This window comes from Chionomys nivalis, chromosome 4 (genome assembly GCF_950005125.1).
Source record: "Chionomys nivalis chromosome 4, mChiNiv1.1, whole genome shotgun sequence".
NCBI lineage: Eukaryota > Metazoa > Chordata > Mammalia > Rodentia > Cricetidae > Chionomys > Chionomys nivalis.
The window spans coordinates 96,157,098-96,213,870 of NC_080089.1; the positions used below are offsets into that span (position 1 = coordinate 96,157,098).

The following is a 56,773-nucleotide window of genomic DNA, read 5'->3' on the forward strand; positions in this document are numbered from 1 at the left end:
TTCATTCTTGCCGTCCCAAGATGCAGAGCTTGGCCTATGGAAGCTGTGGTGAGAGGAAGGCCTTAAGATACAACCCCACCTCCAACTTAAAGCTAATGAGCCATAACGAGAAGGAAGCAGGGCCCGTAATCAGGAGAGAGAAAATAATTCCTCCCAACTTCTGCCTCAGCTTTCTGGGATCCGGATAAGGGATCCGGAAAGCGATTGCCACCTGACCAAACCCCGAGCACTCTGAAGTATCTCCTAACGTGGGCCTTGGCCAAATCCCTTTAGTTTGGCGGGCTGCAGAGATGCTTGCAGAGGGTGAGGGACAGCAGCAGCTGCCCTAGTTTGCCTTTGCCGTGGGTGAGATATGGAAGTGAAGAGATGGCGACAAAGCAGTCTGTCCTGCCGCCCACCAAGGCCTGCGAACTTGGATGCTGGATTTTGTTAACGGAGTCAAAGAGGCAGTCCCTCCTTCCCCCTTTCCCTACAGCTCTAAAAATAGCTGTTCCCGGGCGCTGGGGAGAGGCTCCGCCTCTGCTGTGGGTGGGGGTGAGAGGGACTGGAGACCCTGGGCTCTGAGCTACTACTGCCGTAGAGAGGCGTGCTGGATCCCTGCGCTCGGCTAGAGTGTCCGCGTGACTGGCAGCATCCTCGGACGGCACTGCTGGAGATGAGGTGAGTCTGGACCTGTGGGTGTGGGTGGGGTGAGTGAAGACGTGGCATCTCTCCCAGACCTCAAATCACCAGTCCCTGCTCTGGGCGACCCCCAGGGTGACCCAGGCCTCCCCGGAAAACTATGCCTGGAATCCAGCCGGGAGCCGCGGGAGGCAGCGTGGTTCCAAGCGGTGCTGCTACTCGGCCGGCCGCTGCGCGCGCAGGTTAAACATTAGCATTAGCGGCCGCGGTCACCCAGCCAGGAACCTAGCTCACGACGTCCAGCTCCCTGTGCCTCCATCCCAGCGGCCTCGGATTGTTTTGGACTGAGGTACCTTGCCGGCGAAGAACTCTCATGCTCGGAAGCGTGGAATGGGATGACTGATACCCAACTCCCCTGCCCCACCCCCACCCCAACCCCGTCTTCTTCGGGAGGGTGGTTTTGGGAATGGAGTGTTTGAAAACAGTAAAAGGATCTAAGGGGCTGACGATCTGAGTTCCTTAGATAAAGGATCGGGAGTCGAGGTTGGTTTCTAACAAGATGAATTTTGAACAAACATTGGCATCTCTCGTTCCTCAGCTTCCGGTCCCTGGCTGAAGTTTAGCAGGAGCACAGCGTTAGTAATAGGAGGTGAATGTGATTTTAAGTCCACGGGAGACTGGGTAGGCACAGGGCAAGAGTGTACAAGGCAGGAACAGAGGACCTTTACAAAGGATCCCCAAGGGCCCAGGGCTTGTGCTGTCCCAGCCATGTCCCCAGGAATTGATTTCTAGCAGAATTAGGTGAGGCCTAGTGAGTGTGAGATGTTCCAACCCTGCCTGCTCCATCTGCCTGTGACTGTGCCTGTGTTGTGCCTCCTGAGCAAGATGGTTACTACTGCCTTCTTCCTTCCCCCAGGCGTGGTCTGGCAGGTGAAAACAACCTTGCTCTGAGATTGTCTGCTAGCACCAAGCACCGGGAGACCTCTGCCTCCTGTGGTTTTAGATGCCATCTCAGTTTGGGAGCAGAACCTCTTGTGCAGTTGGGCTGCGGGTTCTACCTTGGGAGCTGAACTTTTGTCAGAAGGTTAATTGGCCACCCAGAACACCAAATGGAGAAGGGGGACGCTTGGTAGGCAGTTCTGAATGGCCTGTGGCCTCTTTGCAGAAAGGCAGTGTGGCCAACAAGGCAGACCGACCACTTGCCTCTTACCAGAGCTGGCGATTCTAGCGAGGGGTCTGGCCCAGACTAAAGATGGAAAATTCTGCTAGGAAACAACAATGCTTTGTTAGACAAGAAACACTGGTACAGCCTGTCAGTTTTCTTTCCAATGTGAAGCAGGTTTTGTTTGTTTTTGACACTTCTGTGCCTGGCATAATAGGTCATGCTGCCCTAGTCCACTGCTCTGAGATACTCTCAAGAGGCGTCCGTTAGGGCTCCACCTCCACTTTTATTTTAAAGAAAATTTTTTTGTGACAAACAGTCACAATACGCTTTTATAAATATTTTTCTGTATTCTTTGAGAATCTCCCACAGGTATTCTGATCATACTCCCCTGCCCTCTCCACCTTCACTTCCCTACCCACCCAACTTTGAGATCCCCCTGTCCCCCTGTCCCTCTGTCCCCCCCCCCCATTGTGTTGTCCCTCTGTTCCTGTGAGTAGGGCCTGCCCTGGAGTATGGTTGACCTTCAGGGGTCATGTAAGTGCTCTCCTGGTACTGTATTTAAAAACTTCTCCTTGGAGTTGGAGATGTAGCTTGGTGGTAGAGCTCATACTTGGCGTGGGCAAGGCCCTGCACTGGGTGCCCACCGGCACACCGACACCAACAAGCAGTAAAGAGGAAACCGTTTTAAAGTTGCTGGGTAGAGGGGGCCGGCTACAAGGAGTTGCCTCTGGGAGTGGATCTCTCTTTTGCTGCTCAGCAGTTCTGAGAGTGGATACAGCCCCTAGACGCCTTTTTAACTTTTAAGAAAACATTTTTTCAGTAAAACCAGAAGCTCTAAGATCTAGACTAGGGTCTGTGAAAGTGTTCTGCAGTCCTCCCTCGCTCCCTAGCTCATTCCCATCAGGGCCTCCAGCACTCCCTGGCCTCTGGTGTGCAGAGAGCCTGTTTGCAAACTGCGGGAAGGTTTCCTTGGCAGCCATGACAATTAGCACTAATGACAAGCCGGGAGTTCCCCAGGGCAGGCGCTGTGAAGTTAGCTTGGAAGCCAGGGCAAGTTTGTAAATGATTGCCCGCAGCCCGGAGAAGCCTGGCCTTTCCAGAACCTTCCTCTTGCTTTCATTTTGAGGAAGAAAGAGACAGTGAGATATGTAGATGCCACTTAAATGAAAAAAGAATTCGATGTTTGGGCAGTTTTGTGAATACTACTTTGGCGGAAGAGCCATACAGCTTCCGGGATTTCTTTCCTCACGGAACCGCTGGCTTGGAAGGTAGTAAACACTGCCACTGATTTTTTTCTTTTCTTTTTTTTTTAACATTGGGTGTGGAATTGCGCCAGGGGAAATGAACATTCTCTCGTGGTGGAGAGAAATACTGGCATAAAGCTCCATTTGGATCACTAACTCCATGAGAGTAAAGTCGGATTGCAGACTTTCCCTGAACCCCATCAGAACGTGTAGATACACGTAACACAGCCTGAGGTTTCCTAACGTCAGTGAATCATCTCTCCTTTGTGTTTCTGTTCCCAGATGTGGGAAAACAGTCTGCTGATAGCTCAGTCTGGGGAAGGCCGAGTCCCTGCCCCTGGGGTGTGCGGTTTCTTGGTTACCAGCCGCACACTCATGTGGCTTTGTCTTCTGCCTATCCTTACCAGGAAGCAGGCTTTGGAGCTGAAGTACATTGAGGATTTAAGGACTCCAGCACTGACCCTGTCATGATTGGCTGCGAACCCCAGCAGCCCTTCCGTTCTGCTCAAGAAAGCCCAGGTACTGTATTTCCACAATGGAAAATAATCTTTATCATTTGTATGCCATCACTGCCATCATCATCGGGAGGTCGGTTGTAATTCAGCATTGTGGAGTCACACAGAAATAGCACCTTCAGTCTGGTACAGTGCCTGGCAGGTAGGTGCTTGATAAATAACAGCTGCAGCCATCAGATCACCATGTATATGATTTCCCTCATTTCTAGCCTATCTTTTGAAGCCAGGACCCCCAGACCTCTAGAGTCATAGGAGGAGATAGGAGTGATACTTTTGGGGGTGCAGAAAACCTCATGAATTGAGAACTTACCCTCAGAATTCTATGTAAGCAGAGTAGGCCGTCCCCTCACAGTGTTTATGAAGTTTGCTTTCGCTGTGAACAGAAAGGTTTGAGAGACATTAGGAGAGCAAGCTGTGGAGCCATAGCTCGACAGCCGTGCTGGGCAGCGGGAAGGCTCGCTGATGTGCCTGAGCCCGCCCACAAGAGCCGTTAGTGGCCAGTGGGATTAATCGGTGACTGCTGGTGGTCAAGACATCTAACACTTCACTGTGACCGCATTTCCCTGTAGTGAGTCCAAGTGAAAGACCTAACTCATTTGTCCTGTTGATCCTCACTCTTGGTGGGCCTCGCCTCATTTCCCCAGAGTCCCAAGAACACAGAGTTGTGAGGCAAATAGTATAAGATTTTGGAAGCTTTGTCCAGTTTAATAGCCACCAGGAAATGGGTCAGAGATGGAGATGCAATAGACAGGAATAAGAAAGGAACAGACAGGAATAAGACAACGTGTAGCCCCTGTAGAGCTCAGGCATAGGGACTCACATGGGGAGGAAGGCCACAGCAGTGTCATGGTGGGGACCCCTTCTTGGATCCTACCCTGACATCACTCTCTAGGGTAAGTTCTGTATATTTTCTATCTTTTCAGAGCCTAAACTCTGGAGCCAGGCTCTGTAATTAGGTGACGTGGGAAAATCACCTCTCCGTATCCGCTCTCCCAGTTTCTTCAGTGTAATGGGTTGCTGTGAGAACTAAGCAGGACAACCTGTGTAAAACCTTAGAACTGGAGTTCAGAGATGTTTCATTTCTCCCTCCTCCATCCCCACTTCCCCTTCCTTCACGGTGGCAGGGCCATTGTCTGGGATCCCCTCGGTTCTGACTTGTGCCTGGAGCTCTTTGCAAGGGCTTAGGAGTCGTTTTTTGACATGGACCAGAGTGAGTACTCAGTGCTCTGGAGTCCCAGAGAAGAGCCAGGAAATTTGAACTCTGGGCCTGGAAGGGATTTCTGGTGACAGTCAGGATGAGCCGAGCCTTGAAGCATGTGTCCATCTTGTGCAGGAACAGAAGGATGAGTGTCAGACTGGAGTTGGGCTGCTTGCTTTTGAATCTGAACCTTGGGCAAGCATCTTTATTCCCCGTTACTCAGGATGTGATGTCAGCTCATTAGGAAGCTTTTAAAAATACATTTTTATGTGTACAAGCGTTTGCCTGCATGTATGTTTATGTATCACACGCTTGCCTGATGCCTGCAGAGGCCAGAAGAAGGCTTCAGATTCCCTGGACCTGGAGTTGTGAGCTGTCATGTGGGTGCTGTGAATTGAACCTGGGGTCCTCTGTAAGCGGCCAGTTCTCTTAACGGCTGAGCCATTGCTCTGACCCCTAGGAATTGTTTTGAGAAACTCTCCCCATTGCCGTGATCCTCAGATCTCCATTGCAGAGGGTGTCTTCCTCTGCTGCCCTCTACCTTGTGTGTGTGATGTAGAGGAGGGGGTGTGGCATGCACATGGAGGTCAGAGGAAAACTTGGGGGAGTCATTTCTCTCCTCCCACATTTATGGGGGTCCCAGGGACCTAACTCAGGTCATCAGAATTATGAGGTATGTCCTTTACCTGATGAACCAACCATCTTATGGGTCCTCCACCTTGGTTATTTGAGGCAGGGTCTCTTGCTGAACCCAGAGCTCACGGATTGGCTAGATTGGCTGGCCACTGGATTCCAGGGATCTGCCCATGTTTGTCCCCTCCCTCGTGCTGGGGTTACATGTGTGTGCCATCATGCTTGGCTTTTATGTGGGTTCTGGGGAATGCAGATGTCAGTTGTTATGCGTTTGGGGGTAGACCCCTTACCAAGTAGGCTAGCTCCTAGCCCTGGTTCTGGGTTCTAACATGTTCTCAGATGATGAACTGGGAGCTGGTCCAGGGAGTGGAGGACTCTGAGAACCACAGCTTTATTGCGTTCCAGACACCGGGGCAGAGAGTCAGTTTGTCGTCAAGCAGGTACTGAGTTTTCTCTTACCTGCATCTCATGTATTTAATGCTGCTTTGCTGACATTGTTGGAACTTGGGTTTGAAATCTAAGCAGTTTGGAAGAGTTGGATCCAATAGTCAAAAGAGGCAGGAAGGACCTAAGCAAAGAAACTTGAGGGTAGCCTGACGCTCAGTAAGAGCAAAGTAGCTGTAGTGGTGGATATATGAACTCATTCATCTTCAGGAGAATACAGTGAGACATGGGCCGAAGGTGAACAGCGGATGAATGTCAGGAACACCCGTACCCCTGCCTTAAAGGAAAGGCAAAAGAATAGTCATTGCTGAACAGGAAGGCTGGCAGGAGCGTTCAGAGAGAGAGAGAGGGAGAGTGGAGAGAGCTGGTGCTGGAGAGCTGTGTGGGGCTTTATCATTAGAGAGAGGACTGTTGTCAAACACAGGAGGCCAAAGCTTAAATAGTTAAAGAGCAGGGTTCTCAGACCTGGGAGGACAGGAAGTGGGTGTCCTGTTACCCTTGTGCACGCCTGGTAACCTGCTGTTGCTCAGAGGCAGGGCTTGTTGTGAGCAGTCGTCTCCGGGGCTCTGGTGGTATGGCTGCAGCTTGGAGCTAAGCATGGTGAGTACCATGTCAGATAGCTCCTGTTTGGCTTGCAACCTGACACATGGAATGGGGCAGAAATGTGCTGGTCTTTGGTGGCCATGGTGGGATGCTTATGCTGGATGGTGTTTTTGGAAGAGTATCTGAGAAAGGAAACGGAAAAGCTAGGCTCAAGGTATCCTGTGGCCAGTCTGAGGACCAACCAAAGAGGTCTGCAGCTAGCACAGTGGCAGCAAGGAGCCACACTGAACCCCAAGGTGGGGAGCAGGGGTGTGGGTAATACAACCCACACAACTACAGTGTTAGCAGCTGGGCTAAGCCTAAACAGTATACAATAACCAAGGGGAGACTTTGTGAATGAATGAATTAAAGGAAAAGGGGTCGAAGTAAAACTTCAAGAGGAGAACCTTATTACAGTTGAACAGTTCAGGCCCACAAACTTTGGATGGACTTGAACATGTAGCTGCAGTTCAGCTCGGGTTTTCCTTGTTGGGAAAGACCAAACATCCTATGCAGACTCCAGTTTGGTTTGTACAATGGTACTGTATGTGAAGGGAGCAGGCAAAAGCACCTTAACTTGAGTACTGCCATTTTGACTTCAAACGTCATTTTACCTGCAGGGTGAAATAAAGTTCAGGTTCCCAAGCCCTAGGGGAGCTGAGACCACCCCCTCCCTAAAACATAGAAATAGTGATTATGCATCTCTAGAAACACGGCTGGTCTGAACAGCAGAAAGAACAAATGAATCTGATCAGTTGGTCTAAAAGACTTGCACGTATGTCAGTTGACAACGATGGAACACACAAGGAAACCCCCAATCTTTGATGACTGATTGGTGAAAACTGTAATCGTAACTTGGCAACAAATGTTTGTGAATTTTATGCTTATAAACCCCACTTCTGCCCTCACTCAGGGTGGCCAGGAGAAAGAAGGCTCCCGAGTCCTTGTCCTGTAGCCCTGATCCATCAGTGACCCTCTCCTGTGGCAAATTATTAAACTCCTTGAAACCCATAATGTTGTCTCTCTCCTCCCCCGTGGTGTGTAATGGACTAGGTATAACATATCTATTTGTAGATTCATACTTGAAGATTGCATGAAGCATGCTGGTGTTACCTCTGTGGCCAACCCCCCCTCCCCCCACCTGCTTCTCATAGTCCCTGGGAAGCAGGTGGAGTTGGGCTGTCCATTGCCATTATCTGCTCCAGAGGAAGATAGTTCAGAAGGGACAGGGGCTTTCCTAGAACCCCTTCTCTGCCCACCTAGCCCCACTGTTTCTTCTAGGCTTCTTTTCTTTCATGAGTTTTATGACCTTTTGTGTAGTTACTTTTCTCATTGTTTTAACACATACCTGACAAAAACTATTTAAAGACACATGGGGCTCTTTTGGCTTACTGCTTAAAGGAATACCTCATTATAGTGGGGCACGGGCTTGGAAGTAGGGCTGTGAGGTGGCTAACCACTGCTTCCACAGACAGGAAGCAGAGAAGGCTGCCTTACTCAGTCTGGGACTCCAGGCCAGCCGACAGACCCATATCTGGGGTGGGGCTTCCCTCGTGGTTAATCCTCTCTGGAAACACCCGCCTGATAGACAAGCTGAGAGGTGTGTCTCCTAGGTGACTCCAAGCCCAGTCACGTTGGCAAGGAAGATAAACGAAAACACTTTTTTCTCCACCTTTGGATTGCATTTCAAAGTCTGGATCACGCAGGCTGGAAATAACTTGGGAAATGGAGAAGCGTGTACCTTTTCTCATTTTAGACTCTCAGTCTGCAAGGGCAAAACTGCATTATTATTATTATTATTTTAGTTCAAAAAATAATAAAAGTAATAGGTAATGGTGGGAAGAAGTTTGAATAACAGAGAGGTGGAAACTAAAAAAAATAAATAAATAAAACTCTAACAGCCACTTTCATTTCCTACAAGTAGTCAGTTCCAGTTGCTCTTGGCTGTTTGAGAAAGCCTGTGCTTATGAAATCAGGCACGTAAATGAATCGCAAGACTAGCAAGTGTGCACATTTTACATAATCAGGACGGCTGTAAATCACTCTGGTGAGCGCTGGGTAAGGCTCTTTATTCTATTTAATTACCTGCTATCTGTTTGCGCACTATTGATCCTTTTATTTATCCCCTGGGCTTGGACATTCATCCCAGTGAGATAGATATCTATGTAATCTTTTTGAATTATTATTAAATGTGATTGTATTAATATTAAACCAGAAACGGCATACATGTATGTGTGTATATGTGTGCATATGAAGTCATTATTCCCTATTGGTATAAAAGCTGTCTTGCCTTTATGAGTTGCAACAGAGTATTTTGTTGTATAGAAATATTATTTGTATCCCATATTGTACTTCGCTTTCTTTTTTTTTGAGACAGGGTTTCTCTGTGTAGCTGTGGCTATCCTGGAATTTGCTTGGTAGACCAGTCTGGCCTTGAACTCAGAGGCCTGCTTTTGCCTCCTGAGTGCTGGGATTAAAGGCATGCACCACTACTGCCTGCTGTACTTCACTTTGTTATATATTTTCTTGTACATTACTTGTATAAATAATATTGCAATGGCATTTGTTTCATAGGCACCTTTGTGCAGGTGAGTTTGTCTATGGGGTAAATTTTAATTCACCTTTTTATTAAGTGTGTGTTTGCACGTTGGTGATCAAACTCAAGGCAAGTGCTCTACCACTGAGCTACAACCCTGGGCTTCTGCTCCTCTTGATTATTTTTTTGACACTTACTCAGGCTGGCCTTGAACTTACTCTGTACTATAGGCAGGTCTTGAACTCTTGATCCTCTTGACTCAACCTGAGTATCTGGGATTTTAGGTCCTCATGCACCTGGCCTCTCTTTAAGAAGTGATTTTTTTTTTCTAAAAATTCAATTTTTCTCTTTAGTGTTGGAGATAAAATCTAGGGTCTTATGAATGCCAGACAGTCATTCTACTACTGAACTGCATTCCAGCCATAGTTATAATAACAATTACTCTCCTCCTCCTCCTTTTCCTCCTCCTTCTTGTTTTTTTTGAGGCAGGTTTCTCTATGTAGCCCTGGCTGTCCTGGAACTCCCTCTATAGACCAAGCTGGCCTTAGACTCAGAGATCCACCAGTCTCTGTCTACAAGTGCTGGAATTAAAGGCATGTGCTACCACCACCCAGCTTATAATTCTTAGTAGTAGTATATTAATTTTGAATTTCAAATGATATTGTCAAATTTAAGACAGAAAAAATCATGCTTACTGCTTTAGTTTGGGTTTCTATTGTGTGATAAAACACCACAATCAAAAACAATTTGTGGAGGACAGGGTTTATTTCAGTTTACAGCTCTCAGGTCACACGACATCATAAAGGAAGTCACTAAATGAAGTCAGTTCCTCAAGGCAGGAACTGGAGCAGAAGCCACAGAGGAATGGTGTTTACTGACTTACTCCTGTGGCTTGCTCAGTTTGTGTAGGACTACACGCCACAGTGGGTTGTGTTATGGTTTAGATAAAATGCTGCGGTTCCCCAGGGGGGTAGTGGCAGGCCATGAGGGCCAGCGGGTCCCAGGCAGGGAGCAGCACAGAGGGTCAGAGACAGAAAGATAGGCCCACCATGCAAAGAAAGTGGGTATTTATTTAGTGGGCTATGGAAGGGAAGGGGAGGGAAGAGAGAGAGAGAAAGAGAGAGAGAGAGAGGAGGGGTGGAGGGAAGAAGGGGAGAGAAGGGAGAGAGATGGAAAAGGAAGCTAGCTTGCAGGCTAGAAGAGGAAGAGCTGCTTGCCTTAGAGGAAGGGGGAGGGAGTGGGTGGGGCTTGTCTCTTAAAGGGACAGGACAGACCATTACAGGTTGGACTCTTCTACATCAATCATCAGTTAAGAAAACACCCCACAAGAATTGCCTACATCCTGATCTCATGGAGATATTTTCTCAATTGTGGTTCCTAACTCCAGATGATTCTAGTTTGATAAAAAGCTGGCAAGCGTACCTACCAAGAGTACAGGAAATAGAATCCCAGTCTTTTGTGGGAAAGATAAGGAAAGCAAAGCTCTTTTCTGTATCCTGTTAATGGGCTTGGAGTGAAGCTCCACGTTAGAGCATTTGCCTAGCATGCCTACGGCCCTGTGTGTAATCCTCAATGCAGGAAAAAAAAAAAGCAACAAACAAACAGGCCCATCATAGACTGAGTACAATTTGTGCAGAGACATAGCGGCTTTCCCAAGCCTCTCCGGCTGGGCTGGACAAAGGACTTAGTCACATGATCACACTTTACTGCAGGAGAAGCTGGGAAATGTAGTCCAGACATGCTCTACCAGAATGTGATGTAACAGACAGCACAGTTGTGGTCATTAAGTGGCTCTGCTGTTCCCGGGGGAGTTGTTGGACTTTATCCCAAGTAACTGGACCATTTGTACACTTGACAAAATTCCTTGCCAGGCACTACTGCAGTGGTTCTGTAGGGGGTTCCTGAGGACCCCGCCATGTGCCAGGCCCTAGGCTGAGTGTGTCATCTGCCTCCCTCCTCACCACGCTCCTTCCATGTGGGTTTCCTGTCCTCCTACAGACAAAGGAGGTTTAAGAGGGAGAGATTTGCCCTAGGCAGAGGATTCAGATACATATCTGTGCAGTGGAAGGTCCACGTTTCCTTCCCACACTGTATCCACGTCATACAATCAGTGCGTCATACTGAGTAGCTTTTATATTTTTGGTTGTGAGCCTAGCCTGAGCCGTCTTTCTAGCCCCCCGAGTAGCTCTCATATAGACAACTCACTGTGCCCTGCTTTAGGTTTTGGTGAACAGGTATATGGAAGATACAGCCATTTGAACCTATCTGATGGGGTCTCTTCCATTTTCCAGGTCCTCTTTCAGCTCCTTGGCCAGTGGCCTTGGTGGCCCTCTACCCCCGTGGTCAGCCCAGAGCCTCTCCTGCCCATGCAGTACCCAGCAGCCACTGTTGAGGGCCTTAGTGGCCCGCTATCTGGGGTCTACACACTCCCCCCCTTCAAGTTCCAGCCTCGACGTGAGAGCATAGACTGGAGGCGCATTAGCGCTGTGGACGTGGATCGCGTGGCCCGGGAGCTGGACGTGGCCACTCTGCAGGAGAACATTGCTGGTGTCACCTTCTGTAACTTGGACCAAGAGGTGTGCAACCATTGTAGGCAGCCTGTGGACCCAGTGCTGCTCAAGGTGCTGCGCCTGGCGCAGCTTATCATCGAGTACCTGCTGCACTGCCAGGACTGCCTGAGTGCCAGTGTGGCGCAGCTCGAAGCGCGGCTGCAGGCCAGCCTGGGCCAGCAGCAGCGCGGCCAGCAGGAGCTGGGGCGCCAGGCTGATGAGCTCAAGGGTGTCCGGGAGGAGAGCCGGCGCCGGCGAAAGATGATCAGCACCCTGCAGCAGCTGCTTCTGCAGACGGGCGCCCACAGCTACCACACGGTGAGGATTCTTCGTGGCGGGGCACCTAGACTGTGCACCTTAGGCACCAGACCAGACAGAACGGCACTGCCTAGGGCCACAAGATGATTGGAGGCCGTTCTCACCAGTTAGGAGCAGATTGTAAGAGATGACTTTCTGAAAGTCTGAGGATTCTTTTTTCTTTCTTTCTTTTTTTTTTTTTTTTTGTCTTTCAAGGTCTGTGAAGAAGTCTGAGGATTCTTGTTGTGTTCTGTGCTACGGAAGTGTAGAGTGGGTGTGTGAGAGACGAGTGTGCAGGGTTATGCATACAGAGTACTCCTGTGCGTGGAGAGGGTGCATGCGTAGTGTGTGAAGGTGTGGCTGTATGAGGTTTGTATCTGTGGGTTGGGTGTGTTAGCTGTGTATAGACGAATGATTGCAGTACCTCTGTGATATCTGTAGCTGTAGAATACGTGTTATGTAATGTGTGCTTGTACTGACTTACCACGATGGATACAGCTAAGAAGACTAATATAAGCATGCATTTATAATGTGTGTCTTGTATGTCCTGAGCCAGTGAAGGATGTGAATGTTTGTCTGTACATATAAAGGCTTACGTAACAGTGTATATGTGAATGTATGAAGGCTATGTAGTATATGTGCCTAAGGATGTGAGTAAGTGTGGAAGGCATATGTGTTTGTATGTGTACAAGGATAGAGTCTGAATTTGTGCTGAGTGTGCCATGTAAAGGCATGTGTACATGGACACATGTGACTTTTGACACATGTGTGGCAAGGCATAGTGGAAAAAGGCTCATTTTAGAAAAATTATTTCATAATTCAGACAAGTAATAATTCATAGCCAGTATGGCACTTGAGTGTTTGAATCCACGGCAGCAGAGACGTAGGTTGAGACATTAATTCTTGTCACAGGCAGACTCTTGAATGTAGTTATAGTTCATGCTAGTTTAGGTTTTGAGGAGATTCACATTTTGGAGGCAAGGCTGTTAGTATGGGGTGGGGCATCGTATTGTCCCACCCCACTTATATTCCTCCTATAACTAGAGGTTTATTTCTGTGAAATCTCCAGTGGTCAGAATCTGTCAGTGCAGACTCTGTCCGTTGTGATTGTCCTGCAAGTAACAGAGATCTGCCTGGCTCTGCTTCCTGAGTACTCCAATTAAAGGTATGTGCCACCAGGACTTAAAAAAAAAGTCACCTCCTAGAAAATGTATATACCATTTTTGATTATATAATTGTATATAATGACTGGAATTTAGTGACATGGTCACATTCAGTTGTAAGGATGGCTAGGACATATATATGGTGGTTATTTTTACTGGCCTTGTGTTCTACTCAAAATCAGGGATCCTATTTTCCTTCCCTTCCCACTTCTACCATCCTTCCTTATTTATGTGATGATGGGTATTGAACCCAGGGTTTCACACCCTCCCAACCCTTCAAATTATTCCTGTTTCTGAAGCAGCCCATGGGCCCCGTGGAGGCAGATTTTCAATACAGGGAAGTCCCATGCTATCTGGGGGATCTAATCCAGTTCTTCCGATTGTCCCCCCTCTGTGTAGTGCCATTTGTGTGACAAGACATTCATGAATGCCACCTTTCTCCGGGGCCACATCCAGCGCAGGCATGCAGGTGCAGCAGAAGTCGGTGAGTCCGGGAAACATCTGGGAGCTGCTAGGCTAGGATTTGGTGAGTGGGGCCCATACATATGAACTTGCCCTTAGAGCCTCCTAGAGATTCCATGTGAGCAGTGCAGTCTTGTCTGAATTTTTGTATCATTCACTGAGCCTGAAGCAGGCAGTGACTCTGAAGGACCTTTAGTCTCCCTGCCTTGTCTGAAGCTCTCTGAGGCTGGCTGTGAGCATAAATGGGGCAAATGAGCAGTCAGACCAGTTCTTTGGCTGTTCTGTATGCTGGTGCTTATTGTGACTTAATCACTTTATTTAATTTTACCATTTCAAATTCCAAAAGGAGCAGCAAGGCTTTGCACTGTACCCATACATTTACATATGCTTTTTGAGTTCAACAGAAGTATCTGTACAATAAACACATAATATAATACAACAGTTTCATTGGGAAAGCGTCGCTATTTTCCATCATTGTAATTCCTTCTTTTCTTTTTAATGAATTTTAGAATTGAAAATGTAACTCAGTAATTTAGGCTTTGCTTGTATGAGTGAAATTCTAGGTTCAGTTCTTAGACACACACACACACACACACACAGAGAGAGAAAGAGAGAGAGAGAGAGAGAGAGAGAGAGAGAGAGAGAGAGAGAGAGAGAAGAGCAAGTGAGCTAACTTAAAGCAGTATTATTTAACTATGCACTTATATATCTCTTTATAGTTCTATAGTGGGGATTATTAAGGAAAAACTTAAATACTACTTTCTTGTTTTTTTGTAAAAATATGGAAACTTAACTATATGATGATACATAGAAAACTAAAAATAAAAGCAATGTGCATTATCGCTGGCAGTTATTTTGATGTACTTTTCTTCATGTTTTTACAAGCATATGAAATCACTTTTGATTATTGCTTTTTGAGACAGTTTTGTGTGTGTATGTGTGTGTGTGTGTGTGTACTCTTGGCTGTCCTGGAACTTGCTCTGTAGTCCAGGGTGGACTTGAATTCAGAGATTATCCACCTACTTCTGCCTCCTAAGTGCTGGGATTAAAGGCATGTACCACTAATGCCCTGCTTTTTTTGGTTGTTGTTATTTAAAGAGTTGGTCTTGAACTTGCTTAGTATAGCTAATGCTAGCCCTGAGCTCCTAATCTTCCTGCTTCTACTTCCTGGGTGCTGGAATTGCAGATGTTTGCTCCCATACCTGGCTGTACAAAGTAATGGGGTTCAAAAGTGGATATTTTGCATACTAGGCAGGAATCGTGAAAACATGATTTTTAATGACTGAATAAAATTTCCTGATGTGACCATCAGTTTCTTTTACATTGTCCTGTAGAATAACCGGATAACTCAAAAACCTCCTTGCTGTGTACTACAGGGAAATTAACATTCTCTATGTAAATCTTTGTATTTTTTAGAAGGAGAAGGAACTGTTCTTCCTCTGTTTTAAGATTTATTTTTATTTATGTGTGTGTATGTTTCTCTGTGTGTATACCGTGTGTGTGTGTGTTTCTCTATAAAGGTCATAAGAGGGCATTAGATCCCTTACAGATGGAGTTGCAGGCAGTTGTGAGGTACATGACATAGCTGTTGGGAACAGAACTCAGGTTCTCGGGAAGAGCAGCAAGTGCTCTTAATCACCGAGCCGTCTCTCCAGCACTGGGAAATGTGTTCTTCAGACAATTGTTATTACCAGCTCTTCTGGTCTACAGTTACGCTTAATTACTTTATCAAACTGAGATAACCCTGCATTCCAAAATTGCTGTTCCCCCTGTCTGGTAGCATAGGCTTTAGTCCCCGTCACTTAGGAGGCTAAAGCAAGAGAACTGGAGGGTCCACCTGGGCAACTTAGTGAGAGCCTATCTTAGAATAAAATTTTAAAATGGGGCTGGGGGTAGGGGTGGGGTTGCCTAGAGCTCAGTGCCTATTTCAAAGAACAGGCTGATTTTACCTTATTTATTTGGAAACATTTTTTTAAAAGATTAATTTTACGCATATGAGTATTTTGTCTGCATGTACATGTGTGCATCACATGTGTGCCTGGATCCTGCAGAGACAGAAGAGGGCATCAGGTCCCTGGGAACTGGAGCTGCAAGACAGTTGTGAGCCACCGTGTGGGTGCTGGGAGTTGAACCTGAGTCCTCTGGAAGAAAAGCCAATGCTCTTAACCCCTGAGCCATCTCTCCAGTCCCAAGGTTGATTTTTAATAAGAGTTCTTGGTAATTTCCATTTAGAAGTCACAAAATGTACTTTTATATTTATTCTGTATCTGTTATTCTAACACAGTGGTTCTCAACCTGTGACTAGCAACCCCTTTGGGGGTTGAACGACGCTTTCACAGGGGTTGCCTAAGACCATTGGAAAACACAGTTTTATAGCTGTAGCAAAACTACAGGCATGAAGTAGCAATGCCATAATTTTGTGGTTGTGGGTCACCACATCATGAAGAACTGTATTAAAGGGTTGCAGAGGACCACCGCTCACTTGTTTCGTGTCCATCCGCCATTACTGTCAAAGTACTTTAAGGTACAGTTACTATGGGTTTGCATTTATAGAGCAGTCGTGCCCGACACTGAGCTAAGCCCTTTGTGTTGTCACATTTCACCCTCACACTATGCCACACTCCCCACCTGACTGCTATTCCAGGTCTGTTTTGCAGTTTGGGGAACCAGAGAGACAGGGAGGTGGGGGATATGCTCTTCGTTCCAGGCCAATGAGCTATGAAATTGTGTCAGACTTAGGTGTGATTGCAGAGGGAGGAAGGCCCCATTGTTGCCTTTTCATCTCTCCTTGTGTGGCCCCCAGGAAAGCAGAAACAGGAGCAGCCACTGGTGGAGGTGCTGGAAGACCTTCGGGCCAAACTCCAGTGGACCCAAGGAGAGCTGGAAGCCCAGAGAGAAGCTGAGCGGCAGCGGCAGGTCCAGGTAGGTGTGCAGGGGAAAGGTTGGGGAGACTCAGGGCGTTGTGCCCAGCCGTGCATAAGACTCCCGCAGGGCCCGAATTCCCACTGGTTTTTCTGACCCGAAAGTCAGAGATAGAGTGCCATCTTCTCTGGTGTGGGGCATGATTAGATTCGTCTGGAAAGGACCTGTGTGGCCGAAAGGAGAGCAGAGGGTCGTGGTATTTTGTGTAGCGATGCTGAAGGCATCTGAACTGGAACATAATGTTTTGTGTTCGTTGGCTCACAGTTTTTGGTAACTGGGTTTGAAAGCTCCAGATTCTAGGCTGGGGACAGGTGAGCTATAAATATTTATGGAGTTAAAAACACTAACCTCCGTTCCTCCATGCATTAACTCGTTTGTTGTGTTAGCAGGCATTTATTAAGTACCAACCAGGGCTTGTGAGGAATGTAGAGAAAGAGAAAACGAGTCTTATCCTCAAGGGAATTTACAGTTTACAAAGGCATGTTTCGCAGTGGACCTCTCTGGGTCTAAACCACAGGGGCTGAGGGTGGAGAGTTCTGGATCCCCATCGTGTTATACATGTAGAAGAGGCCTTGGTGGGTCTTCAGCAAATGTTTAGTACAATGTGGAAGTAATCAGTCACATTGCTCTCTCTCTCTCTCTCTCTCTCTCTCTCTCTCTCTCTCTCTCTCTCTCTCTCTCTCTCTCCATAGGAAATAGAGATGGCTCGTCAGAGGGAAATAGAAGCTAGAAAAAAGTTTGATGAGTGGAAAGAAAAGGAGCGGAGCAAGCTTTATGGGGAAATAGACAAGTTGAAACAATTATTCTGGGATGAATTTAAAACTGTTGCCAATCAGAACTCCACACTAGAAGAGGTACCCAACACGAAAAGCTTTTCAAAATTATTTTGTTGTAAGCCTGTTTATTTTTCTTAAAATTAATTTTGCATGTTGTGTATGTGTGTGTGCATATTGGTTTGCCCATGCACACATATGTAGATACCAGAGATGGACATAAGATGTCTCCTACCATCTTTCTGTATCTTCTTTTTTAGACTTATTTTTATTGTGTGTGTACATGTGTGCGTGTGTGTGTGTGTGTGTGTGATGTGGTGTGTGTGTGTTCACATATATGTGCGGGTGCCTGTGGAAGTCAGAAGAGGACATCAGATTGCCTGGAACTGAAGTTTTTTTTTTTTTTTTTTTTTTTTGGTTTTTCGAGACAGGGTTTCTTTGTGGCTTTGGAGCCTGTCCTGGAACTAGCTCTTGTAGACCAGGCTGGTCTCGAACTCACAGAGATCCGCCTGCCTCTGCCTCCCAAGTGCTGGGATTAAAGGCGTGCGCCACCACCGCCCGGCTGGAACTGAAGTTATAGGCTGTTGTGAGCTGCCTTATGTGGGTGCTGGGAGCTGAACTTGGGTCCTCTGTAATAGCAGCAAGTGTTCTTACCAGCTGAGCTATCTTTTCAGACTTCCCACCTTAGGTTTTTTTATTTATTCATTTACTTTGTAGTTGTTCGAGACAGGTCTTTCCCCTGACTGTCCTGGGACTCAGTATATACACAAGGCTGGCTTCAAACTGATAGAGGTTGGCTTGAGTGACTGGCCAGTGACCCGTAGGATCAGTTTCTCTCCAGCTCCAGTCCCTGGTTTTACACAGCGGCACTGTTGCATCTGGCTTTTACATAGGTGCTAGGGAGTTGAACTCAGGTTCTTTTTTGTTTGTTCTTGTTTTTTGTTTTTTTTTTTTAAGACACGGTCTAACTATATAGCTCTGGCTATCCTGTTACTCACTATGTAGAAGATAGACTAGGCTCCTCTGTGCTGGGTTTAATTTTTTTTTTTTTTTTTTTTTTTTTTGGTTTTTCGAAACAGGGTTTCTCTATGGCTTTGGAGCCTGTCCTGGAACTAGCTCTTGTAGACCAGGCTGGTCTTGAACTCACAGAGATCCGCCTGCCTCTGCCTCCCAAGTGCTGGGATTAAAGGTGTGCGCCATCACCGCCCGGCTGTGCTGGGTTTAAAAGCATGAGCCACTGTGTCAGAGTGAACTTAGTTTTTATGTTTGTCCAATAAACACTTTGCCCATGGAGGCCTCATTCCACCCTCAGAAGTCGTTGCTGGTCTTCCTGATGTCTGCTGGGGTCTTACTGTGTTGTTGTTGGACATGGTATAAGGTTGGAGAGCAGACGCCAGTGCTCAGGGAAACCCACACTGCTTGGCTTCATGCTTGATGTGTGATTGTGGGAGTGTTATTTTACATCCTTGTGCCTTAGTTTCTTTTGTATGCGACAGATTTGTAGCAGCTTTAAACTAGCACATTTGAAGTACATACCACTATCCGGCATTTAATTAGAACTCTCTAGAACATGGACCTTATTTTGCAAAGAGTTCTCATCATTGGGCAAAAAATGTGATGGAACATAAATGAATACATTTTTTCCTGACTTATAGCTGGTGAATTCTGGCTCTATGGGGGAGGGTCCTGTTGTAATTGCATATAATAGGTAGCATTTACTGGATGGTCTTACTGTTCCCTGCCTCTGCAGAACACTGTTTCTGGTTTTGTTGTTGTTATTGTTGTTTTTTTCATTTAGAAGGGGGTGGAGGGGTGGGCAGAGAATGTGTGTAGCATGCATTCACTTTGGTTTTTTTTTTTTTTTTTTTTTGGATTTTCGAGACAGGGTTTCTCTGTAGCTTTTGGTTCCTGTCCTGGAACTAGTTCTTCTAGACCAGACTGGTCTCGAACTCACAGAGATCTGCCTGCCTCTGCCTCCCGAGTGCTGGGACTAAAGGCATGCGCCACCACCGCCTGGCCCGCATTCACTTTGTTTTAAGAATGTATACTACACTCCTTTTTACAGGCGAAAGAAACCAAGGCCATATAATTTGTTCAAGTTCACACAGCTAGAAAGAGATGGAGCTGAGGTCTGAACATAGCGTTTAAGGTCTTGTTTCTGCTGACTGATCTTTTTATTTATTTATTTATTTTTAAAATTTATTTATTTAACATTTCCACCTCCTCCCATCCTCCCTTTTCCCTCCCATTCCCCCAACTCCCCTCTCCCTCGCTCTCCAGTCCTAAGAGAAGTCAGAGTGTCCTGCCCTGTGGGAAGACCAAGTCCCCCCCCATCCAGGTCTAGGAAGGTGAGCATCCAAACAGACTAGGCTCCCAAAAAGCCAGTACAAGCAGTAGAATCAAAATCCAGTGTCATTATCATTGGCTTCTCAGTCCGCCCCATTGTCTGCTGACTGATCTTTATCACAGGAAGACCTTGTTAAAGTTACTGCTGAATCGCATCTTCTCATATATGAATGTCCTGGTCTCTAATTGGTCCTTCTCACATCAGGAGAACCTTTTTTTGAAAGTGAATTGTCAACTGCTTTTCTCGCCATCACTCCATGTTTTGCCTAAAGATACATACTGGCCCATTTTCCTTGGGGGATGGCCATGGGTTGGAAAAGCAGAGAGGGGGCGTAGTAGGACAGACATGAGCTCTCTCTCTCTCTCTGTCTCTCTGTCTCTCTGTCTCTGTCTCTCTCTCTCTCTCTCTCTCTCTCTCTCTCTCGTGTGTGTGTGTGTGTGTGTGTGTGTGATCTGTAATTATTCAAGCCTTCCCAACACAGTGCTCCCTGTTGGATTAGGGCTGTTCTGTGGATGGGAAGCTGTTACTCCTTGTGGCTCTCTGCTCTCCTCACTAGCTCTCTACCCATGGTTCCTGATTTTAAGTGTCCCTGACTCTACACTTCCCAACATGCTGCCTGCTCAGGAGGTATTTATAAATAACTGTTGATTTGAATCAGAGGCTGCTGTTCAGAAATCACCTCATCAAGGGCCAAAAAATTTCTTTTAGTTAGGAAATCTGAGTCTCAGAAAATGACATGATCCTTTGCCCGCTGTGGCTCCTTTTCTGATTCAGAACACATCCTTTTAATACTGGAACACCCCATGATTGTATTTATTTTTTGCTTGTTTGTAAGGTATTCACATTGTGCTTTTATGTCTCCTACCTCCTTTCAACATTTTATTCTAGTATAGGGATCTAATTGGATACAAGATTATCAGTATTATTTGATAATTATTTTGTCAATTCATCCTTTTTTTTTTTTTTCAAGACAGGGTTTCTCGGTAGCTTTGGAGCCTGTCCTGGAACTAGCTCTTGTAGATCAGGCTGACCTTGAACTCACAGAGATCCACAAGTCGCTGCCTCCTGAGTGCTGGGATTAAAAGCATGTGCCACTACCACCCGGCTCAATTCATCCTTTTTTAAATTCTGGGGGGGGGGGTGAGATTCTGTTCAGAATGATTGGAAAAGTACTGTGAGATAGTCCTCAAAACCACAGGCAGCATCCTGACGGGAGGAGGGCTGAGGAGAGCTAAGTGTGCTTTGACAGCATTGCTCTTTAGAGCTTACCTGGTACAGAGGCGTGAGCACTTGGCCGAGTTGCCTGACTGCAGAGAGAACATAAGGATACATGAGGTAGGCGAAGCTCCTGGAGGATACGCTAAGAGGAGCCGCTGGCCATGGAGGTCCGCGGTGCAAAGAGCCAGCTGTGTGCCATGCTACACAGCGACAGAGAAAGCAGAGGTGGCACATCAGAACCCTCCCCCTTGCCCCCCAAGTTGTTCTGGCCCCTGCTAAAGCGTTTGCCAACAAAAATACTCAAGCTGGGAAATGATTAACATTTCGTCCTGGTATTGCTTAAGCAGTGGCTGGGAAAAGTTATCAAGAACACCAAGTAAACTCAGGCTCAAAGCTTCCTAAAGCTGGAATAAGGTTTATCGTAGGGTTATGTGTGGGGGATAGACATGGGCTTTGTTAGTGTAACATGGGTAGGCGGAAAGGGCTTCTGACTTTTATCCTGTTGTGCCTACCTTCTCCTCTGGTACAGTGTTAGCTCAAGAATCACTAAGTCAATAGAGCTGGGCCTGACGGTGTGGGAGTGGGTGGGTGAGCTGGCCCTGCTCCTTGCTGCCTGCTGCAGTGGGCAAGCTGTCTGGGACAGTGCTGGAGTGCTGGCCCTGGTGGTATTGATGAGGGAAAGCTGGTGGGCTGATCAGGACTGTGAGGTGGCCACTCCAACGTCTCCCTTATCTATGAACTGCTGGAGCATGTGAAGGGGCCAGACCTGCAGATCCAAAGCTTCAGGGTCTCCATGACACAAGGCAGCAATAGGATGTCTAAGAGGAATCCCCATGAAGGCCCAGTATCAAGGGAATAGCAGAAGCCAGAGGCTCAAGCCAGACCAATGAGTCATTGTAATGAACACTTATAAGTAAAGATGTATGGACTAAAAGGTGTACTGTGTGACTCACTGGGCCATACTACAGCTTCCACACTGAGACTTTTTTTTTTGTATGTTAGTTTTTTTCTTTTAAATTTTATTTTATTTGGGGGGGGGATGTGGCAGAAGTAAAGGGTAGATATGAAGGGATGGGAAGATGAACGGGATTGGGGTGCATGATGTAAACCCCACAAAGATTCAATAATAAAAAAAGTAAAAAAAAAATCACTAGATATAAATGGCATGGCTTTGAATACTGTGCAAAACCAAAAACAGCTAAACAGCTGTTTCTGGTGACAGCCAGTGTGTGTGTGTGTGTGTGTGTGTGTGTGTGTGTGTGTAAGAAACAGGGATCCTCAGGGCATGGCTTGGGGAGCTAGAGATTCTCACATGGGCCCTAAGTGTGGCGTTTTTCAGTTTAGTCCAGAGTTAGAAACAAACTGGCCAGGAGCTGGGCAAGCTTAGAACTTGGGGACATCAGAATTTCACTGGAACTGAAATAATACGAGTCCCTGCAATGGGTGCTTCTGCTGTTCAGGGGTTGAGCCTGGGAGGCCCCTAGTGAGGAGACTGCTGATTTGTGTGGCTGTCTGCAGGCACACAGTAGTAGTGAGGGCAAACTGGACAGGCTCTTGATTGGGGTCACTCTTCCGGTCCTGTACTGGGGAAGGTATATAGCCAGTGTCGTGTCTAGGGCTTCCTTTAATGAGATGATTCTCGGCTTTTCCAGAAGCTGAAGGTGCTGCAGACCTACAGTATGACCGAGTCCCATCTTGGGTCTCTACGGGATGAGGAGTCCGAGGAGCGACTCAAGCAGGCCCAGGAGCTCCAGGCCCTTCGAGACAAGATGGAAGTTCAGGTGAGCTTGAGCTGATATTTGCTCCACACCCTTCTCTCCAGACCAACGAGGAAGGAATCTGTCTGCCCTCACCGAGGCCTTAGTTTGCCTTGTGGATTTGGTGAAGTTGAGAGACATTAAAGTCCTATATTTTCAGGCCTTGTTCGGTATGAAAGCACTGAATATATGGTTCCCAGGCAAGGTTGGCGATGCGTTTAATCATATCTACCTGATATGTACTAATATATGCAAATACAGGCTGGTCTTTTTGACATCTTTATCCCAACTTTCATTCTGATAAGGTTGAAAACAATTCAGAAAGTGTGCAAGTGTCCTGGGCTGTGAAGATATTTATGACAAGTCTGTGGTGTGGTAGTAAATGCTTAGGTATCAGCTCAGAGCTAAAAATCCACTTGTGAGTTTCTGTGGTGCAGACTTCTATCTGGCTATCAGTCATTGAATCGAACTGGGAAGATTCATACCCAGACCACTCTGGCCACCACTGGGAGAACCTTACTCAAGTCCAGGCAGAGGAGGTCCATATCATCTCTAAAACCACAGCAGTCAGCCACAGCCCACTGTGAGCTCCTGTGTCTGCTCTCTAAGGTGGTTGGGAAAGAGCTGGAAGTCTGTCAGTGCAGAAAGGCGCTGAAACTGTTGACATGGTGTCTCAGTTAGGGTTTCTATTGCTGTGAAGAGACACCATGATTCCAGTAACCTATAAATGAAAACATCTAATTGGGGTTGACTTACAGCTTCAGCGGTTTAGTCCATTATCATCATGGTGGGTAGCTTGCACAGCAACGGGCAGGAAGACATGATGCTGCAGGAGGAACTGAGAGTTCTCCATCTGGATCCACAGGCAGCAGGAAGAGACAATGAGACACTGGGCTTAGCTTGAGCTTCTGAGACCTCAGAGCCCCCTTCCTCCCCACCCAGTGGTGCACTTCCTCCAACAAGGCCACACCTCCTAAGAGCGCCACTTCCTGTGGACCTATGGGGACCATTTTTATTCAAATCACCGCAGACTAGTTTGCTTTCTATTGCTGTGTTAAACACTGTGATCAAATGCATCTTGGGAAGGAAAGAGACTTTTTGGCTTCCACTTCCACGTTGCAGTACATCATCAAGGGGAGGCAAGGCAGGGACCTTGAGGATGAACACTGCTCACTGGCTTGCTCTCCTGAGTCTTGCTCAGAACCACCCCAGGGATAAGACTGCCCACAATGGCCTGGGCCCTTCCACATCAACCATCAGTTAAGAAAATGCCCCACAGGCTTGCCTGCAGACCAGTCAGGTGGGGCATTTTCTCCACTGAGGTTCCCTTTTCCCAGATGACTCTAATTTGTGTCAAGTAGACAGAAAAGAAAAACAACCAAACAAAATCTCTAACCAACACAGATGGTTCATAGATTTTTTTTTTTTTTTTTATCACAAAAAGTCATTGTTTCTGGGGAGATGGCTTGGTCAGTCAAGTGCTCACAATACAATCATGAGGACCTTAGTTTAGATCCCTAATGCCCACATAAATGCCAGGAACAGCACGCATCTAGAACCTCAGAGCTAGGGGACAGAGACAGGCAAAATTCTGGGGATCATGGCTCACTGATCTCTATCTGTCTAGCTAATTGATTTAGCAAGAGACCCTATCTCAAAAATAAGACAGAGAGTGACACCTGGCCTCCATGTACATGCAAGCATACCTGCACACACACATATACACACATATAACGTGCACACACAAGTGTGCACACACACAACCTTTCTTTTCCTATGAACTTGAACTCTGTTCATATTCTTCCCTTTCTTTTCTTTGCCTTCTCTCCTTTCTTTCACTCTTCGCTACAGGATTTTATGTAGCCTGGGCTGACCTCCACCTACTGTGTGTCTGAGAAGGATCCTAACCTTGAACTCCTGACCTTCCTACTTCCAGCTTTCAATTGCTGGAGTTAAAGCTTTGAGCTACTGCGCTGGCCTTTTGCTTCTTCTTGTGGAAATTAATCCAGCTTTTGTTCTAGTTGTGGATATTTTCTTTTAACTTTACTGTTGTCTGGTTATAAAAAAGTAAAGTTTCTCTGGTAAAAGTTATCTTTTTTAAAAGAGTCCTTTTCATTTTCGTTAATGTGTATGTGTGTGTCTCTGTGTATACGCATACATTTGTCAAGGTTCAGGAGCTAGAAGAGGGTATTGGAGCCCCTGGAGCTGGAGTTGCAGGCAGTTGCAAGTTGCCTGATATAGGTGCTGGGAACTGAACTCAGGTCCTCTGCAAGAGCGGTGACCCTATTGACTGCTGGACATCTCAGCCTCTCCATCTGTCCTTTATTACTGTGCCTGCTCTGAGGTTTAAAAAGAAAATAGTCCTGTGTTTTCTTTGAGTGATTCTGTGGCCTTAATCACTACCATTATCATTCTGCTGTCTTGATCTTTATGTGTAATTATCTGATCTGTCTAGTTTATATTGACTTAAAACAGTCATGCAAGCTTTTATTTTTTTTTCTCGTCAGTTAGCCATTTGTTCAAACACAAAGTCAATAATCTCTCTCCTACTAAGTTTCCATTTCCCCCCCAAATTGGTTAGGTTTCTCTCTTCTGTCTCACTCATCTTTTTGTCTAACCAGGAGCTAGTACCTTTTACTCCTCATAATTTTATAGTTTATTACAACATAGCAGGCTCCATTTAACAAGCTTTTGTTCTCTTTCAGAAAGCAGAATGGAAGAGAAAAATGAAGGCACTACACGAAGAGCGGGCGGCCGAGAGGAGAGAGGTAGCTGATGTTTGGTAGCGGGAAAGTTTGCTTTCCCGTGACCTCGGCCTATGCAGCATCCCCTCCCTGTCCCATTCTCTGTCTAGAATTGGTTGTCAGGTGTATTGTGGATGATGTTCATGGCTGTCAGTCCCCTATAATATACAAATGGGGTCATCTGCCTGTCCAGCAGATTCTTCAGCAAGGAGCTGTTGTGCTTAAGTTTCTGGTCCTCAAATGAATTCATGGAGCCGGATTTCCGATGCAAATTACATGAGGGTTTTTAATAATATTTACATTTAAGTTTAGACCAATACCTTTTCAGCACCCCAACATGGTGGGTGTGGAAAGTGTGGCAGGGAGCTCCGGGGGAGGGTAGAACTTTTAAAGGGGAAATGCTGTAATTAAGGGAGTTCATGTCCTGTTCTCTTGGGATTGGGTGAGGAGTACATAGGATAAAGTAGTTCCTGAACCCATTGGTCAGTTTTGGGGGCACGAAAACCTAACAAAGAGCCATTAATAACTGACAAGGTATCTTCAAGGACAGGATGCCTCCCAAGAACATCTGGACCTCGTTAAATTTTTATGGCTTCTTTGTAGATGCCCAAGAAGAGAAGGCAAGTTGAGGAGGAAGTTGGTTAGCCTTCTCAGGTTCTGCTGGCCCACAGCCTAGAAGATGCCAGGAGCTTGGCCCATGGGGATGACACTTTGCTCCCACCCCATTTTAGGGTTACCCAGTCCCCATGTGATGGTTTCATTTCATTTGTATTCTCTAGAGATTCTTTATGCAAATATTAATAAATAGCTTCACTTTACCTCTGCTCTTACATCAGAGGTGGCATGGGAACACATTTTCCTCACTTCTTGTTTTTATCTGAAAAGAAATTTGATGATTTTTGAGTGGTCTTTTTTCTTACCTGCCTCTCCTCAGTAGGTGACCACATCTGACGGAGAACCTTCTTCCATGGTCCTAGAGGCCTGTCTTCCATTTTCTCTTCTCCTTTCTTCTCTGGCACAGCTCAAAAATATACCCAAACCAGAAGGCAGCTAGAATTGTTTGAAAGCCACCTGCATAGTCTAGAAATTCACTCTGGCCTCAGGCAAGACCCGCCACCAGCATTTGGCTGTAGGGACCGCTCTTCTCACCTGGGGTACTTGGGTCCCTACAGACATCTGACTGACCAACCTTCCTGTGCCCACCAGATGCGGGAGGAGAATGAGAGGCTCCATGCCACCTTGTCTCAGGATCAGAAGAAGGCAGCTGCCCAGTCACAACGCCATATCAACGCCCTCCGTGCTCAGCTTCAAGAACAGGCCAAGCTTATTGCGTCCCAGGAGGAGACAGTAAGTCAGTCCTTTTCCTAGTCATTGCCTGCAGCTGCCAGGCCTCTTTTCTGTGAGGATGGCTTGGGATCCTTCTGAGTTCATGCTGTTGGTGTCCTTAGGCTCCTGAAGGGAAGTGAAGAGGGGTACAAGGTTGTAAGGCTACAGCTACCTCCCTCTAGGCTTATGTCTCACTCTTATCCTCAGAGACCACAAAAGATACCTGGTTCCCGGCTGGCACTTTGCATGAAACCTCACGGAAACCTCAAACTGCCCTTCAAGAGAGATCATTTGAGACCATTTTCTTTCTCCCCACCTTTATTCAGTGGATGATGAAACAGGCTGGGTTTTCTATATGTGGCAGGTGACATCGTCTCTAGCAAGGCTGGCGGGACACAAAGTTGTGCTTCTTATAGTATTTCACAGATATAACTTGTTAGCCAGCCCCTGTTCCATAAAGAAACAGCTTCTGATGTGGTTTTCTTTTTTTTTGTTTTTTTTGGTTTTTCGAGACAGGGTTTCTCTGTGGTTTTGGAGCCTGTCCTGGAACTAGCTCTTGTAGACCAGGCTAGTCTCGAACTCACAGAGATCCACCTGCCTCTGTCTCCCAAGTGCTGGGATTAAAGGCGTGCGCCACCACCGCCCGGCTGATGTGGTTTTCTAATAAGCCAGTGAGACAAAAGTTGCTGAGTCTTCGAGCACCTCCTAACTCTGGGTCCTGTGGCTCTTCACCTGTTCTTGATGATTCTTCCCCATCCCAAGTCTGTACTCAGCTCCCCTTTGGAAGGTCCATCTCCTCCAAGTCCCACCTGGGACCTCAGGTTTCTGTGTTCTGCACAGCCCTGGAGTTACTGCCACTGTTCAGTCCTTTCCTCGTGTCCTTGGACCCCTTGCTAGTTACACTTTTCTGTTTGATTTTTTTTCTTTTCTTAAGGATTTATTTATTATGTATACAATATTCTGCCTTCATGTATGCCTGCAGGCCAGAAAAGGGCACCAGATCGCATTACAGATGGTTTGTAAGCCACCATGTGGTTGCTGAGAATTGAATTCAGGACCTCTGGAAGAATAACCAATGCTCTTAACTGCTGAGCCATCTCTCCAACCCCCACTTTTCTGCTTTCTAGCCATATCATGTCAGTCACTGTACCCACTGGTCATGTGACAAAACTTTTTTCTGGGAGACACACACGCATGTCTACTCACCCCAGATAAGGAACCCATGACAGACCAAAGTGCAGATATCACCAACGTCCAACTTGGCAAGCCAATGAGTCTTATTGGGGTTATTTACAGGAGCAGAAACGACTCAGAGACAACTGTGTTACCAAAGCCCACCCCACATGGGTGACAGCTCACAGAAACTGGGAACTTGGAGCACACTGCACAGTCTCAGAAAGCTCAGTAGCTTGGAGGGTCCTTTTCGAGAGACGCTGTTGGCCTAAATCTCTTCCTGGCAGCTCACCTGGTTTCTGCTTCTTCAGACCGCTGGTCTGGTCTCAGCTTTCTTTGCGGCATTTCTCCTCTCAGAGTCTGCATCTCAGCTTGTTTGAGAGTCTTCTCTGTAGCTCAGCTTTCTGAGAGGGACTCTCAGCTTTTATTCCTTTCTCTGTCAGGGAGGGGCCTAGTGAATCTGGTCAGTTTCAGGGACTTTCCAAAGCTCTCGTGAGTTGTCTACCTGCCTGCTTCTGGAATTTACTACACAAGATAGAATGTTTCAGTCTCAGAGGAAGCTGTTATAGGACACCACCTTGTCCCTTGCTCCCTGCAAACACCGGCCTCTTCACTGCCTGTCTTAGTTAGGGTTTCTATTGCTGTGAAGAGACACCGTGACCGTGGCAACTCTTATAAAGGAAAACATCTAATTGGGCTGGCTTACAGTTTTCAGAGATTCAGTGCACTATCGTCATGGCAGGAAGCAGGGCAGCGTGCAGGCAGAAGTGGAACTGGAGAAGGAACTGACATTTCTGTGACTCTTCCACAAGCAGCAGAAGGAGACTGTCAAACTAGGCTGTCACACTAGGCCTGCCTTGAGCCTGTCAGTCCTCAAAGCCCACCTCCACAGTGACGTACTTTCTCCAGCAAGGCCACAGCTACTCCAGCAAGGCCACACTTCCTAATAGTGCCACTTAACGGCCAAGGACTCACACATATAGAATGGTCTATGGGAGCCATACCTGTTCAGACCTTCACATTGCTGTAAGCCACCTTGGTCCACTCTTGAGGTGTGCCTTCAGAACTACTGTGTGCAAGGGTTTCACTGAGTGACCTGGTGACTCAAGACAACAGAGTAAGTAGTAGCGGCTTGTGTTGATCATACATCCAAAGAGGCAGCAGTTGCTGGCTGTGGTTAGCACCAAACTCACGCCACTGAGAACCCAGACTCTGATTTCACTTTTACATTCAGTCATGTTAGTTAGAAGACAGCATCGCAGTCCCAACCATCACAGTCATATCTGATGGAAGAAGTTGATGAAAAGGCCCCTCCCTTCCTAAGACATCTCAAAAGAATTTATTTATTCTGTGTGTGCGAGTGTGCGTGTGCACTCCAGCATGTATGTGGAGCTCAGAGGGAAATTTTTTTTTTATTTTTCGTCTTTATGTGGCTTTATTTTAACCTCTATTTCTTTTAATTTTTTTTATTTTTTTTAATTAATTAATTAATTAATTTATTTCTTAAAGATTTCTGCCTCTTCCCCGCCACCGCCTCCAATTTCCCTTCCCCTCCCCCAATCAAGTCTTCCTCCCTCGTCAGCCCAAAGAGCAATCAGGGTTCCCTGCCCTGTGGGAGGTTCAAGGACCACCCACCTCCATCTAGGTCTAGTAAGGTGAGCATCCAAACTACCTAGGCTCCCACAAATTCATTATGTGCAATAGGATCAAAAACCCATTGCCATTGTTCTTGAGTTCTCAGTAGTCCTCATTGTCCGCTATGTTCAGCGAGTCCGGTTTGTCCCATGCTTTTTCAGACCCTGGCCAGCTGGCCTTGGTGATTCCCAATAGAACATCCCCATTGTCTCAGTGTGTGGGTGCACCCCTCGCGGTCCTGAGTTCCTTGCTCGTGCTCTCTCTCCTTCTGCTCCTCCTTTGGATCGTGAGACTTCAGTCCGGTGCTCCTTGTGGGTCTCTGTCTCTGTCTTCTTTCATCGCCTGATGAAGGTTAATATTCAGGAGGATGCTTATATGTTTTTCTTTGGGTTCACCTTATTTAGCTTCTCTAGAATCATGAATTATAGTCTCCATGCCCTTTATTTATGGCTAGAAACCAAATATGAGTGAGTACATCCCATGTTCCTCTTTTTGGGTCTGGCTTAACTCACTCAGGATAGTGTTTTCTATTTCCATCCATTTGTATGCAAAATTCAAGAAGTCATTGTTTTTTACTGCTGAGTAGTACTCTAATATGTATATATTCCATACTTTCTTCATTCATTCTTCCATTGAAGGGCATCTAGGTTGTTTCCAGGTTCTGGCTATTACAAACAATGCTGCTATGAACATAGTTGAGCATATACTTTTGTTGTATGATAGGGCATCTCTTGGGTATATTCCCAATAGTGGTATTGCTGGGTCCAGGGGTAGGTTGATCCCGACTTTCCTGAGAAACCGCCACACTGCTTTCCAAAGTGGTTGCACAAGTTTGCATTCCCACCAGCAATGGATGAGTGTACCCCTTTCTCCACAACCTCTCCAGCAGAGGCTATCATTGGTGTTTTTGATTTTAGCCATTCTGACAGGTGTAAGATGGTATCTTAATGTTGTCTTGATTTGCATTTCCCTGATCGCTAAGGAAGTTGAGCATGATCTTAAGTGTCTTTTGGCCATTTGAACTTCTTCTGTTGAGAATTCTCTGTTCAGCTCAGTGCCCCATTTTATAATTGGATTGATTAACCTTTTACGGTCTAGTTTCTTGAGTTCTTTATATTTTTTGGAAATCAGACCTTTGTCAGTTGCGGGGTTGGTGAAGATCTTCTCCCAGTCAATGGGTTGCCTTTCTGTCTTAGTGACAGTGTCCTTTGCTTTACAGAAGCTTCTCAGTCTCAGGAGGTCCCATTTATTCAATGATGTCCTTAGTGTTTGTGCTGCTGGGGTTATACGTAGGAAGTGGTCACCTGTGCCCATGTTTTGTAGAGTACTTCCCACTTTCTCTTCTATCAGGTTCAGTGTGTTCGGACTGATATTGAGGTCTTTAATCCATTTGGACTTGAGTTTTGTGCATGGTGATAGATATGGATCTATTTTCATTCTTCTACAGATTGACATCCAGTTTTGCCAGCACAATTGTTGAAGATGCTCTCTTTTTTCCATTGTATACTTTTAGCTCCTTTATCGAAAATCAGGTGTTTGTAGGTTTGTGGGCTAAAGTCAGGGTCTTCTATTCAATTCCATTGGTTGACTTCTCTGTTTTTATGCCAATACCAAGCTGTTTTCAATACTGTAGCTCTGTAATAGAGTTTGAAGTCAGGGATGGTAATGCCTCCAGACGATCCTTTATTGTATAAGATTGTTTTGGCTATCCTGGGCTTTTTGTTTTTCCATATAAAGTTGACTATTGTCTTTTCCAGATCTGTGAAGAATTTTGCTGGGATTTTGATGGGGATTGCGTTGAATCTATAGATTGCTTTTGGTAGAATTGCCATTTTTACTATGTTGTTCCTCCCAATCCAAGAACAAGGGAGATCCTTCCATTTTCTGGTGTCCTCTTCAATTTCTTTCTTTAAAGACTTAAAGTTCTTGTCAAATAGATCTTTCACTTCCTTGGTCAGAGTTACCCCAAGATATTTTATGCTATTTGTGGCTATCGTGAAAGGTGATGCTTCTCTGATTTCCCTCTCTGCTTCCTTATCCTTAGTGTATAGGAAGGCAACTGATTTTTTGGAGTTGATTTTGTAACCTGCCACATTACCAAAGGTGTTTATCAGCTGTAGGAGTTCTTTGGTAGAGTTTTTGGGGTCGCTTATGTATATTATCATATCATCTGCAAATAACGAAAGCTTAACTTCTTCCTTTCCAATATGGATCCCCTTGATCCCCTTATGTTGTCTTATTGCTATTGCTAGAACTTCAAGCACTATATTGAAGAGGTATGGAGAGAGTGGACATCCTTGTCGTGTTCCTGACTTTAGTGGGATGGCTTTGAGTTTTTCTCCATTTAATTTAATGTTAGCTGTCAGCTTGCTGTAAATAGCTTTTATTATATTTAGGTATGACCCTTGTATCCAGAGCGAAATTTTATGGAGTTCATTCTTCCTTATACCTTCATGTAGATTCACGAATCTAATGCAGGTCACTAGGCTTGGGCAGCAAGTGGTTTTATCTGCTGAGCCATCTCACCAACCCAAGGCTTTGGAGACATATTATTGGTCAAAGCTGTGTCAGTGAGCAAATATAACTTTAAAGAACCTGGGAAAGAGCATCATTTTTAAGAAGAGATCTTCATTTTTTTTTAAAAGATTTTATTTTGTGTGAACGGTGTTTTACCTGCATATATGTATTGTGCCATGTGTGTGCCCGGTGTCCTTGGAGGTCAGAAGAGGCTATGGGGGGAGGGTGGTCTCCTGGAACTAGAATTATTGAAGGTTGTGAGCCAGAGGCTGCTGGGAAACTGAATCCGGGTCCTCTGCAAGAACGGTAAGTGCCCTTTGCTGCTCCTTCATCTCTCCAGCCCCATGTGACTGGGTTTCCGGGTGCTGGAGTAGAGATAGGTAAGGAGAAACAGTTGGGGATCGGTCTTGGATGAGAGCTGCAACAGTTCATGGTGCAGCTGGTGAGAGAAACCCAGGCAGAAGCAGAAGAGAGGGTGTGCCCCACAGGCAATGGTGCTTCCCAGCCCGAGGAGGGGAGCAGCCACCTCTGTGTGTGAAACGGCCCTAGGACCAGAGGGTGGGCCATCGTTTTTCTCTTCAGCGTTTCTCTCTTCTAAAAGCGTTTCTTTTATTCAGAAGCCAACTTGCATCTTCCTGACTCCATGTGGCAAAACAGACAAACTAAGAAAACCAAAAACAGTTGGGTACTCACCTTCCTGACCCTTTGCTAGTTCAGAACTCTCCATCCAGACATGGATAATAAGTAGCTGTAACTGTGGTCTGAGGTCATGTTGACCAAATTCCACTGCTCAGTCTGCAGCCTCTGAAGGAGGAAGGAAAAGACCCTTGTTAGGGAAGGGGCACTAAGTAGATTTGCTAGTGTCTGGGTCAGGCCTCCTGGCAGGGATGCTGACCAGGCCTCTGTGTGCCCATGAGCCAGGCCAGCTGTCTGCGACACTGGTTAGAATTTCTCTCATCTCCTGACTGTCTTACCTCAATTTTACCTCCCTGCCAGCTGTACCCCGTCCCATTCTGCTTCTGTGGGCTCGCGCCCTGAAGGAGTGGTCCTCTGAAGACTGTCGTTCTGGTCTCCTTTCCCTGAAAAAGCTGAGCAGCTGATTATCCAGGAATGCTAGCCATTACTCTTCCTTGGTGTGGTCTCTCTCCACACACGCACGGTGGGAGATGAGATGTGATTGGGGCGGGGTAGTAGGTCATTCTAGTTCTTGGTGGGTGGCAGGATAACAGGTTCCGGGCAGGCCTACTGCTCAGAGCAGAGTCTCTACAGTGTCTCCTGCTGGCTGTAACCTGCTCTGACCCATCTTTTACAGATCCAGACGTTGTCGCGCAGGAAGGCGGAGGGTAAGTCTGCACTGGGTGGTCAGGATCAGTCTTTGGGTTGTCCTGGGCTCTTTGCCTTCTACGCCCCACCCCAGGTGATTTATGGGTCAAACACTGGTGACAACAGTCCATGGGACATTCGCTGTGGTGTCAGGCTGTCCAACTGGATGAGAAAGAGGGCTTATGGGAGGGAGGTCATTTGTGCTGGAGGCTTTCTTTCCATCAGCTATCAGCGATTCTTGCCTGGTTTTATTGTTTCTAGTGGGAGGGAAGAGAGAAGGGTCTTGGGCATGGTGTTGATAGGAATGGGCCCTTGAGTTGTCTTTCTAACTCGCCTTATCTGTGGCATACCATTCATAACGACTGTGTTTCCATGCCGAGCACTTTCCGTTCCTCCTTACATTACATTGTGATTTGATGTGCGATGGGTATTATAATTCTATTTTTCCACATAAGGACACCGAGGCTTAGTGAGGTTCAGAGACTTACCAGCTTATGCACAGCCATTGGAGGCAGAGCTGGGATGTGAGTCTGATATTCCTGCCTCTAGTGTCTCTGTTGGTGACCGTTTTTCCATCCTGCCCCGCTGGGAAAGATGAATCTATGGAGGACTTGCCCTTACAGGCCACTTCTCCCCTGGGGTACTACATCTTTCTTTGAGTCAGGGGTGAGGTGCAGGGTTCTGGTGCCACTAATTTTTCCTGTCCTCTCAGAAGTCCAAGAGGTGCCAAAAGCTGTGGACACAGAGGAGGAGTCTTCTGAGGAAGGTGGGTCTCTCTCTCTCTCTCTAGAAAGCAGATTGGCCTCTCTCCTCACTTTTTATTTTTTCTTTAACTGTAATCTGGATGTGTGAAGCTATGGCAGAAGGAACTGAGGACGCAGGATAAATATTCCTTAAGCACCTTGCATGTATCAGATATCTGTGTAAAGGCACTAACATGTGGTCTACAGGGCTACTGAGTCACAAGCTACAGGAGGCAGAGCAGTGCCTGCTGGGCTTCTGACATAAGTCCTGACCCTTGTGCCTGCCCCGCTGCCTCCCACCCAGTGCTGTTCAGAGCACTGGAGGAGAGCTCACTGCACTGGCTTTCAAATGGTCTCTGTTTCCCATGTGAGTGAGCTGTGGGTAGATCATGGAGGACCTAAAGTAACAAGACTGTCAAGTGCTCCAGAGAGGAAACTTTTTTTTTTTTTTTTGGTTTTTCAAGGCAGGGTTTCTCTGTGGTTTTGGAGTCTGTCCTGGAACTAGCTCTTGTAGACCAGGCTGGTCTCGAACTCACGGAGATCCGCCTGCCTCTGCCTCCCAAGTGCTGGGATTAAAGGCGTGCGCCACCACCGCCCAGCTCAGAGAGGAAACTTGATGAGCGATTTTGTCTGCCCTTTAATCTGGATCAGAACAGAACCAGATTCAATGGGTGAAGGCCTGGCTAAGGCTGGAGCCCATCTGAGACCAGAGTGGGGCCCACGGAACAAGTTGTTTCCAGGGTTTAATTCCAATCCCCAAAGCTATGAGCTGACCTCAGGGCTGACAGCCCAAATCTGGGATGTCCTGGCTGGCAGGGGATGGGGGTGTAGAAGCTGGGTGGTGAGTCTAAGACAGTGAGAGCCAGGAGGGAAAATATGTCATCTTTTGGCCCAGGGGTTGACATGTGGGAGAGGCCTGCTTTGGACTCATTCTAGGAACTGGGGTTACTGGCGGGTACAAGGGCTCTCAGGGTCACTGGCAGGCGGGTCCAGGGATGGTGGGCTCAGCAGGGAGCACTGACCTCGCTTATTGTCTCCTGCTGCAGAACTGCAGAACTCCCACGATGATGAGCAACGGAAGGTGTTAGCTGCTCTGAGGCAAAACCCCACTTGGCTGAAGCAGTTCCGGCCCATCCTGGAGGACACCCTAGAAGAGAAGCTGGAAGGCATGGGGATAAAGAGGGTCGGTTCCTGGGCTACTGTTGACTTAGTCATTCGATTATGTATGTAAAGACAGGGTCTTGCTGTGCAGCTCAGGCTGATCTTGAACTCACATCAATCCTCCTGCCTCAGCCTCCAGGGTGCTGGAATTAACATAGTGTGCTGTTGCACCATCCTAAGGGATACAGTTTTAAGGGCTGAGACCTATAATGAAGACAAAGAGTGTTCTTACCCAGAGAGGTGATTGGTCTTTATCTTGCAGGCTCATCCGTTTCTTTCTGTGCTCATTGCTGTCTCGGGATAGCTTCTGTCCTGAGTAGAGAGGTCTCTCCTTTGCTCCAGGACCTTGTCCTGACACTCTCAATTATCTTCACTCACTGGTTACTTTTTCCCGTCTCTTTAACCAAATCACCAATAGAGGACATTCAGCTGGCTGAGTCTGGTCTATAGGCCAGCCCCATGTGCGTAAGTGTCTCTCTCTAAGTCCACTATCTATGTATGGGGCCTGTGACTCTTCCCAGATGTCCACAGACAGAGCCTGAGAGCATCTATTAGTAAATAAAGGTACAGTATGGTATCAAAGTAGCCAAGCGTCATAACATCGAACCCACCATTTGCATTTCAGCGAGTAAGATTAGGAAAACAAGTGAAACAGACAGCTAGGTTGAGTTTTGTGAAGATGCTGTCTTCAGCTGCTGCTTAATCCTATGTCGGTCCTGTGTTCAGTTTTGATTTAAAAATGTCTTAATTTTGATCAATCTTCTTGGATTCAGGTGCCTCCCAAGCCCTCTCCTGGGTTCTGGGTGGGTGGTAGGCAGAAGCCCAGCAACTTCTAGTAGTACACACTGGACTTTGAAGTTAAGTTTTCCAAATGCTGTTGAACAGGGAGAACACGTTAGAGCCAGGAGTCACAAAGAGAAGCAGGCTATGCTCTCCCCCTGAGATTTGGTTGGATGTTGGGAAAACACGCCCTATCCAAGTCCCTTATGGGGTGAAGTGGATTGAACTGTGATGTAGCACTTCACCTAATCCTATGTTGTGCATTGTGGTAGAGCCTCCTAAACCCTGAGTTCACACACTTTCTGCTATGTGTGAGGCCCAACCTCTCTGTTCCCCACTTCACCCCTCCCACACAGGCTGCAGACACAGTACCTCCGTGTCAGCAGCTATCGGGAAAGGGTGAGGGAGCCTGTGTATGTGAAGGCGCACGTCTGTCTCTTCCAGGACACAAAGGGAATTTCAGCTCAGACTCTCCGACAGCTGGAGTCCCTGCTGAGAACCCAACGGGAGCAGATAGCCCGAAGCTTTCGTGAATTTCGGAGTCTGAGGGAGAAACTCAATAAGGAAGTGACCAGCAGAGTGAAGCAGAGATGGGAGAGTACCGCTGGGGGGTCCCAGCCAGAAGGCCAGCCTCCAGGTAATCAGGGCAGGTGGGCTTTGAGACCACAGGAGAGGATTCCATTCTGGCTGTGGCTTGTTTGCATAGAAGGAGGGAGCTTCCCCTGCCCCCGTCTGGGATGTTTTTCTGACCAGTAGAGCTTGTGGAATCCTCAAGGGTAAATGAATCCTGAGGTCCTCATTTGGAGAAACAGAGTCATGGGAGGAGCTGGGTTGAGACAGTTAAAGGATGATGAGGTTCCTTTCCTCAGTTGTGGCTGAGCATGACCAGGACACCCATTCTGTCTCATGCCCAGCAGGTGATGGCTGAGCTCTTGGTGCATAGAACTTTTGCCAAGTGCAGCCTGCATATCTCCTGGGGACCTCAGAGATGGTTTTAGTTGGTACATGGACCAATTATTTTACAACTTATTCTTTCTTTCTTTTCACATGAATTGGGGGAACAATCCTAGCATACAATCATGTGAGGTAATAGAATTATTTCTTGTATAAGTATAAAGCAAGGATTTTATGTTTAGAGTGCAGTTGTTTAATGTAAAATGTTAAAGAGACCACAGAACGGGTCATATAAGAATATGGTAAAAATCAGAAGCTCCATCCAAAGTCAACTTCCTGACCTTAAGGTTTCTGAAGCTAGGACAGTTCTTGGCACTGCAGACATCTCTGACAGACAGTTGGCTTTCCTGCCTGTGACTGAGCTTGTGTTCCTTTGCTCATTTGCCCAAATATCTCTAACTTAGTATAGTGTCTGCTTTGCTTGACTTTGTACCAGGACCTGCCCTGCCACATGAGAATCTAGGGAGGACTAGAAGGTGTGAGCTACACAGACACCGGCTGTGTCTGTCCGCCGAGTGCACACTCAGGAGGGGGAGGAGAACGTAGGGAGGACCAGGAGATGTGAGCCACAGACACAGGGGTGCTGGACACTCAGGAGGGGGAGGAGGAGAGGGATTTGGAGAGGAAGAATGGAAATGTCCTCAGACTTCTGGCTTTCAGGGGAAAGAAAGGGTGTCTTGCTTCTTCTAGGTACCACCTTTTTTTTCCATTGCTGTCATCAGAGAGTCAGGAGAGCACCTCCCTTGTCTCCATTGCCCCTTCCCTAGCTTTGGGATTCAAGCCATTAACTGTGATGAAACACACATCTTCATGACACTTTGTGGACCTTTCCTTCCTGCTCACATTCCCCACAAGCCCTTTGCTGATGCTCGCCTCTGTCTGCTTCGAGTCTAAGCAGTTCTCAACCTGTGGGTCGCGACCCCTTTGGGGGGTCGAACTCCCTTTTCACAGGGTCGCATAACAGATAGCCTGCAAATCAGATATTTAGTTACGATTCATAGCAATAGCAAAATTACAGTTATGAAGTAGCAATGAGATAATCTTGTGGTGTGTGTGTGTGTGTGTGTGTGTAGGGGGTTGCCGCAACATGAGGAACTATATTAAAGGGTTGCAGCCTTAAGACGGTTGAGAACCACTGGCTTAGACCTCACCCCTTTCTCGGGAGCTTGCGGTGAGATGCAGCGGAGGCAGTGGCTGATGGACGGCTATTGCGACGATCACGCAGTCGAGGGCAAGGTCCTCCATAGCTCCGAGCCTCTGTAAAGCAGAATGACATTGCCTGAAGGTGGGCTGGGGGCCGGGGAGGGGTGGGCACAGAGCTATGCAAAGAGCTTCGCTTAGTGTCTGGTACACAGTAGCTGTAAGTTCTTGTTTCCTCCCAGTAGGCTTGTTTTGGCCTTTCTCCTCTCTTCATCTTGCCCCTCCCCACTTATGAATAAACACATCCTCTGAGAGCGGTGTATCACAGGCATGTTTGACCTTGAGCTATTGCAGTAAGCAGCACTTCGTGATGAACTTGGTGCATGCATGTTAGTTACATGCAAAGCACTTACTCTAGCATCCTGTGATACAGTTTCTCTCCAGTTCGCTTCCCATGACCAAACATCACTGGACCCCTTGTTTCCTAATGGAAACAAGGTGGTATCTAATTGCCTTCTAATTGTCTGCCATGGGCATGGCAACCTTTCCTGTGATTTAAAGGTTCTGGCAGCTCTTGGTTGTCGTGTGGTCCTGCAGTGACCTCTGGTGGCAGCAGAGTTTTCCTACAGGGCCTCTTGCGTTCAAGGTTGGGAGCAAAGTCAGCCTGGGTGTGCAGACTGGTTGACTCCTCCGGTCGTCTGTAATGATGGCATGACCCGGGGACATCAAATACTCTCCAAGTCTCTGACGAAACTGGAGCTTTGTCCTGGTAGAGGGACTTAAGATATAGGGCGACTGTCAAATGTACTGTGGCTTCATCATTTCTGGTGTTAGACTTTCTTCTGTGTTATTTCAGGACTACAGGCCCAACATTGGCATGTTCTTCAAGTCATTCCTTTCTGTGTTTCTAGTCAAAAGCCAGCGGACCACACTGGCCACAAGGGAGGCCCGGCCAAAGACCAGGACCCCGAGTGTGGCACTGCCATCCAAGCCAGCAGAGCCTTCTACACCAGCTCGTCCGAGCCATAGCAGCCGTGGCCCTGGCCTCCCCCAGGTGTCCACCCCCATTCCACGCCCCAGAGTGCATGGACCCTCCAGTACCCCTGTTTCCCCTGGGCCTGGGCTGAGGTGAGCTCTAGACTTTGCCCTCTTGTGGGGTCTGAGGTGATGGCTTCTGGCCTCTGGAATCCTGCCCTAGACCCTTACAGAGCTCTGTATTACAAGGGAGGGATGGGGACAGATGTGAATATTGAAGATACCTCAGGCAGTGTTCAACCTGAGCCTCTGAGAAGAGACGGGGCTTCCTTCACTCCTGTTGAGGCAGATCTACCCTTCCCTTCCCATCTCTTCCTCCAATCCATGACTATAGTGGGAGGGTGGGGCCTCAGGTCCTCTGGGCTTTATACTTCGCCTGAGGGAGCAGGGCTAGTTTGGGGAAACTCAGAAAGCCAAAGTCTGGCTTCTAAATTTTTCTTTCTGATCTGTGTCCCTTTCATTTTGTCTCGCAGCAGCACTCCCCCTTTTAGTTCTGAAGAGGAACCAGAAGAAGATGTTGTACAGCGTGTGTCTCTTCAGCCCCCCAAAGTTCTTTCCAGGTCTGCACCCCAGCCGGAGGACAACTGGGGCTGGTCTGACACTGAGACCTCAGAGGAGAGTGCCCAGCCCTCTGCCAAGGGCTCTGGTGGGCTGGCTTCCTCAGGTGAGTCTTTCTCCTGCCTCAGTTTCTCTGCGCCCTGGAAAACCCTTCACCTTCTTCCGGGGAGTTCTGATTTGGCTCAGAAAATGCCAGGAGGAAGTTAGGCCTGGGCAAGAGTTATTTTGCCCCCTGTTTTTGTCTCTGAGTTGTCTAAATGTTGGAGGTTTTATCTAGTAGAGAAGGCCCTCTAAGGAATAGGTCCCTTTGGGGCTATTTGGGAGAGATAGAAGGTAGCTGGAAGCCCCGAGGGCGTCTCCAGCAACAGTGACAGCAGCATTTTATCCAGGTAAGAAAGTTCTTTGGCATTTTCTTCAGTGATAGGCAGGGATGCCACTTGCTGATGAAAAGTGCTTTATAGAGACTTAAGCTAAGGGTTCTGGTAATTGGGGTTAATTATTAATTCTTTAAACTTACCATGCTCTATCTAGTAGGTCATTACAATGATGAGTTGAACATTTCTCTTCGCAAAGTAGTAGCGTCTGCTCCCAGCCGTTCAAGGTTCCCTTATAAAACTACCGACAGAAGTGAGGCCCCTGCCTTAGGTTGTGTTTCTTAACTCTGGCTGAGTCAGAGAATATAGGGCTTACAGTTTTGACTTTGCAAAGCTGGAAGGAGAGGCAGTGGAGTCTGCAGTCAGTCAGTGCCTGTCATGGAGTCTGCACTGCTTCTTCTTGTCTGCGGCATACCCGAGCCTGCGAACCTCTCAGAAGCCACCAGGACTAGCTTTCTGGAGGCTCGAGGCCTCAGGTGGGAGGACAGGCTGGGAAGCTGGTGGACCTGGGAGCCACGAGTCTTTGGTACAGTTCTGGCCCTGTTACTCCCTGCTTGCCCTTGTGCAAAGCTTCTGGTTTCTTTGTTGGAAAAGAACAGATTTTAATAAGACGATTAATAAGAGGTCAAAGAACACAGTGCTTGGCTCATACTAGGAATTGAATAAACATTTGTGTCTTTTAAAGATTCATTTTATTTTTAATTATGTGCAAGTCTGTGTGTGGATATGTGCAAGTGAGTGCAGATGCCTGTGGAGGCCAGAGGAGGGCGCTAATCCCTTGAAACCTGGAGTTACAGGTGCCTGTGAGCTAGCTGATGGCAATCAAACTCAGATCCTCTGCAAAGGAGGTAGAGGCTCCTAACTGCTGAGCTGTCTTTCCAGTCCCAATCAATACAAAGATCAATCATCCAGTGATCAATCATCCAAGGGCTGTTATAGCTCTAACAGTCTGCAAAGATCCTTAGCATTTGAATCCAGAGTGTCGTGTGATGTTTGTGCCGCGCTTCTCTGTTGTCTTGGTGCGCCTGAGTGGGGGCCCATTGAAGATCTGAGTTACTGATTAACTCCTTCTTCCTGCATGGAATTTGTAGGAAATCGTGCCTGTGATACTAATATTTGATCTCTGTGTCTTTGGTGAAGTTTGTTGAAGGAAGACGTAGGAGTCACTTTTACTTTACTGTGACTAAAATACCCAAGAATAGCTTCGAGGGAGGGATTCTTTATTTTGGAGCATGGTTTCCAGATACCAGCTCATCATTGTAGGGGGGTCTATGGAGCAGATCACATCCTGGCAGGCAGGAATCCAGAGAAAGGGGCACAGGAAAAAAAACCAGGATCTGCCCACAGTAACCCACTCCTTCCAACTAGCTCCCACCTTCTACCTTTCCCCGCACCTCCAAAATGTCACCCCAGTAAGTATCTATTAAGGGACCAATCCACCAATTAGATCAGAGCCCTCATGACCTAACTGCCTTTGATAATGTCTCTACTAATTCCCTCGGCCAGTCAAGCTGACAAGATTAACCATCATATGTCACCTGATGTACAATCTTTGTAGTTCACAAATTAAACAGAAGCCCCCCTCAGATTCATCAGAGGGACAGTGTCCACCAGCAGCCGTGTCATAAGTCAGCAGTTACATTATCAAGGCATTCTTATTGTTATATATTTTTATTTATTTATTTTTTAATTACCAAAGCATTCTAAGCCCATATAACCAGACTAGTTTTAGCCTGGGTCTTCCCTGTCTCTTTTTCCCTCTTTTTTTTTTGGGTGAGGGGAGATACTAATTCTGTCTTCTTCCTCTTGACTCTTGCTCCATTCTTTCTGTCCAGGTTGGAGACTAGATATGGTCCAAAGGGGCAAAGTGTTTGTTTCCCAGGCTCGTCCCACTAATGTGACTCCTTGCCCCCTTCCAGGAACTCTGGTGCAGTCGATGGTCAAAAACCTTGAGAAGCAGCTTGAAACGCCAGTGAAGAAGCCCTCCGGAGGGGTCAGTATGTTCTTAAGGCCCAATGCTGCCCTTCAGAGGTCTTCCACGCCAGCAAGGAAGTCTCAGGTAGGACACTTACAGATGGCCCTGCATTCCATGGAGAGCAGCTCCAAATGTGAAGGCACTGGGGTGAAGGCTGGGAAAAGACTGAGCAAGTGTCAGCTCTGACATGTCCCGAGAAGGACATTGCATGTGACCTTGTCTCCTTTGTCCCTCTGTATGTGGAAAGATGGCCACTTTGGATGTTAAAAAAAAAAAAAAAAAACCCTTTGGTTCATTAGGTAAGTTCTTTCTGGGGAGATTTATTTTCTAGTCTCCTGCCTCCGAGAGTCTCCTGCTTCTGAGAGCCTCCTGTTGTGGTTGCTGTCTTCCTGTGCTGTCTCTCCCATACTGGGCCCCTCCCCAGCCCTTACTTCACAGAAGACCCCCAAAAGGGGCTGGGTATAAAGCACTGCCCACTATCAGAGTGGTGCCACACAGCACGTCAGACGGGGACATGTAGACACCTTGTTCCAACTATTTAAGGTGGTGGGTGCCTCACCGCTGCACACCTTGGTGGCTGCCCTCCCTCAGGTGCAGCTGCCATGGAGTGTGCAGACTTAGCACTCACAGGAGCTCCAGGCTCTTTTTTGCCACCTTGTCCCTCCCTCAGGGAACAGCTGCCACTTTCTGTTAGCTTCTAGGGTAGGAAAACATAGAACTTTTTCCCGCCACTCCATTTGCAGAGGATGAAGATGCTGCCCTAAGCAACAGAGGAGGAGTGAGCAGTTGTCTTTTTAGTGCTGCTGATGGAACCCAGGGCCTCCCACCCGCCAAACAGGCACTGTCACTGAGCAGTCCCCATAGTCTCCCGCTTCGTGTTTTATAACAGTACCCTGACATACCTTTTCTTATCACACAGTTTGTATGTTTGGCTCATCTTGGAGTTTATGTAGAGCCCCAAGTTCTTCTGCTCTCCATTTAGAAAGAGCACCAATAATCTACATTAGACAGAGGTGCTTCCCAGGCCCTGGATGGGCTCTTCTTGTATGCCAGGATGAAATAGCTGGAATGTTGTTCCCCATCTCCTCTCAAGTTCAGCGTTTTCCAGGCATCTGAGCACCAGTCTGCGAGGAAAGGTCCTTTTGACTAAGGTGCATTCATCTCAAGAGTGTCAAATGTTAAAGGCTTCCAGTTCTGACAATGTGAGGAGCTAAAATCTGCATATACTATCACCCCATCTATCTTTTCATCATACACTGTGTCGGTCTCCTCATGGAGCGTGTAAGCATCTCCAAGCTCCTCCTGCTCTGCTGTGGGTGGGCACTAATAGTTTACTGTAGATAGATGGTGATGGGAACATGCCCAGGTTCACATGCAAACATGAGCAACCAGGTCTACCCATAAACCTCTCCAGGGTGCTTGCCTTGGCCTCATTAGTAGGAAGCCAGTCCTGTTTCAATCACTGTGGCCCCGAGTCTCTGATGCAGGTTTTCAGAGGTGGGGAGCTTAGAAGACAGGACCAGGAGTCACCTCTTCTCATCGCTTTAGTCTGAAGCATCACTTTCTCCTATTTCTGTCTTGGATGTTGCTGAACATTCTATCATCCTCCTACACTTATCAAAATCTATCTTCTTCTCCTCTTTTACCTCTGTAGCTTTCTGAGGATGAGAGTGACTTGGAGATCTCATCCTTGGAAGATCTCTCCCAGGACCTGGACCAAAGAGGAAAGCCAAAGCCGTTGTCCCAGGCAAAGCTCCCAGAGAAGTTGGATGCCAGCCCTTGGAGCTCTGGCCGACCTCGGATTCCTGGCTGGTGATTCTGTCTATGGTTGCCAGAGGGCTTAGCCCTGTTATCTGGCACGGCTCACCCTAACAGAAGAGACGGTTAGGCCTCTTGCTCCCACCAGCAGCCAAGAAGTCTTTCCCGTGAGAAGAAGCAGAGCAGGAGACAGACGGGACCTCTATGTCTTCTCAGAGGGCCCTGGTCCTGCCGCTGTCACAAGGGACTGGGGTCCTGGAGCGATGTCGTGTGTAAATGGAAGAAGGATTGTAACAGGACCTTCAGTGTTTCTTCTGGGGTGCCCATGTCCAGTGCAGTCTTACAGGAGGGGCTGTTTGTAGTCTGCAGGTCACCGTGGAGATGGGTCCTGCCTGCATCAGTCACCAGTTCCCTACTCTGTGCTGCGCTACTGAGTTGGGGTGCAGACAGAGGTAGGAAGTGCGAAGTGTCTGCTGCCAGGGCCAAGTACAGTAATCTAGGACTAGACATTACAGTCTTAGGGGGGCATGGGAAAGGCCTGTCCTAATTCTATTCCTGTTGCCAGGATAAAGCACTGACCAAAAGCAACTTATAGGAGGAAAGACTTGGTTGGGTTTATAGTTCCAGGTCACAGCCTAACACAGAGAGGCAAAGGCTGGAACCTGAAGGTAGAGCTGCTTGCTGTTCTCCACAGCATTACCTCTGACCAAGGAAGTCACTTCACAGCCAAAGAAGCATAGCAGGAACCGTGGCGGGGGCTGCGTGCTAACTGGCTCACAGCTGTCTATACTCAGCCCGTTTATACGGTTCAGGACCGCTTGTCTAGGGAAGGTACCGCTCACAGTAGGCTGGGTTCTACATCCATGAACAACCAGGACAGTCCCTCACACACGCTGCCCTCAAGCAGTCCGTCCGCTGAGGCTCTCCTCTTGGACAGTTCTCAGTTGTGACAAATTGATGTTTAGACCTAATCTGGACACCTTCCAGCCCAGACCAGGATGACCTTGGAGAAGTTCCCCGAGTTGTGACACCGGGTGGAGCTTGTTCACGGGCAAGAAGAGAGCAGTTTGGATGGAGCCTCTTGTCCCTATAGAACCACAAATTTAATTTTTGAGACCATTTCTGACATGAGTTTTTATATATAGCTTTTTTATATGACTGAATTTTTTTTGGAGGGGGGGAGTTGAGTTGTTGTTGTTGTTGTGGTTTTTTTTTTGTTTTTTGTTTTTTGTTTTTTTTTTTGACAGGGTTTCCCTGTGTAGCTCTGGCTGTCCTGGAACTCTCTATAGAGCAGGCTGGCCTTGAACTCAGCTTGCTTCTGCCTCCCAAGTGCTGAGATGCATGGTGTATATGGTATCACATGACTTAGAGTGTATTTTTTTTAGTATGAAGACATTTATTTATTATAGTGAACATTTAAATATAGAATGATGTACGTACCTCTCTGTCGTTCTTTATTATTATTTTTTTCCAGCTTTGTGGCTTGCGGGTGGTGACGAGGGGATGAAGCAGCTTCTTCCTCAGTAGCGCTGGGTTAGGGCCTTCGGGACGCAGTGATTAAACTGCAACAAGACAGCCGGCTTTACTGAGGTACTTTACCTGGGCAAGGTAAAGATGGCAGAAATGGGATCTGGCAGAGGAAGGTCATGGAGTGCAATGCAAAGTGGAAGAAAGGAAGAGGCGTGTCCTTAGTTGGCAGTCTGTGCTGTGCAGACACCATGACCACAGCCACTCTTATAAAGGAAAGCCTTGGATTGGGGCTGCCTTATAGTTTCAGAGGCTTTAGTCCATTTTCATCACGGTGGGGAGCATGGGCATGCAGGCAGACATGGTACAGGTAGCAGGAAGAGAGACACACTGCCTGACTTGGGCTTCTGAAATGTCAAAGTGTTGTGCCCAGAGTCTGGACCCCCCCAAAACCATCAAGAGACCAGATCCAATGCAAAAGCAAAGAGTCTATTTAACTATGAGATCGAACCCAGTGATGGAAGAAAAACGCTGCACAGAGCAAAGGTGGTGGCTGGTTAGGGGGAGGGATAGGGCCATATCGGTGTAAAGGAAACAGTTCAGTGAGGTCACGGCAAAGGACTCTGCATGGACCCTGGACACAGGTGCGCAGGGAGGTGATTGTCAGGGACCCCTCAAGTCTCAGGGCTTCCTGGGAGATGATCCTTGTGGGGCGAAGAATAAAACTCGGTCAGCACCAATTTTATAGGCGCTGGGTCAAAACGTCCAGAGTCTGGCCTCTCGGTTTGCTTTTCTTACACATTTAAGCACAGTAAAACTTTGGAAAAAGGGTTCCATATGACAGTTACCACAACAAAGCTTTAGGCAGAGCTACATAGAAACTCCCTAGCAAAGTCGCAAAGAACCCTGACCATTGCAGTAAGAATGAGTTCTATTGGCTGATAAACTGCTGGGGGCTCTGGCCTAGAGAGGAGAGGTTTGTAATAAGGATGGGATCTGTTGATGAGTGCAAAGTACATGGGACTATCTTAGGGCTTCTCTTGCTGTGAAGAGACACCATGACCATGGCAACTCTTATAAAGAAAAACACTTAATTGAGGTGACTCACTCACAGTTTCAGAGGTTCAGCCCATTATCATGGTGGAGAGCATGGTGGCATGCAGGCAGATGTGGTGCTGGAGGAATAGCTGAGAATCCTACATCTTGCAGTCAACAGGAAGTCAGTTGAGACACTGGCGGTATCTCGAGCATAGGAAATCTCAAAGCTTGCACCCACAGTGACACACTTCTTCCAACAAGGCCATACCCACTCCAACAAAGTCACACCTCCTAATAGTGCCTCTCTGAGCGTATGGGGGCCAATTTCATTCAAACTACCACAGGGGCCTCTTTCATAAGGACGAGTTCTAGTCACTGAGAGACAAAGGTCAGGATTTGGGGGAAATTCGAATGGAGGCTCGCCCCAGAGAATAGCAAAGCATCACCAGGTCATTTGACCTTTTTAACTCTAGTATTCCAGGGGACCAGGTGTTATTCATTTCCTTCTGTTGAAGAAAATAGGACCACGTGCTTGACAAACCTGGTGCCTCCAGTGTTTTAAGAGGAGCCTCCTACAGGTAATTATTTCCCTTTGAGGATCTCATACCATTGACAGTTGACATGCATGATGGCTATCCCAGGAGCTATGTGATGAGGAAGAAGGATCAGCATGTCTGGAACGGTGGGCGCTCTCTCAGATCCTGCCAACATCTTACTCGGGTTGAGTGAAGTGATGCTTGTGGTATCGCGTCCCTGCTTCTCCGTCACACTCTGACCTCACAGAACTCTGAGCAGCACACCTCTAGTGCCATGTATGCTCTGAGATCTGCTCTTTGTCTCTGGGCTGTGTCTGCTTCTGTGGACTGTCGCAAAGTCGGCTTGCTGGGGAGAACCAGGGTGGGCGGGGCAAAACCTGCTCGGTGTAGAAAGGGATAGAGGGGATTGATTAGGGGAACTGACTCCACTCCCACATGGTGGAGGCTGAGGAATCCGGCGATAGGACACCCGGAAGCTGCAGACTCCTGGAAAACAGTGGTGTGGTTCAGTGCAAGAGCTCAGGCATGAGAATCAGGAGAACTCAGGTGCAGGTGCCAGTCAAAGGCCAGGGCCTGAGGACCAGGGAGGTACATTTCTCAGAAAGAATGATGAGCGAATCAATCTGGAGGTTTGATTTCCTTTCCTTTCCTTTCCTTTCCTTCCCTTCCCTTCCCTTCCCTTCCCTTCCCTTCCCTTCCCTTCTTTGTTCTTTTGGGACAGGGTTTCTCTGTATAACCCTGGCTGTCCCAGTGCTCACTCTGTAGACCAGGCTGGCCTCGAACTCACAGAGATCCACCTGCTTCTGCCTCCCAAGTGCTGAGATTAAAGGTGTATGTGCCATCACTGCCCAGCTGAGTTTTGATTTTCAAGGAAAAGAAGACAAAGCCACAGAGAGGGGAGATTGCTGGGATAACATAACATCGGATGCCTGCTCTTGGCCCCAAATCCTTATGAATATTGACTGACCTAGCCTCACAGCAATCTGTCAGGCTGGTGTACGCATTTTAGGGCCGAGGCCATCACTGGAGTTTTGCCACCAGTAGGTGGTGCACCTGGACTGTGACCTGGGCAGCCTGCTCCTGCAAGTCTCCTGACCCCCATTCTTTGCTTCCTCTTGCTACCAAGGCTGTCACTCATCTTGCAGTGTTTTAGCATTGTGGTCCATGGAAAATGCAATCATTTTTCTAAAGTTAGATTCTTTTTATTTTTTTCTATTGTCCATTTTGAAAACTTTCATCGGTTGCCTAATGATATTCAGAAGCGTTTTGAAAAAAAGTTGGCATGGTTAACTTTTTGTTGCTATTTTCATCTTTATTATGGAAAATGCCAAGCATATATACAAAATAATCGAGCAATGCAGTCATGAGCTCCATGCCCCCTGTTTCTCAGCTTTAACAATCACCAGCACAAGAAGAGTCTGTTTCCCTGCGTCCCTCTCATCGCCTTCCCAAGTGATCATCCGAGCACATCTGCAACCATGTCTCTGTTCTGAAAGGCACCCCCTTTCCAAAAACAGCCAATCTACCACCACCACAACCAGCAAAAGTTAATACGATTTTTCTAAATATCATAGAACATTTAGTATCCCCAAGTTCTCAATTTCTATGCAAGTCTTTTAACCTACAGATGCCTTTTTAAAATTTCTCTTTCCTGGGACCAGCATGACACTGTTTATTCCCCCTCCTTTAGTTTTTTTTTTTTTTTTTTTTGGTTTTTCGAGACAGGGTTTCTCTGTGGCTTTGGAGCCTGTCCTGGAACTAGCTCTGTAGACCAGGCTGGTCTCGAACTCACAGAGATCCGCCTGCCTCTGCCTCCCGAGTGCTGGGATTAAAGGCGTGCACCACCACCGCCCGGCCCCTCCTTTAGTTTTTATTGTCACAAAAACATACAGCATAACCATGACCACTTGAACATTTTTTAAACAAACAGGAGATCCAATACTTTCTTCTGGCCTACACAAGTACCAGGCATACAAACACACATGCAAGCAAACGCTTGCACTCATAAAAGAAATAAGGAGATAAAAGGAAAGGTTCCATTTTGTTCATATGCCCACTTTATTCATTCGTTGGTGATACAACACAAAGAAATGATAAATGTTTGGGTGGAAGTGTCACCCCAGCCCCTGGCATCCATATACCCCAAAGAGTCTAAAATGTTTGGGTTAAGGCCACACCACAGCCACTGGCATCCTTACATCCAAAGAGTCTGGAGTGTTTGGGTGGAAATTCCATCTTAAGGCCCCTCCCCTGGGAGTTGCCTCAGTCCAGACTCCACCTCCCAGAAAGCCCGCCAAACAATGACCTCCTCCCCAGAGATGCTCAAGACCACTCCCACAGGGGAGTTAAATTGTATTCCAGAGAACGAACACGTGGTTTTCTGGTCTTCCTTTCCTGTCTCCTCTCTGAGGGATTGGAAGGCCACCCGGGAGCATTGGTATCCATTAAACTTGGACTTTTTCTAATTTGGTTTGATTTGGTCTGATTTGGATTATTGTGTTGGTGGACATGATGGAAATGCTAATCACATATTTTATCATTACTTATTGTATACATTTATTGGAGTATGCTATAGTTCATAAGTATGTGTAGTGACATTTCATTTGTATTTTAATAAATAAAGCTTGTCTGAGGATCAGAAAAGTAAAACAGCCACACTGGCCAGTCTTACAGACTAGACAACAATGACACACACCTTTAATCCCAGTAGCCACACTCTCTTGCCTTGGAAACTAGGTAGTAGTGGTGCAAGCCCTTAATCCCATAGCTAGAGAGGAACAAGACAGGAGGAGACAGCTCAATCTCATTCTGAGATTCCTGGAGGCAGGATCACCATTTTCGGACTGAGGTTGAGGTAAGAAGTGACTGGCTGCTTTGCTTTTCTGGGCTTCAGGTTGAACCCCAATATCTGTCTCTGAGTTTTTTATTAATCGTACTTCAAGTATTCAAAATATTATATTTAATGAAAAGTAGAAAAAGACATAACAAAATTAAAAATTAAGCTACCATTCTATTTGTTAATTCTCTAGTGCTATGTGTCAAAAGCAGACAGATGCTTGTGGGCTCGGGCTCTCAGCGGCATCCACAGTGAAGGCCAAGAGCAACTCAAATAACCTATGCTTTGAAAACGTTGGGTTTTAAGCCAGGCAATGGTAGCACACACCTTTAATCCCAGCACTTGGGAGGCAGAGGTAGGCGGATCTCTGTGTGTTCGAAGCTAGTCTGGTCTACAAAGAGAGTTTTAGGACAGTCAGGCTGTTACACAGAGAAATTTTGTCTTGAAAAACCAATGACCGGAACAAACACACACACAAAAAAAACAAGAACAAAACACCCCAAAACAGACCACTTGTTTTAATTGTGACAAAGCCCCCACAAAACCTTCAGTACTAACCATTTCTAACTGGGGGTTCTGTTTGGTGGTATTAAGCATATTTACATGGTTGGGCAGCTGATTGTCAGGATTTTTTTTCATCTTCCTCAAATAAAACTTTATTCCAGGCTTTAGAGTTATTCCCCCTTGTCTGTATCACTCTATGTCAGATTGCAAAGACAAGGATGGGAGGCAGGCAAGTGCAAAGGATGACTTAGCAACCGGGGACCTCACTTGACTTGAGCTGTGCACACATACCTCTTTCCCAACAGTGCACTTAACAGCCCGTGGCTCCCACCTGTAGCATTAAAGGCCTAGGGCTTCATTTGAGTTCTGCCTCCAGTAGGTGGTAGCAGAACAAAGGCTTATGGTCACTCACACCCATAGGGTCCCTGGTAACCGCTAGTAAGTCCGCCTTTGTGGCCAAACATGCCCTAGGACATAGAAATTAGGAACAGTAGGACAATCTAGCTTGGAATAGTTTGGGGTGCATGCACACTCAATAAGGCAAACTGTGTGCACAGAGTAAAGTTTTAGGGAAAACTCCATCTTAGGACTATGTCTGGTTGAGCAGGCATGTCACTAAAACCCAAAGCATCGTTGGAAAGAACATGTGATAGGAATAAGGCTTTGTATGTAATTCAAGTTTTTTAATCAAAACAGGAAACCACCCATGCTGTGCCCCTTGGCAAATGCCTCCCCCTCCTCCTCTGGGACCCACAAAAGAGCCCCAAACAGTAATGGGGTGCTCTTGAGCACTCTCTCTCAGGTAACCCACTGTTCTTTCAGAGCTTACTTAGACTGCACATTGCTTTGCTTTGGAGTAAAATTCTTTGTGGCTTTGCCATGTGTGTTCACTTCTTTAGTTCTTCGATCGAGATTCCTGGAAACGCCTGGCCCAGACAGACAGGAGGCATGCAGAAGTAAGCGGTCACCCTGACAGACAGGAAGTCAGAGAAAGCCTCGGCCCTGCTGTCCTTCCTGAGGCCAGGTTGTCAATCGCCCTAAGAACCTCTGGCTAGATCCCACCTCTTTAGGGTCTACCACCAAAATACTGCCACACCGAGGACCCAGCTTCTAACACATGGATCTTTGGAGACCAGTTTCCAATCATAGATGCCACCATTAGCATCACCCCCACAAACTATCCCACTGCAGAGTTACCCAAGTTCTCTGGGGAACACTGTTGACTCACAACAGCAGCTCCTGCTATAGGATGAATGGAGAGGGCTAAGGAAGGAGACTGGATCCAGACTGGAATCCTGGGAGCTCAGACTTCCCGCCTTTGGGAAGCTATGCAACCTTTGATTTGCACGTCTCTGGGGTGAAGAGGCTGGCCCTCAGTCTCCTAGACTGACAGTATTTTGCTATTTCAGGAATGCCTCTGGTTTCAGAAGTTCTTTTGTGCCTTTAAAAAGGCTAGTCAATTTACTAATTGCAACCTGAAAGTCCTTTTGATACTAAAACATTCTCTTGGTTTTTCTTTGTTCTTTGAAAAATTAGAGCTGCGGCGGCTCACAAAGCCTCAAGCCTATATTTATAATCAGCGTTTATTTTACGGTTCTGAGCCATTTGTCACGATTTTCTTTTGCTTCTTTAGAATTAGTTCTCTAGTGGTTAATGGCATACAGCAGAAATAAAACCGCTTTTGAAAAGGTCCTTTAGGAATTATGGGATTAGGGTCCACATGGCTCTTGGACAGAACTGGGTCTCAGGAGGGGAAGGCAGCCCTGTTGTGGAATATTAGCTTAAGGTGTGTAACATTTGTTTGTGCTGAGGAAGAGCTGTTAAGATGTGTTGACCTCTTTTATGTTGCATTTGTTTAACTCTGGAAAGCTGTGTTACTTTGCCGATCTAAACCACCTAATAAAGAGCTGAATGGTCAATGGCTAGGCAGGTCTAATAAAGAGCTGAATGGCCAATGGCTAGGCAGGAGAGGGCTAGGCAGGAGAGGGCTAGGCAGGGTTGGCAGGTGGAGAGAATAAAAAGAAGAATCTAGTCTTGAGAGAAGAAGAGAGAAGAGGGAGGAGTGAGCAAAGGAGAAGTAGAGAGGACGCCAGGGGCCAGCCACCCAGCCACACAACCAGCCATGGAGTAAGAAGTAAAGAAAGGTATACAGAATAGGGAAGGTAAAAGCCCAGAGGCCAGGGTAGACAGGATGATTTAAGTAACAAAAGCTAGCTAGAAACAAGCCATGCTAAGGTCGAACATTCATAAGTAAGAATAAGTCTCCATGTATTTATTTGGGAGCTGGGTGGCGGACCCCCAAAAAGTAAAGAAAATCCAACCAACTGCCTAACAATGTCCTGGGGAGACGAGAAGAGTACTGAGGGTAAAAGTGGGCGAGGCATAGCAGATTTGCTTCAGTGTAGCTGCTGGTTTGATGGTTGTAAAGAAGGAGCCAGAAAATGTCAGTTAGGACTCCAAAGGAGATGGTGGAGATGTGAACGGGGAGGCCAATGTGGGTGTCAAGCCTTAGAACACAGGGTCATATGAAAGCAAGTGGGCCTTATAACCTTAGGTTATAGGACCGGTAGGGTGGACCTGACTTAGTGTGGCTTTCATAGCTACTGCTGGTTACATCCTTTAGGGGTTGAATCCTTTGTCATGCCCCATGTAAATACTGGCTTCCAATGACTTGAAAATACCCATGAGCACAAATACCAATTTCATTCAATGTGTACAGGAAAATGTGAAGAGTATTCTGGTCTTGTGAATGAACGTTCTTCAAAATAAGCTGTGTCTGGCTGTGAATGAAAAACTCCTTGGAAGAAGTCTGTGTCTGGAATTTTGTAGGTTCAGAGGCCAATTAACTTTATCTTGGGCTACCTTTCTGGAGCAGCCATTCCTTGTCCTACTCTGTATCATAACTAACATCTCTTGATAATAAATAAAAACCTCTTAGAAGTTATTAACTTAGAACACTAGCTTCTGCTAATCCAAGAGCTAAGAATGCCACCAGATAGCATCTTAGGCCTATATAATAGCTCCCCGTGTCTCGCTATACCGACCTCTCTGATATCAACGGATGTATTTTTCACTTTCCTTGATTTATGACTTCCTCTGTTCTATAAAAACCTTGTGAAACTGCTTTCACATCGGAACATGGAATTTGGGGTAAGACAAATCTGTGTTCTCCGGCCATGGTCACGCAATTGGCTTCAGGATAAACTGTCTTATTCCTTGTAAGATGAGAGCTGAGGTTTTTCACCAACACTATATTTACTCCTTAGCACTAAAGAATCCAAATCTAGATGGACACATCTACTGACTCTCTGAAACTTTCGGCTGGGATTACTGCATTCCCAAAACTGACCTCTCCAACTGTATACAGCCCTTTTTTTCCACACACAACCACCTCTAGGAAGTGGAAATGAGGAGTGCAAGGTGTGCCATTGAGCAGGGAATGTGCAAACACTCTCCAGCAGGCCTTATAACAAGTGTGAGTGAGCAGTATCACCATGACTGGGGGCAAGAAAAGGCATTGATTGGAAGGGACCAATTGTGTAGCTCACTGAGTATCAAAGTCTGTCAGAGAAAGTCGAGGCAAGACTACAGCCAGAAGGCTGCAGAGTACCTGTAAGGAGCTGGGAGGGGTCAGGAGTCTGTTCTGGGATAACCAGGGTGAATGATGCCCACTGCCCACTCTTGAAAACCTGGGTATCGCTGTGAGCAGAACATGAGGATGGATGCTTGGGCTCACACATGGTGAAGGGCAGATCCCTGTGTTTACTATGTAAAAAGGCTGGGTGTTCACACCCTCGGCTGATCCTTGTAAACCTATTCCCTTTATGTTTCTTAAGCCCATCACAGGCAGTGTGGGTGGGACTGTGCTGTCATGGGCTTTTCCTGTTCATCAGGAAATGAAGGTCATAGGATTCTCCATGCTTTAGAACACTAAGAGAAGGCAGAGTCAGAGAGAAGCCATATAGCCTCACTGTAGACAGACGCTGGAAATTTACCCGGTAAGCCACAGCCTCCTGGCGATACAGATTGATGGAGATGAGTTAATTTAAGATATGAGTTAGATAGAAATACGCTTAAGCTTTTGGCCAAACAGTGTTGTAAATAATGTAGTTTCTGTGTGATAATTTCCTGTCTGGGCAGTTGGGAACAAACAAACCGTTTTCTTACAATATTCCTGGGCATTAAGCTAGATTGTCTGGATACAATTTAAGCATTTTAATTTACAAATGTTTGTAACCTTAAGAAATCACATGTAGCTACATTATAGGGTAAAATTCAACAAGCAGGAGTTCATACTTAGAACTGTTCACTTAGTTTGGGCCTGCAAGGTCTGAGAACACAGCTGAGGTTCCCTGTGATTTAAAATGTGTTTATTATTGTTATGAAGCTATAATTCATACAACATAACCTCGTCACTTTAAAGTGTAGATTTAAGCTATCTGCACAATATCATATAATTCTTTCCACTATTATTCCATTTAATGTTGTTTGTTTTTTAATTAAAAAGTCCTGGAAGTGCTCCCTGGTTCTTTCGCTCTGCTTCTAGAGCAAGATTTACTGCATATGAAGAAGGCAGGGAAAAACTTTTATTTGGTGGGTCACTCATGTAGCTCTGAATGACAATAAACCTGACAAAAGGTCCTGGGTCTTCAGTTCCCATCAAATCCCTTTCCTTAGTCACTGCCCCCACTTTCTAAGCTGCTCTAGAGAATTTGAAATCTGCCATGTTGTGTGAATTATTACTAGAAGAATCAAGGATCGAGCCACCCATCCTGCCATGAAAATTACAGGACCACTAAGGACAACACAGCTTAGAAACGGAGACTATAAGGGGCTGATTTTGCTTTTAATCAGGTTTTAATGTAGAGACAGCTGTCCTGTGGCTTTAACAAATCTTAAAGTCAGCATTCCCCTAGAGACCAACGAAAGCCAGATCCACTGTGCATTTGTGTCTTTCTGCAGAGATATGAGGTGGGATTGTAGGCAGCACAGGTAATAGCTGTCTACCCTATCAGGGCACTATCAGAACAGATCCAGAAGAACCATATCCAGGTGATGCTCCTCACACAAATTCACAAGCAGGCTGAAACAAGTCCTATTTTCATCCTGGCCATCAGCACTGCCTAGTAAAGATTCTGAAGGAGGAAGACAAGCCTTTGTACTTGCATCAACTGTGAGATTTTCTTTTATTGAAGACACTCCTACGAATTTGAAGACAACCATACCTTCTCAAAGACATCTGGCAAAAATTTTCTTGTCTTACATTCCAGATCTTTTAATTCATACTCAGGGCAAGTTCCAGGAATTCCATGCATAGGTGAATGGCGTCTATCTCATTGAGAAATGGTAGCTGTGTTGCTCTGAACAACAGTGGCCATTCTTCAAATATGAGCATCACATGGAAGGAGTGTTACGTGTATCTTCAATCTGTGCAACCAACTTGGAGGGTTGTCATTAGCCCCTGGTGACTGGGCTGCTGAAGTTCAGAGGTAAACAACTGGATCACATCCCTACATCTTTCTAGGAAGCCTCTGGGCCCTCAGTCTCCCAAAATCCTTTCCACTCCCTTTCTTGTGAATCATAAAGGTATGAAGAATAAAAATCACAGTGCATGGCAATATCATGAACCTTGAATTAGATAGACGGGATTCAGATTGCACTCCCATTAGTCACTCGACGAGAAACCAGGCAAGTCAGCTTCCCGAGCCTCAGTTTCCTCTGCTGTAACTGTGATAATGATGCTATTGTGGGAGTGGAATGGGCTAAATATTTCAAAGTTCCAGCCCGGTACTGGTACATTGTGTTTCGCATCAGAATATCAACAAATGATACTTCCCTCTTTCTTCCATATTCATTTTTTGTACCTGTTGTAGCACCTGGCATGAAATATTTGTGGAAATATTCAAATGAGTCTCTGTGGCCTTATTTCATAAGGACGTCATGAAGTTGGACCCTCTCCAGAAGCTCCCTGGGAGAACAAAAGAAGCCTTGAAACCCGTCAAAGCGCCTCGCCATCACAATCTTTGGGATGAAGCAGTGACGAGAATGATGCTATAAATAACAACAGCACTAATTGTGAAGTCAGAACTGCTAGGTGGAGAGTTGTTCTCTGAGAAGCGGCAGCGGCTGAGAAATATTAAGTATCCTGAAGCACAAGGGACAATAGTGTGACAAGAATAAGCTCCTGGGCTTGGTGGTTATTTGACAATGACTATGCCGGTCAGAGAGAGTATAGTTTTGTAAATGTATCCTTACTTGGGAATAGAGAAGAAAAGACAAGAGTCTTAAATGTGCCCTGGGCGGTAGGGGGAGAGGGCACCCTTGCTGTGATGGAGGGGTGGCTGGCTGAGGTTCAGCTGTGGATGACTTTGAGTGACACAGTCTGCTATTGGTGCCCAGTCAAGTTTTTGATGGACGTTGCTAATTGGTCAGGACAGATTTTCATGTACCATCAGCTGGAGTCCATCTGATCAAACTGCTTATTGCTCCCTGGTTCCTTTTGTGCTTGTTTAAGGCCCAACATTTCAAAGTCCCCTTTCTTCCCTATGATGCTTCAGTTGGGTTTCTGACAAGGCTAGGTCTTAGCTGAACAATTTGAGAATGCCATGGGAATTTCAGTGAAGCAACCATTAACATTTTTAGTTCTTTTCCCAATGCACCTGTCCTAGAACTCATGCATAAGCCTGTGCTCCGAAGAGGATAATTATAGCGGCAACTATACCACTATCTAGATTGGCACTCCACATCCTTGATGCAATTTTTTTTCTCCA

General features: G+C 46.6%; 1 protein-coding gene across 3 annotated transcripts; it reads left to right on the forward strand.

Annotated features, from left to right (window-relative positions):
• The first annotated feature begins 530 nt into the window (after positions 1-530).
• On the forward strand, positions 531-45,029 carry Dzip1l (DAZ interacting zinc finger protein 1 like). 3 transcript variants are annotated; one of them, XM_057768970.1, is made up of 17 exons: positions 531-660; positions 3,438-3,549; positions 11,230-11,805; positions 13,347-13,431; positions 16,213-16,331; positions 17,024-17,185; positions 22,322-22,450; positions 25,132-25,194; positions 26,377-26,517; positions 33,134-33,164; positions 33,857-33,910; positions 34,934-35,070; positions 36,273-36,465; positions 38,834-39,050; positions 39,431-39,621; positions 41,809-41,948; positions 43,519-45,029. In XM_057768970.1, exons 3-17 carry the CDS (start codon positions 11,305-11,307, stop codon positions 43,678-43,680), a joined length of 2,325 nt encoding a protein of 774 aa, XP_057624953.1. In that variant the 5' UTR covers positions 531-660; positions 3,438-3,549; positions 11,230-11,304; the 3' UTR covers positions 43,681-45,029. The 3 variants fall into 3 exon arrangements, with proteins under 3 accessions (XP_057624953.1, XP_057624954.1, XP_057624955.1); XM_057768971.1 differs by having other exon boundaries at positions 39,434-39,621; XM_057768972.1 differs by lacking the exons at positions 41,809-41,948; positions 43,519-45,029 and having other exon boundaries at positions 38,834-38,976; positions 39,434-39,576.
• Positions 45,030-56,773: the final 11,744 nt, after the last annotated feature.

Bases quoted from the DNA above. Each gene is read 5' to 3' on its own strand.
- Dzip1l (XM_057768970.1), top strand. From the start codon at position 11,305: ATGCAGTACCCAGCAGCCACTGTTGAGGGCCTTAGTGGCCCGCTATCT. The intron at 33,165-33,856 runs GTAAGTCTGCAC...CTGTCCTCTCAG, and splicing joins GTCGCGCAGGAAGGCGGAGG to AAGTCCAAGAGGTGCCAAAA. The intron at 33,911-34,933 runs GTGGGTCTCTCT...CTCCTGCTGCAG, and splicing joins GGAGGAGTCTTCTGAGGAAG to AACTGCAGAACTCCCACGAT.